A 66,845-nucleotide genomic window follows, 5' to 3' on the forward strand; every position below is an offset into this window, starting at 1 on the left:
TGCATGCATGCATACGTACGTGTATGAGTTTGCTTGTGAGTGCTGGGAACTGAACTTGGGTTCTCTGTAAGAATAGTATGTGCTCTTAAATGCTGAGGCATTTCTCCAGTCACAGTTTCCATAAACCTTATCAAGCCCCTGCTAAAAAGTCTGGTCAGGCTGGGAATGTATATCTCAGCTGGTAGAGTGCCTGCCTTTCTCTGGCTTCATTCCACAGCAGCACACAAAAATGAGACATTATGACACTTAGAAAGGGGAGGCAGGAGGATCAGAAATTTAAGGTTATTCTTGGTCATATAGCAGGTTTGAGGCAGCGTGGGTTACAGGAGACTGGGTTTCAAAATAGAAAAAATTTGAAATCTATTCTTTTTAAGTTTCAAGACTTTTTTTTCTTTTTTGAGACATGTTTTCTTTGTGTGACAGCCTTGTCGGTCCTGGAACTCACTCTGTAAACCAGACTGGCCTTGAACTCACAGAGATCTGCAGGCCTCTGCCTCCTGAGTGCTAGGATTAAAAGCATTCACTATCAGCGCCCAACTCAAGACAATTTTTATCTTGCTTTGAGATGGCGTCTCACTATGTAGCCTTGGCTAACCTGGAACTCACTACTGGTGTAAACCAGGCTGGCTTACAACTCTTAGAGATCTGCCTGCCCCTGTCCGCCGAGTGCTTGGGTTAAAAGTGAGTCACTACACTGCACTCAAGGCAGTGTTTTTAACTGTGAGCCCCTGTAAAATCAGAGTTACAGCAGCAGCACACAATACATAGAGTAAGCATTCCCATTACAAAGCTAAGCAGCAGGAGGATGCCCAGGAGAGAACATGACTCCCACCCAGCAGGCCCACATCAAATTCTGTAGCTCTGTGTTGAACATCCAGGGTTTGCGGTGGCCCCATCAGGGCTTTCTGGAGCCTATACCTCCATTCCTCCTGAAAACACACCCTAATGATCAAGTCAATGTCCATATTTCTCACATCAGTGACCCCACTGCTGCTATCCATTTTTTTGTATTAGTTTCCTTCACTGTGGTGACGTGTGACAGAAGCAACTTAAGGGAAAAGGGTTTTATTTTTGGCTTACAGTTTTAAAGGACCTGGTCATCATGGTTGTCAAGGCTTGGCGGCACAGGATCTCTGAGTTCAAGGCCAGCCTGGTCTACAGAATGATTTCCAGGACAGCCATGAATATACAGAGGAATCACGCCTTGAAAAACTAACTAGGCTGGGTAGTGGTGGTGCACGCCTTTAGCCCCAGCACTAAGAGGCAGGAGGATATCTGTGAGTTCAAGGCCAGCCTGGTCTACAAGAGCTAGCTCCAGGACAGGCTCCAAAGCTACAGAGAAATCCTGTCTCAAAAAAAAAAAAAAAAAAAAAAAAAAACTAACTAAAGGTTATTTATAATGCCTCATGAAAATTGGAACTAATTCAGTTAAAGGACAAGGCAAAGTCTTACTTAATTACTATACAACTATAACCAACCATTTTATATGGTTTTCATTCTCAATCAGTTTTGGAGACACCTACTCAACCCTTTTTTTTTTTTATCAACCTTAGTTAATTTGATGTAGTGCCTTCACCAACTTGACATACATGGAGACATCACCATTAGATGGAAGAACACCCAATATATAGCCTTGGCTCTGTGTAAAGTATTGGCAACTTCTAAAATTCCACCTCCTAGGCTATTGTGGCTGAGTGAGGTCTTCAGTTATTCCTGTGTATCGTTTGTGACTGTATGTGAATGTGTGTAGGATGCTACATGGAGACCAGACGTCACCCTTCGGATCATCCTTGGTGCTGCCACATTGGTTTTTGAGACAGGGTCTCTCATTTGGCCTGAACTCACTGACTAGGCTACTGTGGCCATAGGGAGCCACAGGGATTCTCCTGTCTTTGCTTCCCCAGTGCTGAAATTATAGGAATACTCTATATTTTTCTTTTATATGGATTTGCAGAGATCAAAATTCAAGCTCCTGATACTAGCTGGCATCTAGTGTAGCAAGCACTTTACCAACTGAGCTACTACCCAGCCCTTTAGCATTTCTTGTAGTGAGTGTTAACATTTACGATAATCCCACCAACAATGCCATGCCTCTGCCTCCACCTCAGTATTACACTGCATAAACAGGGCAAGAACTCGACAAGTTTCCTTCAAATTACTCTTCTGAACAGACCCCCTCTCTCCTTTTAGGAAAGGGGTCCAGCAGGGCTCTCTGCTATGGTCCTATATTTTGAGACTTCACCATTTGTGCCCACTACTATTTGCTGGGATATGTATTGAGTACAGTTCAGGAGAGTTTTGCCCGGTATTTCAAACAAATGGCCTGCAGATCGGTATATACACTTTATCTTTGCAAAAATGTTCTCCAAAATTTGTATATGCCTTTTGTGCAAATCAAATAAGTTGACATCATGAGGTATCATGCACACCTCTAAGAGAGGCCACAGTAAAAAATGGCAACACCGTCTGGCAGTGAGGATGCAAAGAAACTGGATTACTCTTGTGTTCCTGGCCTGAACATTAAAGGAAATAAAGCAGTTCAGTAAGTTCTTTTAAAACTGAACACAGGGAGGACAAATGGTTCAGCAGGCAAACGCACTTTGCAACTGAACCTGATGGGTTCAACCCCATCATCACATGGTAGAAGCAGAAACCGACTCCCTTAGGTTGTCCTCTGTCCACCATACAAGACATGGAATGCGTACAACCCCCCATACACACACACACATCAATGTAATTTAAAGGTTTAATAATAAAAAATGAAAATGGAACACCTGATAACTATATGAGGTAACATACACCTGAGGTCTGTAGGTCTGTCTGTACTTAAGAAGCTGAGGCAAGATGCTTGTTAACTCAAGGCCAGATTGGGAAACCACAGTTTGTCTCAAACTAAATGTGTGTGTGTGTGTGTGTGTGTGTGTGTGTGTGTGTGTGTATGTGTGTGTCATTGTGGTTTGAATATTAAATAGAAAGTTGTTTTAAAATGTCAATTTCTAACTGCAGGCAAAGTCTGAAATGGGAAAAGCTTAAACCTGAAGTTTGAAGCAAGAGCAAGCATCTTTTCCAAGAAATAGGAATGTCACAGTTTGGTCAGGCCACAACCGACAAAGGCAACAGAGACAAGGCAGCTATTCTCAATAAAGTAACTGCCTGCAGTTGCCATAGAAGGTTAAAAGGCCCCTGTTCAAATGTCCACAACTTTATTTACAGCACTTTGTTTTACATCCATGTCACTTATATGTTGGAAGTGTAAGAATAAGATCTGATGGTGCATTTTCAAAGGAACCTCCAGTCAGCTTTGGTCCATTTACGAAAGAACAAAACACACTGTCCCCCGCTAATGCCTGCTAGTCTAGCTATTCGACACACAACCAAACTCAGCCACTCCACCCCTCCTACCCAAACCAGAAGTTTAGAGTCAAAAATTACTAAGACTTAAGCTTGCCTGCAAGGTCATTAGCAGATAAGCCTTCAAATAAACGGGACGTAAAACAGAACTGTAGGCAGTAAAAAGGGACAAATGTGAGCCTGGAGGTGGTGGCGCACACCTTTAATCCCAGCACTTGGGAGGCAGAGGCAGGTGGATCTCTGTGAGTTCGAGACCAACCTGGTCTACAAGAGCTAGTTCCAGGACAGGCTCCAAAGCCACAGAGAAACCCTGTCTTGAAAAACCAAAGAAAAAAAAGGGGGGGGGGGGAACAAATGTAAGTGACAGAGGGAAAGGGAGATCTAGATGTCATATAAGATTTTCTCTCCTGACTCCTCAATGAGGAGGAGAGGGAGGAAGAGCCAAGTGTTTGGGGTTTGAGACTGTTCTGTGCTAGATTGTCACACCTGCCCTTCTGGGCTGATGCCTGAGTGTGCAAAATTGTAAAATAAACTATCTCTGATGCTATTAAATAAACGGAGGGTCTTCACTTCTCACAGAAAGGAATTTTTAAATTAAAGTATTATAAATATTAATATATAATTCTGTTTTCTTTAAAAATTAGCATTTCCCACCCAAACTTGCTTTTGAAACTTTGTTTTCTGAGACAGGGTTTCCTCGTAGCTTTGGAGCCTGCCCTGAAACTAGGTCTTTTTTTGAGACAGGGTTTCTCTGTAGCTTTGGTTCCTGTCCTGGAACTAGAACTAGCTCTTGTAGACCAGGCTGGCCTCGAACTCCCAGAGATCCGCCTGCCTCTGCCTCCCAGTTCCCTGAGTGCTGGGATTAAAGACGTGCGCCACCACTGCCTGGCTTGAAACTTATTTTTAATAGACAAGTATTATTCATGGGTGCTTGAGGTTTAGTGAGGTTTTCATATACGAGGCAAGTAAAGTTCAGTGAGCCAAATCAGTCTATGTATTTCCTTTCCATCTCAGCCCCTAATGCACATCTTCGAGCCTCGTGAGGGTTCGGTCACACAGGTGGAGAATTTGATTTCGCTGCCTGGAGAGAAAGCCTCGGCACTGTAACTGCACATTACATGGGCTGCTGCTGATGAGGAGCCTCTTCACCTCAGTAAGACGATGGGGAAAGCAGCAACTGGGTTCTGGTTCTGCTCAACGCCGCACAAGTGAATCTGTCTGATGATATTCGGTGTACTTGTACTTATTTTCAATTTGTCTTCCAGTAAGGAAGAAAATAATCAGTAAAAGGAGGAAAATCGATCACAATTTTGTCTGGCTGGCAGACCCCAGCATGCTGGAATAAATAACTCTAAAAAGAAAAACTTTGCTATTTATAGTAACATTTCTTTTTTCCCTTACTAAAATATTTTTAATATTAATTTCTAATTTACTATAAAAATTGTAGAGATGGGGAGATTGCTCAGTAGTTAAGAACACATGTTGCTCTTCCAAAGGACTCAGACTTTTTAGTATCCACAAAGCAACTCACACCATGTGTTACTCGAGTCCCAGGGGATCCAGTGCCTTCTTCTGGACTCAGTGGGCTCCAAGCATGCACACAGTGCACAGACATACATGCAAGCAAAATAGCCATACACACAAAAGGTTTTAGGTTTATTTAAACCTAAAAGTTTTAATTTTGCAAATAAAAAAATCACACAGTATGCAACTCAGTGTTAAGTCTCTACATGACAAAATTTAGAATATTTTGACTGATGACTTTATTTCAAACTACAGCCATTTGAAAGAGGTCTTAGACATTTTTTCTTAAGAATCATCTGTGTGTTCCTTTGCGAATCACTGACATAATCCAACACTTTACAGCCATGTGTGGTGCCTCCCAGCAAGCTACATGTACCCATTTAGCAAAATATCCGCCCTGAAATTCCCCAGTTTACCCAGCTTCAAGTCTGGGAGAGAAGGTGGGTTTTCTAACCGGTGCTGTTTTGTATGTTAACAGTTTACTTTCCCCCTAGGGATCTCAGTTATTTATTTTATGCACATTTTGTTCCTTTTAACCTGGTGACAGCAATGTGAAATATCACAAGCCTTTTATTCAGTATTTTTCTAACAAGTCAACCAGGTATAAACAGGGTTTTTACATCCATTTGTAAATTTTAGTGAGGGGCGGTTGAGCTAAGATTAAGAGATGAAAAATAAAAAGACAAATAATGTGTGTAATGTTTAATTCACACCACTTGCCCAATACTGTGCTGTTGGCATGCCCCAATAAATAGGCTTCAAAAAGAAATTACTGCGATGTAAAAATAGTTTCCCTGCATTCACATGCTTTTTACTATTCCCAGATCTCAAAATAGCTTTTAAAATTTTTTCAGACTCCTACAGCCATGTACCCCATATTGTGATAGGATATGTTTCTCTGCCCTGCTCCTTAGGCCCAAGCTAAGATTGACTTTTGTTGTCAGAGAGAAAGGAACATGAGAAAATAAAAAGTCCAAAAAGGACTGAGCAATTCAGCCTTAAAATAAAGGCCATAAATAAATTAACTAGTCAACCTTATTCATCTAACTAACAAAATACCTCAGTGCCTATCATTGTAAGCACTGTTCTGGGCACCAGAGACTGTCTCATAGTAACTGATGCTTGCAGGGAGCTCTGTAGAGATGATAATCTCCAAACACATCCCTTGACTGCTCTGGAACCTTTTGCGACTTATGTAGCACACAAAGCAGTGAAGAGGAAAATCCTAACTAAAACATATTCCACTTGGAAGCGTTTTTCCTCTAGGAATACGTTGTAGTTTCAATGTTCTAGTTGTAGTCAGACTGGGGATGCAGTTTGGTAGCAGAGTCTCTGCTAAGTGTCTTAGCTTCTTTTCCTCTTGCTCTGAAAAAAGCAACTTCAGAGAAACACAGCTTCTGGCTCACAGTTCATTCCATTGCCATCGCAGCAGTAGAGTCAAGTTGGCAGCAGGACTTTGAAGCAGTTGTTAACATCTCATTTACAGTTGAAAAGCGGACAACAACAAACACATATTTCACTCAGCCCCCTTTATGTCTACAGTACAGAGTCGCAGAGGATGACACCACCCACAGTGGACAGGTCTTCCCAACTCGATAAATGCAACCAGATAGTATCCCATGGATATGCACAGAGGCCCATCTCAAGTCTAGAGTCTGCCAATATGACACCAGCCAAGCATGCCAGGCCCTAGACTTGTTCCCCAGTGCCCCCCCCAATACACAATTACAGTAATCCCAATTGACAGTCTACCAAAGCACATGATAAAAATGCTCAGCCCCGAAACTTCATGAGCAACAGAGTGTAAATTTTACAACAAAGACAAAAATATTTAAACTGAGCCTAAGCCCCAGATCAAGTCCTCAAATGCACCTGCTTCTTTAGGACAAAGACAGGGCTGGGGAAGTGGCCGAGTGCTCAATACGCAAGCATGAGAACTTGAATTCAAATCCTCAGTACCCACTTAAAAAACCTAGTGCTTGCCTGCACAGCTGTGATGAGTCAGAGACAGGAGGATCACCTGAGACTACAGGCCACCAGCCTCATTCCAGGCTCAGCAAAAGATCTTGTCACAAGAGTAAACAGAAAGCGACAGGTTAGGGTGCAGAGCATTCTACTCTGGCCTCCTAGTGCACGCACCCATATTTTTAGACCACACACACATAAAGGTCAACTAGAGAGAACGTAATGGCCGGAGTGAGAATGTGATGCAGAAATGTCCGTGATGTGACTAAATAATTAACAACATAAAATCAAGGTAGTACTTTAAGTAGTTTTTCACTTAAACCTTACTGCAGTTATTCTTTAGATGCGTTTACTTGTATGACTGTTTTGCCTTCGTGTATGTCTGTGTATAAACCATATGCCTTCGGAAGTCAAGAGGGTGTCAGGTACCCTAGAACCAGAGCCGTGGATGGTTGTGAGCCACCATGTGGCTGTTGACACCAAAAACAAGTCTCCCACAATAACAAGTGCTCTTAACCCTTGAGCCAACTCTTCAGCCCCCTTGTAGATTTTATTTTTGGTTTTTCGAGACAGGGTTTCTCTGTGGCTTTGGAGCCTGTCCTGGAACTAGCTCTGTAGACCAGACTGGCCTCGAACTCCCAGATATCCGCCTGCCTCTTAAAGGCGTGCGCCACCACCGCCCAGCCCCTTGTAGATTTTAAAAAGCAAAAGAAGAAAATTCAATCAGAAAAAAATAAAACTATACGTCACCCAAAATTTGCTGTTCTCAAGGTATGAATATTGATCTTTAAAAGGAAAACCTTTCAAAGAATTTTAATAACTGGCCAGAGGGATCTGACGAGAGCTACAACCCTACTTGCATTTTTTGTGGGGGGAAAACCAAACTGCTTCCACCTCTAAACTTAAATTCCAAGCACTAAAAATCAGGTGTTTAGGCTGGGTTGTGGTGGTGCACAGGGCAGAGGTAGGTGGATCTCTAAATTGAGATCAGCCTGGTCTATGAAGTTGTCATAGGACAGACCCGGCTGCACCGAGAAACCGTTTCAAAACCAGCATGGTGACACACGCCTTTTAATCCTAGCACTCAGAAGGCAAATGCAAGAGCGCTAGTTGAGAGCAACCTCCTCTACACGAGTTTCAAACCAGGTACAGCATGACTCAAGAAAAATAAAAAAAAAAAGCCAAGTATTTGTAATTTATTTGCATTAAGACAGTGCAATTAAACACTAGAAAAATTTCAAACAAAACCTATTAGCTTAATTCTAACTAGCAGTCAATAAATTTAACCTATGAAATCCTGCTGAACTAAGAATCACAATTGAAACAGACACTAATGGAAATTAATATAACCTGGTACTTTTAGAGCACTTTCCTTATGCTACAACTGGAATTTCTGAAATCTTCTAATGTCCACTGGTGCAATCTTTTCCCACAGGAATTAGTTTACCCCAGCCTACCCTCTTTTGCACTGGTAAGTCTCACACCTGATTCCAGCCTTATGCTGCCGTCTGCAGACCACTCCACTTCAACCTAATACTCATCTAAAACAAGTGCCAAGTGCACACCTCAAATACATTTTCCCCCAAATTGGGAATAAGGGGGGGGAACAAAACGGTTCAGGTTAAGGGGCCTTCTGCCAAGTGTGACCTAATGAAACCGCCAATATGCAAGCCATCTTCAGCCAGTTGTCAGCACACTTGCAATGTCAAGCACTTGGAAGGAGGCGAGGGATGCATCAAGTCCAAGTTTGGGTGACCCCTCATCTGTTACTACAAAAATAATTTTGATTAAAGCAGAAAAATCAAAACAGCCACTATTTAGTCAAAAAGGTTTCCCAACCTCTTCTGAGAAGCACTTAGCTTCAAAACACTAGTGTACCTCTGTAGGGTGTAAGGACAGCATGAATTTTTAACAAGCCAGGGACTCAAATACAAAGCAAATGTCTCTCCAGTCTAATTGTTAGCTCTCAATCTCAGGAACGTCGCTTATTGTTCAGCCTCCATCAGCCAGCAGTACTAATAACTGGTGAGCTGTCATTACAGATATTGGTATCTTCAATGGGAGTTGGCCTAAAGATACACAAGGTCACAGGGAACCACTTTCCTTCCTACACGTTTCCTAAAACCTTAGCTTAAAATTGTGAAGTCTCATAGAAATAATGCAAAGAACTCTAGGACTGTGGCTGGTTAGAAACCGTTCTAAGCAGTTGCAATCCAACTTTGAGGACACTATCTTGAATATACCAGGGATGTATAAATATCCCTTCATTTCCTCCTCTAATCTGTTTTCCCATGCCATCACAATTTGACCCTTTCAAGCCATTTGGCACTAGATAAACCAGCTTCATCCTTAGAAGCCAGTAAATTCCACCCATGTCTGCTCTCACCAGAATTTAACTTAAAGCAAGTCAGGACCTTCATGAAGCCAGGTCCCTACTGTAGCCCTGGCTTCTCAGGGTGTGCTAAGCCTGTGCTCCCCCACTGATAAACTCCAATGCCCTGAACACTTTGTTCGTAAGAAATATCATGGCAAACCCAATTTTAGGTTTCTGTTTTGTTACCCTACATCTCAATCCTAGTCATTTAATCAAAGATCAAATAGTTTACTTTTTAAAGAATGCTTCTGATTTGCTAACAACCATCTGCACAAAGAGACCCCATTTTATAGCAGTAAACAAAAAACAAGGAGAAAAAAATGAGCCAAAATTTTTATTTATTCATTTCTTGCACTTGAAGTACTCTTCGATGACATCCTTGGCCTGAGATTCTTTGCCATAGTCCTTAAAAAAATTAGATGAAAATTATTTATGGGATATTAAGTTCTTTTGACTGCAACTATTTCAGTCTGAAGTACTTCCCAGCACTATAATACTGTAGCCATTTTCAGGGACCTTAAGGACTTCAGCTGTCCTTAAGGCTCGTAACATGGCATCACTATTGCCTGCCTTTTCTAAATATCTGCAGAAGCACATTGAGATAAGCAGATTAATTGGCTGGCTCAAATTATGGCTTCTCTTCAAGTACAGAATTTGTAATTCTGCTGAGTCTTTCTCCCAATAATGGGCTGGTAACATTTCAAAAAAAGATGAAAGCCAGACTTACCTTAACCACTACACAACTGCAACCAACTACTTTCCGTGGCTTTCCCTCTCGATCAATCTTACAGAGGCCTACCCATTCCCCAAGTTTCTTGTTGTCATCAACCTACACAAAAACAAAACCTATTATTAGCAGGGGTTAGGGCTACTGAAAATTAAAAATTAAACCCCAAAGGTGGCTGTGTCAGAAGTGACATGGTAATTTCCTCATAGCTGTTCGGTAGAGGGAGCCAGTTGTCATCATGTACAGCTCACCAAATATCAATAAACAACCTTTTGTTCCACAGTGAATTGAAAGCTATACAGCTCTAGGTGCACAAGTTACCACTCCAATCAACCCGTGCTCTCACCACGGCACCTCTCTGAAAAGGACTCACCTTAATCAGGTTGATTTGATGCTCAGCACAAAGGGCCTCCACCAACTTGACATACATAGGCTCATCACAGTTGGATGCAAGCACACAGAGATGGGCTTGGCGCCTAAAATGCAAAATTCAAAGGTGAAATCACACTTAAGGCCCAAGTTCAAGGCATCTTCACCGACTCTACTAAGACCTAAAAAGCAGCAGGCGCTAAAGCATACCTAATTGCTTACAGCAACTACTGAATTTCACCTGCGGCCTAGTTACCTGTACAGTCACTGGCCCGTTTCCCTCAGACACCAATCTCTCTCAGGGGAAGTACTGTCAACAGTGCTATATAAAATAATAAACAGAGCCTGGCGATGGTGGCGCACGCCTTTAATACCAGCCCTCAGGAGGCAGAGGCAGGCGGATCTCTGTGAGTTCGAGACCAGCCTGGTCTACAAGAGCTAGTTCCAGGACAGGCTCCAAAACCACAGAGAAACCCTGTCTCGAAAAACCAAAAAAAAAAAAAAAACCATGACCACTTTCATGCTTTGCTAAATAAAAAGTTGATGCAAGACAGTACCGTACAGCAGGGGCTATACAAAATTCGCAAGCAGTTATGAGACGTCCACCTGAATCCATGCTCCAGTTATCAACGAATAAACAGCTAAAATTTCCCCGGCTTTTTCTCAGGCCGAGATAAATATGCATGCTTAAGATTAATAACCACTACGGAAGTAGTCCCGCGTGTTCAAGCATCCTTGATGATTAACTTCTCAAATGCTGCGACAGCACTTGTCTATTTAACGTTAATTTGAAAAGCAGCTAATGAAGCTCTCCGTTCTGTCCTTCAGCAAAACCGATCAACCCCCCAAACTACAGGTTTGTCAGGCTGTTTTGTCTCACCCATGAAGGGGGTGAAGGGGTATCCGACAATCCAAGTCATCATTCAAACACTGTAGTTGTTTCGCCAACTCCTGCTCACCCCCAGTCCACACAGCAACCCACGCATCTTAAGTGGGCTAGAAAAGATCTGAGCTGGTACCTTTTCCTAGGTTTCCTGTCGAACGGATGCCACTCAGAACTTTTGTGCTAACATCATGAACTTCACAAGCTTTCTTCCCTTGGCTGCAGTCTTTGTTCCGGCTGCAACAACCCACAGTATTGAGACTGAGACACGTACTTGTCTAAGGCTTTGGCAGCTTCGCGGATGCCACGTGCGAGGCCATCGTGAATGAGGGCGGTCTTGAGCACCTCTTGAAGAGCAGTGTTGACGTCCATTACACCTCCAGCAGCAATGCTGAAAAGCAAAAGAAGACGTTAGAATCCTCACAGCAGGGTGCACGGAGATTAGCCAGACACTTGGGGAAAAAACTCCGACCCGCGCAGCCCGCAGGAGGCCCACGCCCAGCTCACCCTTCCTCGGCCATGGCGGTGGATTTTACGGGTGAGGCCGAATCTTGAACGCACTGAAAGACAAAACCAGCAGTAAAGCGCTTTTGTTAGACCCCGGGCACCTTCTCACGCATTCGAAACTAAAACGCACAAAGCAGACACTCTTCACCCTCCACGTTTAACTCGGACTCACCCCGTGGCTCCGCCTCCGCGCAACTCCGCGGCGGCAGGGGAAAAGGCCACTGGTGGCCGCATGACGGTATTTAAGCGCGGCTGGAGGCCTTTGCGCATGTGCATCTCCTCCCACTCGCGAGGTGGCTCCCGCGGTGCCGGGCCTTAGGAGTTTCGACTTCCGGCTTTAGGCGCGTCCGCAGTAAGGACCCGGTGGCGCCCGCGCAACAGGCACCACAGCAGACAGCCTTCTCTCAGGAGGCGTGGCCGGCGAAGGCCCTGCGAGCTCCTTCTACGGAATGCCAGACGGGCCAGAAGATACTGCCGGTTCCTTCTCTGTGTTGCGAAATTAGTTTTCCTGTTTTATCTTGTTTCCTGTTGGCAGCACGAGGATCCCTTTCTGTCCCTTTGTTTCTAAGCCGCTCCGAGTGGCTGTCCCTTTCTGTCCCTTTGTTTCTAAGCCGCTCCGAGTGGCTGTGAACGTGACATTCTGTGAGCTGCTTCACAAATCCCACTTCTTGCAACGTGTTTCATGAAGGATCCCTTCCAGCCGGGTCGCCGGTTCTGAGTGCAGCAGGTTCGAATCGATCATTTAGGAGTTGACCCTAGATTGTTCCGGGTCGCAGTTTCAGGGAAACTAGGATCCCTGAAGTACAAGTTAGACTCTGTGTGTCTGTCACGGCAGAAGCCCGTATTGTAGAAGGGAAAATCCCGGCATTTGAAAACTCCCACCTTCCACCCAGGACTTGGCCATCAGGAATGGAATTCCGGAACCGTAAAGCCGGTTCTCGCCCTCGTCGACAGATAACACTTTATTTTTGAAGGAATCGCCAATTTTACTACTTTTCAAAGTAAATAGAGCAGACAGCTTCTGTCCCTGACGATATCCCCAAGCCAGTCAGAGCTTCCAGCGGCCAACCACGTGGACACAGTGATCACTGTCAGCCCTCTTAGCCTTTCTAATAAACGTTTGAGTTTCACCTTTAAAGCCTTAAGCTTGCTTCCTTACCTCTAATTTAAAAAAAAAATATTTCAAAGCAGATGATTAGTTTCTTGGTGCATATTTTCTGTCAGTATTTATTGTGCTTTTTCTTTAAAATGATAGTCCGCCCGCCGATACATTTTTAAAATGACTGCATTTTTAAAGATAATGTAAGTATTTTAGCCAAAGCTTAAAATACCAAAACGCCGTGGTGTCTGGGGTGGGGATGGTGTGGAAACGTGGAGGACTTTCGGTTTATGGCTGCGTTTATTTGAAAGAGGCTTGAGCTGAAGCGTTGCGGGCAGGTAAGTGCAGGGAGAAAGGGCCAAGAGGAAAAAGGCTCGCGCGTGCCCTTTGAGTCTTTGGGAAGTGATTTTGAAACATTACAAAGTCGGGAAAGGACGTGGAAAGGAATCTTTAAGTGGTTTCCTTAATGATAAGGTTATTAAAAGTTAATGTGTCAAACCAGGCGTACGGTGCAAGCCTTTAATCTCAGCTCTTGAGGGCAGAGGCAGGTGAGTACCTGTGAGTTCCAGGCCAGCCAGGACTAAATAATGAGAAAAAGTGAATGTGTTCAGCATATTAGGTGTCTTTTCCCAGACAAAGTTTCACAGAAGAGACTGAATGGGTAAAGACAGAGAATGAGAATGGAGAAAATAGGCCATGGGGAGTGTGTTTATACTAAGAAAAAAAGAGTGGAGAGCTTTTAGCCCAATGCCTAAATTTTAGTGCTGTTCCCAGCACAGTGCAAACAGGTCAGACTTGATTTCCACCCAAACCTTTGATGTCCACCCCAATAAATGCCTTTCACTCAGCAGTAACCCTTTAACAATGGGAACTCCCCTTTAAATCCTAGTTATATGGTCTTTCTAACACCCCAAAGGAAGTAATTAATGGGCACCCTTGTGATGAACCTTTTTTGTTTTAAATATAGATTAAATATAGAATATCCTACTTCACACGCTTTAAAGTTAGAGTCTCCATTTTGGATCTCGGCAGGAACTTTATGCAGAGGCTCTTGCCCAGCACACTGTAGCATGTACATGAATGCATACATAGACTAGAGAGAGCGCAGAGAAGAACAGAGGGCCGTAGCCCTGTATGTGCAGAGAGCTGCACGTGAATTTCCAGCAATGACCTGACATCCCCAAGATGGTGACCAGGAACAAATTATGCGGGCCTAAGATCAGGAATATATATGTTCACATAGCCAGCCAAATCAACTTCAAAGCATAAAACAAAACCAGTTACCACTAATATTGAGAGGACCGACAGTGTAAATGAAGAGGAGGCTGGGTAAATAAAGCTTTTTTTTTTTTTTTTGCTTTTGCTTTGTTTTTGTTTTTCTGAGACAGGGTTTCTCTGTGTAACAGGCCTGCTTGTCCTGAACTTGCTTTGTAGACCAGGCTGGGTTTAAACTCAGAGATGCGCCTCTGTTTCTCCTCCTGAGTGCTGGGATTAAAGGTGTATGCACCACACCTTCTTGAATGCAGCTTTTCTAAGCATATTAAAGGAGCCTGCATATCAACAGTGCCATGAGAATAGACTCACTACTGATGAAGGAAAGTGATTGCAAAACAGTACAATACACCAAGTTCTGCCAAAGTATCAATAAACTTTTCTTTTCTTTCTTTCTTTTTTTTTTTTTTTTTTTTTTTTTTTTTTTGGCTTTTCCAGACATGGTTTTTCTGTGTAGCTTTGGAGCCTGTCCTGGAACTCACAGAGATGCTCCAGCCTCTGCCTCTCGAGCACTGCAATTAAAGGCATAGGTGGTGGTGCATGCCTTTAATCCTAGCACTTGGGAGGCAGAGACAGGCGGATATCTATGAGTTCGAGGCCAGCCTGGTCTACAAAAGCTAGTTTCAGGACAGGAACCAAAAGCTACGGAGAAACCCTGTTTCAAAAATCCTAAAATAAAATAAACGTTTTATTAAAGAAAAAAAAAAAACAGCATTTGGGGAAGCAGCAGAGGCAGGTGGATCTCTGTGAGTTCCAGGCCAGGCTGGTCTACAAATCGAGTTTCAGGACATCCAGGACTGTTACACAGAGAAACCCTGTATCAAAAAATAATTCTTAAAAGTAAGTGAGACTGGAGCTGTAACGTAACATAGTAGCAGAGTGTGTGCCTCGCCTGGTTCCGGCCCTAGCGCCAGACTCGCGCAGATTCATGCTGTAATAGGAACAAAAATGAATAACGAGACGAAATTCTGTCTCGCATTTCATGAATACCACCTTTATCCCTTGTCAGAGAGACCTGAGCTGTTTAGTTTTGAATGTCGCGGTACCACAACTTGCAATCACATGAGAAGAAAGCCTCAGTGGAGAAATCGCCGCTGTTCGGTTGACATCTGGGAGACTGTCTTGATTGTTAAATGTGGGCAGCCCCAGCCCACGGTGCATAGTACAGTTCTCTGGGCAGGGTTCCTGAACTGCACAGGATGGGAGAAAGTTAGGCAAGGCGAGTACCTTGCATGGCGCAGTTCATTTCTTCCTGCTCTCTCCTGTGAGCTATACTATTTTGCTGACTTCCTGCCTCAGCCCCCTTCAGCGATGCTCTGGACCCTGGAACTGTAAGCCAGATAAGACCCTCTCTCCCCTGAGTCGCTTTTGGTCGAGGCACATATCACAGCAATAGAAATGAAACTGGAATGAGGCTCTACGTCATGGCGTCAGTATTAGTTCACTTACTTTAGTAAGTGAGGTGAGAGCAGCGTGGCACAAACAGCAAAGATTGCTACAGGAGAGTCGTGAGTGTTAGCCACACAAAATCTGAGTCCCGTCTGTGCTACCTAATGAGACCCTGTCTCAAAAAACGAAAAATAATGAGATGATGATTTTTTGTTTGTTTTGTTTTTTTGATGAAACCAAGGCAGAGAAAGTTTCTCTGTTGTCCAGGTCAGGGGCAGACAGACAGGAAGCGGGCCTTTCACGACAGAGGACTTCAGGGTGATTGCTCTGAAGGCCTTAGCCTTTTGAATGTGAGGGGGATTCAAGGAGAGCTCTCCCAATCACAGTTTGACAGCAATACAACTGTTCCTGCTCACTGCGCTAAAGATTTACATAGATGGAAAAAATACTGCAATTAGACAGGAAAAGAGCACCAGAAATCTTGATTTCAGAATCATCTAAATATAGATGTGGTTTGCTAGAACAGGCTTAACAGGAAAAAAAAAAAAAGCAAACCCATATAATTAATGTTTGAAACACACAAATGCGTAACCTCATACCCTAGCTCGCTGCTAAAGCCTCGGAGTCAGCTGTATGTCCCCTTCCTAACTCCTGGACGTGGTTCTTCTGCTTCCTTAGCCATCTTAGCATAGACCCAATCCTCCTCACGTGACATTCATCCTGTGTGGGTATGTCTAGCTTTGTGTCCAAAAGTTTTCTCTTTGCAAGAACACCAGTCAGAGTAGGGGGTCCACCTTGCTCCAGGTGAGCTCATCTTAACTAATTATAAAAACCCTATTCCAAATAAAAATTTAGCTGAGATGTAGAGGGTTGGGACATCCCATGTGAATTTGAGGGAACACAGTTCAGTGTTTACCCATTCAAAGAAGGAAGGCTTATAAAACAGATTAAGCAGAAGGAAGGATCTTTGGTTTGGACTGACGAAAACAAACGTTAGATAACAAACAGGACTTGGAAGATTGGACCTATGAGTAAAAGTGTTTGTTGTGCAAGTATGAGGAACTGAGTTCGAATCCTCGGGACTCTTGTAAAGGCAAGACACATAGCACAGATGTATGTAATCCCAACCACTTATGGGGAGGTAGGGAATGAGTGATAGAACTGGAAAACCCCCAAAAGCTCAAGGACCACCTGGCCCGGCATATGCGGTGGAAGAACAGGAAAATGACCCTGTCTCAAGAAAGATGGAAGACGAGGACCAACAGCTGAGGTTGTCCCGTGACTTGCACATCCACACCATAGCGCATGCATGGATGAATGTGCACACACAGAGATAACTTAATAACTTTTGAAGTAAAATACAAGTTAAAGAAATAGAAGCAAGGCAGGGTGGTGTGCACCTTTAATCCCAATACTTGAGAAGCAGCGAGAAGTGGATCTGAATTTCAGAACAGCCAGTGCCACATAGAGAGAGTCTCTCTAAAAAACAAACAAAAAAAAACACTCTGTAAAGATTATAAAATACTTTAGCCAGGTAGCGATGGTGCACGCCTTTAATCCCAGCACTCGGGAGGCAGAGGCGGGCGGATCTCCGTGAGTTTGAAGCCAACTTGGTCTACAAGGCAACAAAGCTACAGAGAAACCTTGACTCAAAAAATAAAAGAAAGGAAGGAAGGAAGGAAGGGAAAGAAAGAAAGAAAGAAAGGAAAGAAAGAAAGAAAGAAAGAAAAAGAAAAAAGGGAAAAAAACAGAGCTAAGGTACCCAAGCTGTGTTTTATCTTGGGGCTGACTCAGATGAGTTAAAATTCTAGTTCACTTTGTAGCTAGCCTCTGACAGGTTATTCATATTCCAGCAAAAATGCCGCTAATGCTATAATATTGTAAGAGTTAGTTAAATGTGATGGTGGCTTTGTGCGCTTAATTGCCTTGTACAGAACTTTCTATGAAAATGCACGAAGAGGAAGTAGTGCGGGTGATAGAATGCCTGCATTGATAGCATGCATGAGGTCCTTCCTGCTTTCTATTGCGTGGCACCAGATAAAACTGGGAGTCGTGGCCCACTCTAGCAACCTCAGTGTTCAGAATGGAGAGGCAGGGACTTCAGAAGTTCAAGGTCATCCTCAGCTACAGAGCAGTTTGAGGCCAACTTGAACTACGAGAGACAGTATGTCAAAAACAACAAAAGGATATTAGTGGTCTAAACTGTCTGACAATTTTACTTATTACTGAAGCAATGGAAAGTAGGCAGTGCCACCGCCAGCTTTAGTCTGGGACTGGCGTGTTGATAGACACCTGCACCTCAGGACCTGGGAAGTAGAGGCAAGACTACCAGTGATGCATGGCCAACTCTTGGCTACGTAGCAAGTTTGAAACCAACCCAGGCTACATAAGACCCTGCCTCGAAATCCTGGTCCTTAGTTATCTCAATAGAGTGAAGTAAGGCATTGAATGACACGGTCTTAGGGATGCTTTTGGTTTGGTCAGTTTTAACTTAGTAAGTGCTGCATACCTATGCTCTTTGCTGTCAGGGTTCTGATTTCTCTTAGCTGTTGCTGGTGCTAGCCTTGGTCTTGTGTGCCCAGATTGCAGATCTCTGTGTTTGTAAATGTCAGGCTTCATCTTTTCAATGCTAGGCAAGGAAGTCCTGGTCATTGTAGTAAATGTGAAACATGCTGGGTGTGGTGGCATTCGTAGTTAATTCCACTACTGAGGAGGCAGAGGCAGGAAGATCTCTATGAATTCTGGGACAACCTGGTCTGCATAGTGAGTTCTGGGACAGCCAAAACTATAGAGAGAGACCCTGTCTCAAAAAGAAGAAAAGAGAAAGAAGGAAGGAACTGTGAAAATACTATATTGATTATAACTCTTTTCACATATGAGGTTATTCTATGACTAACAGGAGAAAAAATAAGTAAAAAATAGTTAAATAGACATATAGATAAATAACATATTAGAAAGCTACTGGGTGGCCCAGAAAAGGTTTGCTGACCAGTCAGGTCTGAGGGATGGTAGCATTGGATCATCTTGGGAATCTTGTGAAGTCTTCAAAAGTTTCAAAAGAATTATCTAGATGGGAACTTATCACCCTATCCCTCACAGATGTTTAGATTATTAAGACACAGTAAATTGTTCTTAATAGAATGTTCTGTGGACCTCCCTGCCCTGCAGATGACAAATACAACCCTGAGCATTGTCCAAGCGAAACAAGACAATTGCCTGATTATACTGAGGAGCATGACCATAAGCTGATAGAATTTGGGGAAAGAATGAGGATGCAAGCAAAATAAATACATAAATAGATGAATAAATAAATAAATAAATAAATAAATAAAGCAAAGCTAGGAGGCGGTGGTGCATACCTTTAGTCCCAGCCCTTGGGAGGCAAAGGCAGGTGGATCTCTGTGAGTTCAAGGCCAACCTGGTTTACAGAGTGAGTTCCAGGACTGGCTCCACAGCTACTGAGAAACCCTGTCAAATAAATAAATAAATAAATAAATAAAAGATAAATAAATGAAAATATGAATGAGAATGCAAACTGGGAGGGAGGATTGGTTCTTGCTACTTTAATCTTTATGCATAAAGGTGTAAGTTTATTGTACATATAGTTGAGGGTCCAGGATCCAAAAGAATGAGGTAACAGTATTTAGCAAATATTGTATAAAAGCATACCAACTTTGATGAGAACGTAAATTTACAGATTAAAGAAGTATAAATTTCTTCAGAATGATAAATGTGCACACCCATTTCTTATGGCACATAAAAACACACACCTTGTACTTATGCCCCCTGGGCACATAAGTAAGCTATTACAACCCCAAAATAAAGAGAACATGTTAAGAGCAGCTAAACCACGGTGGGAGGGGTGCATTGCATACAAGAGATCAACAATACAAATACAAAATTCCATTAATTTCTTTAAAGAAATGAAAGGGGCCAAATGACAATAGATCCACATTTTGCAAGGACCAAGAGACAGTTTTCTATGTAAATTTCTGTACTCAATAAAGTCCATACAAAAATAAAGTCACACAGAGAGAAACAAAACAAATAAGAATTCACCGCCAGATGACTAACACTTGAAATGCTACAGGGAAAATTGATATTGAAGAGAATTGACATGGGATGGAAAATTCAGATGTTCCAGAGCAACCAGCACCGGAAATGGTAAATACAAGAGTACACGTAAAAACTTCTTTTTTGGGGGGCGGGGCTTGAGAACTGGCTGACTAATTAAAAGCACTGGCTGCTCTTCTGGAGGACCTGGGTTCAATTCCCAGCATCCACATGGCAGCTCACAACAGTTTGTAACTCCAGTTGCAGGGGATTCAACACCCTCACACAGATAGACGTGCAGGTAAAACACCAATGCACATAGAAAAATTAATAATTTTGTTTGAAAAAGAAAATGTGGCCTTTTGAGACAGATACTATAATACGGCATAATGAACTCTCTGTCTAGGTAGGTATAATACATAGGCCAACTCAAATCGGAAGGTTAGAGGAAGAGGAGGTGTGTCGTGGGTAAATGACTCATAATTTTGAAAGGTTTATAATGAAGGCAATGTGTAAAATCACAGGGTTGTTCAGGAAGTGATGCAATGTTACCACTAAGTAGACCACAAAAGTTAAAACTGGGCATTGTGATGCCCAGGCAATCCCTGCCTCTACCAAAAAAAGCTAATGGGCTAGAAAGATCTCTTAGTAAAATGCCCGTCACACAAGAGCTAGGACCTGAGTTCAGTCGCACATGGAAGAAGCCACCTGTGACGGAGCAGACTCGTGATTCCAGTGCTGGGAGGCAGAGACAACACACAAGAAAGATTAGAACAATGTATTACGTTCTGTCACGTCAGTACTAGCTTTAAATATCGCATTAAAAGTCAAGAAAATCAGGATGATTTTTTCTTTTTTTCTTTTCTTTTTTTAAAAGATTTATTTATTTATTATGTATACAGTATTCTCAGTATTCTGTCCGCATGTGTGCCTGCAGGCCAGAAGAGGGCACCAGATCTTACTACAGATGGTTGTGAGCCACCATGTGGTTACTGGGAATTGAACTCAGGACCTTTAGGAAGAACAAGCAGTGCTCTTAACCACTGAGCCATCTCTCCAGCCCAGGATGATTTTTTCTAAGTCAATACTATTCTGTCTTTAAGATGATTCATTTTCTTTAAGATGTTTCATTGCATTTATTTTTTGTGTGTTTATATATGTGGGCACAGACTCTCTGGTTTTTGACTAGAGGTCAGAGGATAGCGTGAGGGAGTCAGTTTTCTCCTCCTACTGTGTGGTTCCTGGGGACGGGGCTCCCGTGGATCAGGAGTACCTTTGTCCATTGTGCCATCTCACCAGCCCCGGTACACATTAAAGGCGACAGGCTATAGAAGGCCTGCCATATAATCAACAATTTCAAGAAACTGCCACGGCAGCTGTTATTAGATAAATGTAACTCAGGAATATTACTGATGATATGGGGCACAGGCAAAAGTAACTGTGTGGAAAAGTCAGAAGAGTCATGTGTGTGTGTGTGTGTGTGTGTGTGTGTGTGTACACCAGAGCTTGAAAATTTGATAGAATTAAATAGTATAATAAACAAATATACAGAGGAGAATGCATCCTGACCAAACGGGATTTATCCCAAACATGCAGCATCATATTAACATTAGAAAATTGACACTGTCATTTACCATAAAAATGCAGAAATGCCGTCTAATAAAATTCAATACCAATTCTCCTTAAGGTTTCCAACACACTGAGAATAGAAGGGAGTGTGTTGGCACACGGATTCTGGCTCAGTGAGGCTGAGGGTAGACCTCTGCTCTAGAGGGAATGAAGCTGGTTTGTTTTGTTTTCTGTTTTGTTTTTATTAAAATGTTTGCAGCAGTTGGTTATAGCCACCATGGAAAACTAACACAATAAGATGGAGATGGACCGCGACTCACGAAGACTCAGCTTATAATTATTTTAGCTTTAAGATGGTATGAAGGGCAGACAAGATGGTTTCAGAGGAAAAGGCACTTGCAAGCCAAGGCTGATGACATACATCATAGAGGGAGGGACCCACATAGTGGAAGGAGAATCACCGGTTCCTGAAAGTCCCCCTCTGACCCCTCAACCTGTGCACACCCCGGTATATGCATGCGTGGCCTCGCAATAAATGTTTTCTCTCTCAAAGATGTCATGAGAGCAGTATTCACTCACTAGAAATTGAACTTAGAGTTTGAATCTTTTCTGGGCTAGCAATGTGCTCTCTCGGGGTTCTAGGTAACAGCACAGAGCTGCAGTTCCGGGTAACAACCACAGGGGAAACAGTGGCCACTACAGTGTGCAGTGTTGGTGAGCTGTGCTGTTTAGCACGCTTCTTGTTGGTGTTCCGGGCCTAGGCTGGATTGTTCCAGATTCTGGATTTCTTATTCAAGAAAGGATCAAAAGCCCACACAGACTGCAAAGCAGTGAGGACATTTAATTTAATCAAAGTGATAGGAGAATAGAAGCAGGCAGATGAGTGAAGACACCCAAGGACCGCGATTATCAACTGGGGCTTCTTCTTATGGAATTAAAGATGAAGATTTTCGCTAGTACATATCCCAGTGAAGGTGGAGTCACTGTCTTGGCTGATAGATTTAGCCATAAAATAAATTTTATGCTTCATATATCCCTCCCCATAATGCATCTAATTTTATTAATTTATTTTTATTTTGTAGGTATAAGTGTTTGCCAGTAGATATGTCTGTATACCACATGCTTGCAGTGCCTGCAGAGACTCTAAGAGGGGGTCAGAGCCCCTGGGACTGGACTTATAGCTGACTGTGAGACACTGGGTAGGTGCTGGGAGTGGAGCCCTGGTCCTCTAGAACAGTCAGAGCTCTTAACCGCCATCTCTCCAGCCCAGTGCATGTATTTTAGTCAGGTACACCCAACCGTGCAAAGTGGTATGTAGGCAATTTCCCCCTAAAGGTTCTCTGGAGAACACATTTGCCTTATGTATGCATGCCCAACTAGTTCATCTGTGATCAGCCTTCTATATAAGTTGAATACAGTAGAATAAACACTGTCTAAATTTGATGGATGGGAAGACAGAAGAGACCTATCCCACTGCTGAGAGAGGAGTATGTGTGCAGCTTAATGGACGGGGAGGTCCCAGGTTCCCAAATTAATGCCAAGTACATTATCCAAAGAGAGGTGTCTGCAAAACCCAAGCCAACTCAGATCGCTAAGCTTTGTATGCTTTTATTTAATTCTTAAATCAAACAGCAAGAACTTAAAATCATCTGGTCCAGATCCCAAGAAACAGTAATAGGTAGATACAAAACAAAAATCCAACTTTGACAATTTTTATTACATGTATTTTTTCACTTGAGGGGGCTGCAAGTGCCATAGGACTCATGTGAGGTCAGAGGACAGTGTGGGGCATTTGGTCCTCTCCTGCCATGTGGTTCCCAGGGATGGAACTTGGTACATAGTGCTAGACAGCAAGTACCCTTACTGTCTCCGCCATCTTGCAGGCCCAAGGATATAATTTTTAAAAACACACACACACACAAACACACACACACCACACTATATAAGAATGGCTGCTGATGTAAGAGAGGAATAGAAATGAAGAGACAGAAACAAAATGAGTGTCAACAAAAATGAGACAATTAGTTAAAAGGTTGCCAAGATAAAGTTAAGAACAGTTCTAAGACAAAGTCCAAAAGAGTGTGCAGGAGGGAGGGGGAGAGAGAGAGAGAGAGAGAGAGAGAGAGAGAGAGAGAGAGAAGAGAAGAGAAGAGAGACCTTGTGGTGGTGGCTCACACCTTTAATCCTAGCACTTGGGCAGCAAGAGGGGTGGTGGATCTCTGTGAGTTCAAGGTCAGCCTGGTCTAAGATTTAGTTCCAGAACAGTTGACGCTGTCTCAAAAAAAAAAAAAAAAAATCAACAGGGGGAAAGGGAGAGAGAAAAGAAAAGTAAAGACAGGACCAGTTTGGGTGACCCATCATCTGCAGTTAATACCAGTCCAAAAACTGAGTTTAAAAAAAGAAAGAAGAAATATTGTAAAAGAAATAATTGAAAACAAAATCTACTGTGGGCAGAGGTTAGGTCGGAATGAGAGCTCAGTTAAATGGCATTGGTAGGCCCTACAACAGATGGGCACAGGAGATCGCTTCCTATGTGTAACCCCAACAGCACAAACATTAAGGGCAACATTGAATAAATGGGACCTACTAAAACTGAGAAGCTTCTGTAAAGCAAAGGACACTGTCACCAAGACAAAAAGGCAACCTACTGACTGGGAGAAGATCTTCACCAACCCCGCAACAGACAAAGGTCTGATCTCCAAAATATATAGAGAACTCAAGAAACTAGACTTTAAAATGCTAATTAACCCAATTGAAAAATGGGGCACTGAACTGAACAGAGAATTCTCAGCAGAGGAAGTTCAAATGGCCAAAAGACACTTAAGGCCATGCTCAACCTTCTTAGCGATCAGGGAAATGCAAATCAAAACAACTTTGAGATATCATCTTACACCTGTCAGAATGGCTAAAATAAAAAACTCCAATGATAGCCTTTGCTGGAGAGGCTGTGGAGGAAGGGGTACCCTCATCCATTGCTGGTGGGAATGCAATCTTGTGCAACCACTTTGGAAATCAGTGTGGCGGTTTCTCAGGAAATTCGGGATCAACCTACCCCTGGACCCAGCAATACCACTCCTGGGAATATACCCAAGAGATGCCCTATCATATGACAAGAGCATTTGTTCAACCATGTTCATAGCAGTATTATTTGTAATAGCCAGAACCTGGAAACAACCTAGATGCCCCTCAATGGAAGAATGGATGAAGAAAGTGTGGAATATCTACACATTAGAGTTCTACGCTGCGGTAAAAAACAATGACTTCTCGAATTTTGCATGCAAATGGATGGAAATAGAAAACACTATTCTGAGTGAGGTAACCCAGACCCAAAAAGATGAATATGGGATATACTCACTCATAATTGGTTTCTAGCCATAAATAAGGGTCACGGAGTCTACAATCGGTGATCCTCAAGAAGCTAAATAAGAAGGTGAACCCAAGGAAAAACATATAGTTATCCTCTTGGCTATGGGAAGTAGACAAAATTGCCGGGGAGAAAATTGGGATCTTGGGGGTGGGGTGGGATGGGGGTAAGGGGAGATGGGGAGAGAAAAGGGAGAAGGGGAGGATGGGGAGAACTTGGGGAAAAAGGAAGATTGGGATAAAGGAAGGTAGGATAGAGGAGCACAGAAGCATAATTCTTAGTTAAGGGAGCCACCTTAGGGTTGGCAAGAGACTTGAACCTAGAGTGGCTCCCAGGAGCCCAAGCCGAGGTCCCCAGTTAGTTCCTTGGGCAGCTGAGGATAGGGAACCGGAAATGACCCTAGCCTAGAGCAATACTGACGAATATCTTGCATATCATCATAGAACCTTCATCTGGTGATGGATGGAGATAGAGACAGAGACCCACACTGGAGCACTGAACTGAGCTCCCAAGGTCCCAATGAGGAGCAGAAGGAGGGAGAACATGAGCAAAGAAGTCAGGACCACGAGGGGTGCACCCACCCACTGAGAGAGTGGGGCCGATCTATTGGGAGCTCACCAAGGCCAGCTGGACTGTGACTGAAAAAGCATGGGTTAAAACTGGACTCTCTGAACATGGCGAACAATGAGGGCTGATGAGACACCAAGGACAATGGCACGGGGTTTTGATCCTACGCAATGTGCTGGCTTTGTGGGAGCCTAGCCAGTTTGGATGTTCACCTTCCTAGATATGGACAGAGGGGGGAGAACCTAGGACTTACCACAGGGCAGGGAACCCTGACTGCTCTTTGGGCTGGAGAGGGAGGGGGAGAGGAATGGGAGGAGGGGGAGAAGGGTGGGAGGAGGGGGAGGGAAATGGGAGGCTGGGAGGAGGTGGAAACTTGTTTTATTTTCTTCCTTTTCTCAATAAAAAAATAAATAAATAAAAATAAATAAATAAATAAAATGGCATTGGTAGGACTGGAGAGATGGCTCAGCAGTTAAGAGCATTTATTGTCCTTCCCAAGGACCCAGGTTCAATTCCTAGCACCCATGTGAGGACCATCTTTAACTCCATCGCCAGCGGGAGGCAATAGCCTCCTTTGGAATATACACACAGACCCACACAATAACCCTTTCTCCAGGAACCATGCAAGGCTCGCGTTGCCTAAGTACAGTTCTGTCCCAATGACTCTATTGTTAGAACTCGTAGAGCTGTAGTAAAATATGAATCATGCCTATCCTATCTGCTAGTAGGTCGGCATGCTGTACAAGAGGTACATACATATTAACATCACATCGCCTGCAGGAGTGTGATTCTTCCCCTTGGCCAAATTCCAAACTTAAGCCCTTCCCCAAAAATAAAAAAGGAAAAGACGAAGTGAAAGCTAGATTTGTGCTGGGACACTTTGAGTGGAGAAGGGGTACACATCCTTGCATCTCTTATCACTAAGGCGCACAACCAGGCTGCTAGCTCATACAAGCCTTATGATCCCAGTTGTGGAGATAAAACTAAACAAAAAAACAAAAAATAAAATAAATAAATAAAAACCAGACCTAGTCATTGAAAGACACAGAAAGTGAGCAAACATGTACTAACGCCGATGCCTGCATCCACAGAACGTCCCCACAGCCAGGCTTCCTGGCGCTTCTCATCTTTCTTGCAAGCTTTTTTCTGCAGGTGTCACACAAAGTTTCCTTCACTTCCGTTTCTGTGGTGTCTGTCCTTCAGCGATCACACACACCGTCACTCCCACCCTTTAGGTAGGAGCCTAGTTTTCTTTAAATAACCCAAGATCTGTCTTTCTCCACTTTATTCGGAACCCAAAGGTTGGGCCTGCGACCCGCATGGGCGGGGACCCCAGCTCCGCCCCCACCCGCCCTCGCGCTCCTTAGTGCCCTGCTCCAGGGATCTGGAAGGGTTCCTACAGCCGGCGCGGATCTCCGCCACTGGATCGGGAATGCGGAGTCCAGGCCCGGTAGAGCGACCGCTGCCTGCGCATCCAGTCCGCGGCGGTTGAAGCCGGTTTCGCCGGAGAACCGAAGGAGCCGCTCATGGACACAGCGGGGTCCCCTGCTCCCGCGGGGACTGGAGGTGACCGTGATCCGCGCGACTAAGTCGCGTGCTGCCACTGGCTTCGGGCTTTTCTCTTTAAGTAGGATCCAGTATGCTTAGCTTTGCTTTTATTTCCCCCTATTCGGAGACCTTCAACCAGGGTGGCGCCTGACCTGTCTACGGAGTCCAGGCCAGCATTTCTTTTCTCCGATTTGGGAACTGCATATACATACATACATGCCATGCTTTTTAAGTAGGGTGTGTCAGAATGCCTTCAAATCAACACCATATCATGTGGCCTAAACTTTTCTTTGGTCTCGGGCTGTTCCCTTGCCTTCTCTCCTTACGTTTAACGTTCTCTCGTTTCCCTTCTTCAACTCGGGCATTTATAAATAATTCTAGAGACTTTCTCATCTTGCACGGGAGTTTTCCTCCGGGCCTACAGTGGCTGCTTCTGGAAAAACAGCAGATCAAATGCATTTTCTTCTTTTTGGTTACCCCTCAGAATCATTCAATTTAAAAACGGCTAAGGAATCTGCTTGGACATTTGAAACTGAGTGATTGATTGGTTCTTTGTCAGTTTAAATATGGGAGCAAATGCTTAAGGAGTTGATTCAAAAAAACTAGTAATTAGTGTTGGAAATGACTTGATTATGACCTTCTTCACAAACTCGTGAGTCTTGCCTTTCTAGAATGTTAAAGTTCACCAATGATAATGACTGCCGTTTAAACATTTAAATCCTGACTGAGTCTATGTAGCCCGCGAAACCAATACCTTGAGAAAATGAGGCGTCTTTCTTTAGAGCCCTATGCCTCTATTGACAAAGTACCCTGGTGATTATCACTGTAGGGAATTTCTGGAGTAGACTTACAGTCTGTCTCACTGGAAGTCAAGGTAGATCAGATGGCTTATTTTCTGCACTTGAAATTCTAACAGAAGACTCTATGCATGAAAACAGTGTTCCAAATTTGTAGTGATGTTCCGAGATTGTTTTGTTGGGTCATAGCGGCTATATTTAGAATAGGCTTTTAGCTCAGCAAGTGTGTTCAGAGTCTACTAACGCCACAGTAAAATGTCACTTGTGTGTTTTACCCAGAATCCCAACTACACCCCTATAATAGCAGTCTGCTTGCCTTCAAGGGGACGGCTTTGGAGGAAGTACACGAGAGACATCCGGGAGACTTTCAAGAGAACAGATGTACGTATTGGTGTCAGCAGCTTCCATGAACTTGGGTTGCATGATGGCCTATTCCATCCTTGGACCGTTTTTCCCCAAGGAGGTAAGACATTTTTGTATCTGTATAAACTAAATGTTAGAAAGCTCTTTAGTTATCTCATTTTAAGGATATGAATGCAAGATTATGGGGAGGGGGGTGTGGCTCAGTAGTCAAGAGTGTCCTGCTCTTCTAGATGACCTGAGCTCACCCAGCAGCCGCATCAAGAAGCTCATAACCATCTTTAACTCTAGGTCCAGAGGAATCTGGTGTTCACATGTAAATATCTCTATCTAGACACTTATGCACACACACATAATTAAAATTCTTCAAAATAAAATATAAAAAATGTGCCTACAGTATAGGTACTATGTGTGTGTGTTATATGATGATATGAATGCTGTATGTATGTGTGTGTTGGGGATGGATATTAGCCCATTTATGCACAGAGGTTAGAGGTCAATGTCAGGCATTTTCATTAAGACGGGGTCTCTTACTGAACTTGGAGCTCACCAGTTCAGCTTGACCGGCCAGCAAGCAAGCCTCTGCCTCCACCCCACATAGCTCCTTTTAGAGATGTGTGCCGCCATTTCCCCGACCCCTTCCAGGCTCCTATTGGATGTGTGCCAACAAGCTCAGCATTTTATGTGGATCTTCCGAGTTACACAATAAGCACATTACCTAGCGTCATCTCCCTTGCTCTCTTCCCCTGCCAAAAAATATTTCTTAATGTTTATTTATTTTTTATTTATTTATTATGTATACAACATTCTGCCTCGATGTATGCCCGCACGCCAGAGGAGGGCGCCAGATCTCAGTACAGATGGTTGTGAGTCACCATGTGGTTGCTGGGAATTGAACTCAGGACCTCCGGAAGAGCAGTCAGTGCTCTTAACCTCTGAGCCATCTCTCCAGCCCTTCTTAATGTTTAATATCAGAAAAAAGAACATCCTCTTGCTGGGTAATTCCCAAAATCGACTTGACTTTCTAAAGATTATTTATTTTACCATGAAGTTTGATTAATCTTTTCTTGGCTCCAATCTCTGAAAAATAGATTCACCAGATGCCAATGTTGCCAAAAGACTATACCTCTGTAGGCTGGTTTGGGGAATATATATAGTCCCAAATATAATTAGAATTAGATTGTTTGTATCCAAGTGTGGTGGCTCACACCTTTAATTTGAGGACTCAGAAGGCAAAGGCAAGTGGCAGATTCTAGGAATTTTGAGGCCAGTCTGGTCTATAAGTGAGTTCCAAGCTGTCATGCTGTTAGAATTTGTCTCTGAGGGTGGGTTAGGCCAGAAGATTCATTCTGAATTTATTATGCACTGCAGAAGTAATATTTACACAAAGGGAGGAATCTGATTCGCCTTGTCAGGCTTCCTCTAATCTTTGCCCTTTACGTGGTATTAGGAACCGTAGCTGATGGTACAGAGGTCCACCAGGAGTATGGCGTCCAAGCATGTAAGACAGATTGCAGGGAACTAGTTTGGACAAGTTCAGACAATATGTCCACATGTTTCTTTTGTGCATCTTGCCAGCGTTTTGGTCCAGAGCACACTGATAACTTCTCAGTTCTCAAACTGCCTTAACAGCATTCCATCTTTCACTCGGCCAGCTACCAGAGAGGCTTTTCTGCTAAAGGAACAACGTGGCTCCCTACCCGTACAACACTCACGGTTTCTAACACATGTTGCCACCCATTTGGTGCCCACAGCCATCCCATAAGGAGAGAGAATAGCGCCGATCTCACTGTGTTATGCTAAAATAGCGGTCTCAGAAATGAAAGGTTTTCCCAGTTAGTCCAGTGTCCCTGGAGGGTTAAGTTCCTACTCTGGGTTCATTGAGTTGTTGATATGCCCAGGCAAAGAAAAGGCAGCAAGTGCCCCGGTCTTCTTTGTTCATTAGGAACCAAAAATATGAGAAAAGGATGGGAGGAAAGAAGGACGAGAATCGAGTCAGATATGGGGTATCCTTTAAGATGGCCAGGAGTGATGATGCTGAGGAGGGAGGGATGCTTGCTTCACTATCCTTGGGCAGAATCAAGGCAAGGAGAAAGGCGTGGTACTGAGACTTTTTCAGGTGAAATGAGGTGTGGCGTGAGAAAGAGAAGCTTCTGTGGTAAATAGCAGAGAGGAGGGCGTCATTGCAGATGTGCTCAGGGGAAGAGCAGAGCGAATGGCATATTATTTATTTATTTATTTTTCTTTTTTGGTTTTTAGAGACAGGATTTTTCTGTGTAACAGCCCTAGCTGTCCTGGAACTTACTTTGTGACCAGGCTGGCCTTGTACTCACAAAGATCCACCTTCTTCTGCCTCCCTGGAAGGTATGCTCAGGGCTTGCTCGACGGGAGAGCATCAGAGATTTGGGTTCTGTGAAAAAATAAATTATGGGAGCCACTAAGGCAGGAGTTCTCAACCTCCCTAAGGCTATGACCCCTAAGGCAGCATTCTCAACCTCCCTAAGGCTATGACCCCTAAGACAGCATTCTCAACCTCCCTAAGGCTATGACCCCTAAGGCAGCATTCTCAACCTCCCTAAGGCTATGACCCCTAAGGCAGCATTCTCAACCTCCCTAAGGCTATGACCCCTAAGGCAGCATTCTCAACCTCCCTAAGGCTATGACCCCTAAGGCAGCATTCTCAACCTCCCTAAGGCTATGACCACTAAGGCAGGAGTTCTCAACCTCCCTAAGGCTATGACCCCTAAGGCAGGAGTTCTCAACCTCCCTAAGGCTATGACCCCTAAGGCAGCATTCTCAACCTCCCTAAGGCTATGACCACTAAGGCAGGAGTTCTCAACCTCCCTAAGGCTATGACCCCTAAGGCAGGAGTTCTCAACCTCCCTAAGGCTATGACCCCTAAGGCAGCATTCTCAACCTCCCTAAGGCTATGACCCCTAAGGCAGCATTCTCAACCTCCCTAAGGCTATGACCCCTAAGGCAGCATTCTCAACCTCCCTAAGGCTATGACCACTAAGGCAGCATTCTCAACCTCCCTAAGGCTATGACCACTAAGGCAGCATTCTCAACCTCCCTAAGGCTATGACCCCTAAGGCAGGAGTTCTCAACCTCCCTAAGGCTATGACCCCTAAGGCAGCATTCTCAACCTCCCTAAGGCTATGACCCCTAAGGCAGCATTCTCAACCTCCCTAAGGCTATGACCCCTAAGGCAGCATTCTCAACCTCCCTAAGGCTATGACCCCTAAGGCAGCATTCTCAACCTCCCTAAGGCTATGACCCCTAAGGCAGCATTCTCAACCTCCCTAAGGCTATGACCCCTAAGGCAGCATTCTCAACCTCCCTAAGGCTATCACCCTTCAATACAGTTCCTCATGTTGTAGGGAATTCCCCAACCATAAAATTATTTTCGTTGCTGCTTCATAACTGTAGTCATGAATTGTAATGTGAATATCTGATGTGTCGGATATCTGATATGCCTCCCCTGTTAAAGGGGTCGTGACCCACAGGTTGAGAACTACTGCTCTAAGGTTCTAGAGTGTGTCTTAGGATTTCTGTTGCTAAGATGAAAGACCATGACCAGGAAGCAAGTTGGGAAGGAAAGGGTTGATTTGGTTTACACTTCCACATCTGTTCATCATAGAAGGAAGTCATGTCAGGAACTCAAATAGTGCAGAAACCCAGAGGCAGGAGCTGATGTAAAGGCCATGGAGGGGTGCTGCTTACTGCCTTGCTTCTAATGGCTTGCTTGGCCTGCTTTCTGATAAAGCCTGCTCAAGGGTGGCTCCATCAACCATGCCCCATCAATCACTAATTAAGAAAATGCCCTACAGGCCTGCCTATAGCCTGATTTTTTTTAAATTTAATTTATTTATTTTTATTTTGAAACAGGGTTTCAGTCCTGGCTGTCCTGGCACTATCTCTTGTAGATCAGGCTGGCCTCAAACTCACAGAAATCTGCCTGGCTCTGCCTCCCGAATGCTGGGATTAAAGGTGTGTGCCACCACCACCAGGTTTATATCCTGATTTTTATTGAGGCATTTTTTTGAGTGCTCTGTCATCATATACATCTACAGGCCAGCAGAGGGCACCAGATCCCATTACAATCTAGTGGCTGTGAGCTACTATGTGGTTGCTGTGAATTGAACTCAGGGCTTCTGGAAGAGCAGCCAAGGGCTCTTAACTGCTGAGTCATCTCCCTAGTCCCTGAGGCTTTTTTTTTTTTTCAAGACAGGGTTTCTCTGTAGCTTTAGAGCCTGTCCTGGAACTAGCTCTTGTAGACCAGGCTCATCTCAAACTCAGAGATCCGCTTGCTGAGGCATTTTTTCAATTGTGGCTCCTTCCTTTCCAGTGACTCTTGCTTGTGTCAATTTGGCATAAAACTAGCCAGCACAGAAGGGGAAAACCAACAGAAATTCAGTTTCTCCTGTGGCCTCAAAAAGCATAGTGACGTCTCCCTTTTCTCCAGCAAGCAGTTCTTCCGCGGTAGCCACAGCAGTCATGACTGTCACCTGGAGATATTGCAGTCCCAAGACTGCCCCATGCCTTCAAATGCCAGCGGCAGATGCCGTGTTGTCTAACCAGGATCTTGTGACTGACTATAAGTTAGGGTGCATGCATACCCTCCTTGGATTCAATTGATTTGCTTAATTGGACACAGAACCCAGGGAAACACTTAAGGGTACGGATTTATTATACATGAGGTAATGCATTGGGTGACGTGTTCTACACTTTCAGCTGTGTAGAAACTCTGAGCCCTGTGTTTTCAGGGCCTTGTGCACACGATAGTTTACGGACTGGGTGTAGACCGTCAGTCATGCGTGACAGTCAGGTTCTTTTTGTTCCCTTTATAATATTCCTCCCCTCAAGGTATGAGACAGAACCCAGCAGGCAGAGACAAACAAGGAGATCTTTTTTTTAACAAAAAAGATTTATTTATTATGCATCCTGTGTTCAGTCTACATTTTGCCTGCACACCAGAAGATGACATTGGATGTCATCACAGATGGCTGTGAGCCACCATGTGGGTGCTGGGAATTGAACTCAGGACCTCTGGAAGTGCTCTTAACCTCTGAGCCATCTCTTTAGCCCAAGGCAGGGAGATCTTAATGGCTCACTAGCCAGCCTCGTTTAGCCGAATGCCAAGCTGCTTCAGCCAGAGACCCTGACTGAAGGCCATGAGGAGAGCAGTGGCAGAAGACACTAATGTCTGGCTCTGGCCTCTTAGGTAGGCTCCTATCTGAATTCACCTGTGTAGTCACACGCTTGTGTACTCACACACACACACACACACACACACACACACACACACAGAGACTGTGGTTAGAGGAAAAAAGGAAAAGAAACGCAACTGTGGCTGCTGTAGAGAACGCAGTTTTAAAATATGAATATATGCTGGGCAGTGGCGGCACACGCCTTTAATACCAGCACTCTGTGATTAACCAGAACCAGGTGGATCTCTGTGATTTCAAGGCCAACCTGGTCTACAGAGTGAGTTCTAGGACAGGCTCCAAAGCTACAGAGAAACCCTGTCTCAAGATATACACACACATTAATTTTTAAAGATTTATTTAGTTTTTGCGTGTATGTATGTGTACCTCATACATGCAGTCCCTCAGAGGTCAGAAGAGGGTAGATTCTGCAGCACAAATTCTAATTGATCTTGATAAACAAAACTCGGAGTCAGATATTAGGGTGTGAAAGCTGAAGGATCAGAGAAACAGTGCAGCCAGTCACTAGAGAGACCTTTACTTCTCCTAAATCCTCATCTGAAAATGCGATCCTGTCCTCAGACTGCACCTCCAGACTGCATCTGTCTCCACCAAACCTCAGACTGCACTGAGCTCCTGTTTCTTCCCGCCATATTCCTCTCTCTGCCCAGCCATATCACTCCCTAGTCTGCACCTCCCTAGTGAAGGGTTTAAAGCTGATCCCAAGTGCTGGGATCATCTTTGTGTGAGCTCCATTTCTTTTAGACAGATTCAATCTAGGGTGGTCGTGGGTGTGTGCCACCACTCCCTGCCTTCTAGTGGCTTAACTCTGCACTCTAATCATCAGGCAAGCTTTATTGCCTAAGACACAAGCAAAATATCTACGAGGTTCCCTGGAACTGAAGTTATGGATGGTGTGAGCCTTGCAAGAGCAACAGCTGCTCTGAACTGCCCATCCGTCTGCCCATGCCCAAGGATGCATTCTGGAGGGTTTTCAGATACGTGCTCCTGTGTAGAGTTGTTTGACGCTGTGGCAAAAGGACGAATTAAAACCACTCGTCTGCCCGTAAATACTCATAGCTAACACAGCCTGACACAGAAAAGATGTGTAGAAGTGACTGCTGACTCAGAGGAGAGCCACGTGAAGGTCAGGCTTCATCTCTCAGACCAAGTTGCATAGTTCATCCTTAAAAATTGTTCCTTTTTTTTTCGATACAGGGTTTCACTATGTGGCTAAAGATGGCCTAGTATTTGCTATGAGAACTGGCTGGCCTCAAACTCACAGAGATTCCCCCTGCCTCACCCTCCTGAGTGTTGGAATTAAAGGTGTGTATCACATGCTCAGCTAAAAGCATATTTTAACCCTTAAATGGATATAGCAATAGCCCAATGTGATGATCTGAGGCAAGACAGGGAAAATTAAGGGAACATTTGCATGGCTATTGTAAAGACGGGTAGAGTGCTCCTCTCCTGAGAAGCACACACCCACATCTGGGTGTGTACAAACCCTTCCTAAGTGCCTCTCTCCATCCCTAAGCTCTACCCCCTCTTTCTCTCGCCACTGTCTATTCTTAAATCTATTTAAAATATAATAAACTCCACCTGTACCTCATACTAAGCCCCCACTTTGCTTCATATTGACTTGTCTTTTTTTTTTAAAAAAAATATTTATTATTTATACAGCATTCAGTCTGCATGCCAAAAAAGGGGACCAGATCAAATTACAGATGGTTGTGTGCCACCATATGGTTCCTGGGAATTGAACCCAGAACCTCTGTAAGAGCAGCCAGTGCTCTGAACCGCTGAGACCTCTGAGCCATCTCTCCAACCCTTTGACTTGTCTTGAAATTCTTTCTCTACAGTGAAGTAAAGAATACAGGCTTCAGTCTGGGGACACAGCTCAGTTGGTAGCGTGTTTGTCTAGCACACATAAAGCCCTGTCTTTGGACCCAAGCATCATATGAACATCACATACAGGCCTATAATCTCAGCACTCAGGAGACAGAGTTCTTCAGGAGAATCAGGAGGAATTCAAAGTCAGCCTCAGCTATGTAGCAAGTCTTAGGCCAGCCTGGACTACATTGAACCCTGTCTCAAAAAGCCATAAAAAGATAACAAAACAAAAAGAAGCTTGGCTTCAGCTGAGTAGAAGTCTCTGAAAAGAAGTTCCGAGGCTCCCAGAGGGGGCAGCAGAGAGTTCTGTCTATGGCCACCACCACACTAGAGCTCACAGGGCAGCCACCTCACTGGGGTTCACAGGGCAGCCATACTTGCACAGTTAGGAGCGGAAGAGATATCTCAGTGGTTAAGGACAACTTGCTGCTCTTGCAAGGGACATGAGATCAGTTCCCGGCACCAACACAGTGACTCACAACTGCTTGTAACTCCATTCCCAGGGACCCCGGGCCTCCATAGCCTCCTGCACACATGCGCTCAGGCACACACACAGAAATAGATTCAGAATAAGGGCTACGCCATCTGTTGCAAAGTTCAGGGGTCCCTGGTGGAACAGGCTATAATGTTAGTAATTCCAGCACATGGAGAGTGAAATACCCTGGGGTGTCAGGAGAGTGTGGACGGTGGGGAGCATCCTCTGTCTGCATAGCTCACAGGAAGGCAAACTCTTCCCAGGTTAAGCACGGCAGAAGTCATGGAGCAGACTGGTTGGGCCCTCACATGGTGCGCATGACTCCATTTGCCATTCATGGGATTTCCTCTTCCTGAGGATTTTTGGTTTTGTTTATTTTCTTCGAGAACTGACAACCGGCATGTGATTATTTTTGCTTCTGTTTTTGGTGGAGATGCAATTCTGTAACTAAAAAAGACACTGAAAAGGAAGTCGGTCACATCAAGTGTTTCCTGAGTCCTGTGACTGAAAGAAGAGTCCAGGTTTCCTCATCTGAAGTATTGCGTGTGTGTGTGTGTGTGTGTGTGTGTGTGTGTGTTTAACAATCTTTAATACTGACTTTTATCCAGATAAAGGGAATTCTTTATAGGCATCCTAAGTGAATTATTTCATATCAGTGTCTAGATTTTACTATCTACTTTCCTGTTTTTCCTTACCCTACTTATTTTAAAATAAACCTTTTATTTTTTTTTTAAATATTTATTTATTTATTTATTATGTATACAATATTCTGTCTGTATGCCTGAAGGCCAGAAGAGGGCACCAGACCTCATTCCAGATGGTTGTGAGCCACCATGTGGTTGCCGGGAATTGAACTCAGGACCTTTGGAAGAGCAGGCAATGCTCTTAACCACTGAGCCATCTCTCCAGCCCCCTAAAATAAACCTTTTAAATAACAGAAATTGGAAGGGTTGAGCAGAGAGATAGAGTAGGGGCAGGAGCCAACAAAATTAAGTATGTATGAAAATGTTATAAGGAACCTGCTACTTGGTAAGTTAATATCTGCAAAAGGAATGTCCATTCTATGGACATTGTAGTAGTGCCTCCCCAAATCTGGGAAATTACTATACATACATGAAAGTCACAGGGTGCTTTTCTGACCCAATTCTATTGTCTTCCCACCAATGCTGTTTCGCTTTTCCAACTTTATTCCCATTTCTGCTTTTTCTAAGGCAGAAAAGAAGGGGGCCAGCAACACCATGATTGGAGCCATCTTCGGATGCTATGCTTTATTTGAGTTGCTGGCATCTTTAGTGTTCGGAAAATACGTAAGTATTGGTGTTCACATACATATTTTAGCTTTCAAAAATCATGTGGTATGTTACTGTAATTTACCAATCTAGAGTGTCTATGTATATAGAAATGATAGTATTACATTTATATGAATTATGCCACAGTTCTATCATGGTGGTTGATTAGTTTGTCCCTTCCATGTTTATATACAGTTTGTATTACAGTTCTTTTAAATAATTAATTTAATACATTAACTACACATGCTTTCCTGCAATTTTCTATGTTCTGATCTAGTGGATTTGTTTATGTAAATGTAGACTTGTTGAAGCAATCCATTTATTGCTCTTCTTTGACTTTTATTGTAGCTTGTACAGATTGGAGCCAAATTTATGTTTATAGCAGGGATGTTTATCTCAGGAGGAGTTACAATTCTCTTTGGGTGAGTAACTTTCTAATCTGTTAGGAAACATGGGCGGATTTCAGAGTCTAAAATGTTAACGGATTTGAAGTTCTTCTTAAACTTTTATTGTTCCTTGTGTCTGATGGGGGTGCTGACACGTGGGGGACAGAGGACAGCACTGTGGCGTTGTTCCTTCTGCTCCACCTTTACATGGATTCCAGGCATTGAACTCAGGTTGCCAAGTGTGTGGTGTGAGCACCTTACCCACTGAACCAGTCACTCACCCACTAATGGCTCTCTTTTGTATGTTTTATTTTTAGAGACAGGGTTTCTCTGTGTAGTTTTTGCTGTCTGTAGACCAGGCTGGACTAGAACTCACAGAGATCCACCTGTCTCTGCCTCCTGAGCACAGGGATTAATGGTGTGCTCTACCACCACTTAGCAGTCAATGGCTTTTTAGACCCATCTGTACCAATCACTACTCTGTTCTCAGATAAGTGACCCATGAGTGGTGCAGGTGGGTGGGCAGCAAAGAGAAACGTCATTGACCTTAAGAAGAGAGCTCTCCAACTGCTAAGCTGCCTGCTGAACTAGCACACTTGGAATCCTAGCATTTGGGAGGCAATGGAGGAGAGCCTCGAGTTCTAGGCCAGCCTAGACTATGCAGGAATACCCTGTCTTAAAACAGAAAGAGAGAGAACAGAACGGTGGCTCCCGAACTCTTCCACCAGGACTCCTGTGGGTGCTCATGATGGGATCTCCATAGTCTTCTTTCTTACAGGATCAGCCCAGAGACACCTGGCTACAGCATCTTCAGAAATCTTTCTTAGCTTCCTGCTTTTCTCCTCTTCTGGTGCAATGTTCCTAGACAAGCTCCCTAGACCCCTCCTTTTCTCTTGTGGTTTTTGAGACAAGGTATCACAGTGTAGCCTTGAGTGGCATGGAACTTTCTATGTAGACCTGGATGGCATTGAACTCATAGAAATCTACCTGCCTAGGCCTGTGAATGCTGAGATTAAAGGTGTGGCCTTGCTCTTTCATATTCTCAGATAAGAAGTGTACTAACTGTTTGCATAACATTTACATTGTATCAGGTTTCAAAAGTATCCAGGAAGTAACTTAAGGGCTGTAAACAATGTCTCTGAACAGAGCACTTGCCTACTCCTGTGGGTGAAGCCTTGGGTTTAACACAGCACCATAATACACCAGCAAATATTTAAAAATAAAAAATGCACTTGGTGAGAAGAGCATTGCTTATAGCAAGCAATTTTTTTTTTTTTTAATGTCAGGGACTTGAGAATCTTCTGATTGTGATACTTAGGGTGGATCCTGCCATCACAGTCTTCTCTAGGTCCAGGGGATTTCTGATTTCCAAAGAGGTCTACTTAGTCTTATCATCTCAGAAATCTCAACAGAAGGGGGCAGCTAAGCTGTCGTTATGACTTGAATTATAGCAAACATAAAAAAAAAAAACCCAGCAATTCCCTGTAGAAAGTGTGACAAACCAACTCTTTAGAAGATTTCCAAAGAGACTTTATCTAATAACTTTAGCTAGTACGGCCATCTTCAGGAAGCAGAGTGCATTAAAAAATTAGAACCAGCTTGACACTTGGCAATTGTGTTCTTTTTCAGTGTCTTGGACCAACTTCCAGAGGGACCCATATTTATTGTCATGTGTTTTCTGGTGAGAATCGTAGATGCCATAGGCTTTGGAGCAGCGATAACAGCGTCGTCTTCTATCCTGGCAAAGGCTTTCCCAAATAATGTGGCTACTGTCTTGGTATGTAATTTGAACTTTTTCTTACTTTCCTTTTCATGTGGGCAGAACATGAAAACATTGTTTGATCTGTTTCTACATGCCTTTCCCCACTCTCTTGTGTATTTTCTTCCTTTTATCACGATTTCTATTTCCTGCAGGAAAGTGTGAAAATAAAAAGCACAGCATGTCTGGGTGTGGTGACATACACCTGTGACCCACTACTTGGGAGGTGAAGGCTGGAGCATCAAAAGTTTGAAGCCAGCATGGGCGACACAGTTAGTCACTTTCTGGAAAACAAAAACAAATAAATGACGACCGTCTGAAATGTTTATCTAATTATTCTTTTTGTTTCTTTGTTTTTTGGTTTTTCAAGACAGGGTTTTTCCTGTAGCTTTGGAGCCTGTGCTGGAACTAGCTCTTGTAGACCACACTGGCCTCAAACTCACAGAGCTCCACCTGGCTTTGCCTTGCAAGTGCTGGGATTAAAGGTGTGTGCCACCACCACTCGGCCTAATTATTCTTTATCAGTAAAGCGGTTGAGGAGGGACAGGTGACCTGTTTCTTTCGTTCCTCCTTCCGAAAGGTCTGAGACCCCCCTACTACTTCCTGTCTATCTGTCCTCAGTCCTCCAACACCTCTATGGTTAATTTTGGTCTCCTAGTAGCTAGCTCCACCCTCTGATTCAAAGAAAACCTTATTGTCAAAATGCAATCAAAATATCATATGACAACCATCTGTGACAACTCTAGCATGGGAGGAGAGGGTTTAAAAAGACGGTGAAGCCTGGAACGCTGTAGTGGTCTCTATCGGCTCCAAAAAGAAGCTTCTTTGGTAAAAGGTGGGAACTACACTTACCTAGGAATGTAAGGATAAATATTTTGAATGTGGTTACAAAGTCCACTTGTTTGGGAAAATGGCAAATAGTAGGGTTTCCTCTAGAGTCCATGACCTCACCAGCCACAGGTAGGTTAGGTTTACAGTACCAGGCACTATGAGGCAGGCTCTTACTATGTCACCCTGGCTGGTCTGGAACTCAGACCTGCTTTGGAACTCTGCCTCTGCTTTCCAAGTGCTGAAATTGAAGACATGTGTCACTATATCTGACAGTCATAATTCTTCAACTATAATACAATTTAATTTTCTTTTGTTTCTTTTTTTCACTTTTAGGGGAGCCTTGAGGTTTTTTCTGGACTGGGGTTGATAGTAGGTCCCCCTTTAGGTGGCTTTTTGTATCAATCCTTTGGCTACGAGATGCCTTTTATTCTTCTGGGGTGCCTAGTTCTGCTCATGATACCACTCAACCTGTGTATTTTGCCTAGTTACGGTAAGTTCAAACTTTAATACTCATTTTAGAATTTTAACTTTACTTTTGCATCCTTGTAAACAATACATTTACCATATATTTTGTGTAACACCTCTTTGTAGGACCCTCAAGAACTGGTTCTGTTTCTTAGTTTATGATAATTTTTGCTTATAAAGGACTAGGAATGCCGCTCAGTTAGTGGAGCAGTTTCTTTTTCTTTTTTCTTTCTTTTGGTTTTTCAAGACAGTTTCTCAGTGGCTTTGGAGCCTGTCCTGGAACTAGCGCAGACCAGGCTGGTCTCGAACTCACAGACATCCGCCTGTCTCTGCCTCCCAAGTGCTGGGATTAAAGGCGTGCGCCACCACCGCCCAGCTTAGTGAAGCCCTTTTCTAGCATCCATGAAGCCCTAGGTTTGATTCCTAGCTCCATGTAGGCAGGACACAGTGGTGCAGGCCTTCAAAGCATCCTTAGCTACATTTTTGAGTTTGAGGCCAGCCTGGGCTACATGAGGCCCTCTCTTAAATAAACAAAACAAAAAGGCTTATCACAAAAATTTGTAGATTTTAGGAGAAACAAATAATCAATTTCTGCTCACAAGCCATTATCTCATTGGACTGAACTAAATTTTCACCAGAAATTTCTGTGGGCAGCACGGTTTGTCTACAAGGCTGTGAAGGCGAGGGAAGATTGCCACAAGTCCTAGGTCAGCTTCCTTCCTTTCTTCCTTCCTTTCCTTTTTTTCTCTTTTCTTTTCTTGGAACTCGCTCTTTAGACCAGACTGGCCTTGTAAAGGCGTGCGCCGTCACCACTGCTCGGCTCTTTCTTTATTTCTTTATTTTTAGTGAGGTCTCTCTTTATAGCCCTGGGTAGGCAGACTTTCCTTTGTGTCTCCAGCGCACAAATGATGATGCGGAGACTTATTATTAATTATGAAAGCTCGACCAATAGCTTAGGCTTGTTCTCGGTATTGCCGTACTGTTTCCTCTGTGTCTCTGCCCTTCTTTTTCCCAGCATCCTCTGGGCCTGGAAACCCTTTCTAGCTATTGGCTGTTCAGCAAACCATGGTGACACATCCGCATGCAGGAATACTCCACAGCAGCGCTGGGAATCCTGGAACTCACTAGCTAGAACAGGCTGGCCTTGAGCTCGCAGAGATCCTCTGCCTCTACCACTCCTGACTCCAGGCCAACTTTGTGTACACAGGGAATTCCAGGCCATCTGGGGCATAGCGTGAGACAGTGTGTCATTCTGTCATAAAACACTCAACGTAGGAAGGCAAGGCCAATTCTTCCTTCCCAGTGGGCCTTCACCTGTCCGTGTAGCAGTGACAAGGATACAGGTCTCTGGCAACAGTGACGGGAGTCAATCTGGCTTCATACTTTTATCCCTATATAAATCAACCTTCCAGCATATTGTCCCGAGGGTGCCACATGCTGGTAAGAGTTAACCAGTGCAGGGAACACAGAACACCTTGCTCCATTAGGCTCATTTGTAGTTCTCTTTGTCCAGATGAAATTTACCAACCAGGGTTATGTTCACTGTAAGCATTGTTTTTTAATAGGGTTGATCAGTAGCATACACTTACCAGGTTAGTATTTAACAGAGCTGGAGAGTTAGCAGAGAGCTGGGAAACGGGGCACAACAGAGCAGGAGAGAGGCAATACCACAGTGCACCACAAGGGGGCCGTTATCTTCTCTGCAGTTGTAAGGAACCGTTTCTTTTCCTTAATTTAGCATCCAGTCTGTGTCCTGGTTTGATGGATATTGGACTGAGAAATAAGTAGTCAAAAAGAGTCCTGGAGATGGAGATGGCTCAGTGGTTAAGAGCCCTGGCTGCTTTTGCAGAGGACCAGGGTTCAAATCCCAAAACCCAAATGGTGGGTCACAACTACCTGTAGCTCCAGTCCCAAGATAGAGCATTTTCTTCCATCTTCCACACCACCACCAACACATAGCAGCCACATGGCATAGACATACACATAGGCAAAGCACCATACACATAAAATAAATAGATAATATGTAAAAAGAGATCATCAATAATAATAAAGGTATAAAACAGGTAGAACTACTATAATTAAAATTATTTAGAACTTAGAAATTCTTTGTTTCTGGAATTTTCTACTTGTTATGTACTTATTTATTTAAGTATTATCATTATTTTGCTTTTTTGAGACAGGGTTTCTCTATGTAGCCTGGTCATTCTAGAACAGGCTGGCCTTGAACTCAGTGATTCATCTGCCTCTGCTGGCACTAAATGCATGTGCCACCACTGCCCAGCTCTGTTTATTATTATTATTATTATATTATTATTATTATTATTATTATTTTGGTTTTTTGAGACAGGGTTTCTCTGTGGCTTTGGAGCCTGTCCTGGAACTAGCTCTTGTAGACCAGGCTGGTCTCGAACTCACAGAGATCCGCCTGCCTCTGCCTCCCGAGGGCTGGTATTAAAGGCATGTGCCACCAACGCCAGGCTCTGTTTATTATTTTATATAGCACTGTTGACAGTATGGAAATACAGCCTCAGAACGCAAAACTATTGCACTTTGAAAACGCTAAAGGAGTAGATTATAAACGTTCTCATGGCAAAAATTGACGAGTGTGTGGGGTAAAGCATAATGTATTTGATAAATACTCATTCTGTTACACACCCATTCACACATGTGTGCAAACATCAGTGTCATTCACTGCTGATTGACATAATTTTTACTTGTAAATTAATTTTTTTTTTTCTGAGACAGGGTCTTGCTATGGAGCCCTCGGAACTCACTTTGTAGGCCAGGCTGGCCCTCCCGTCTCTGTCTGCAGCATGATGGGATTGCGGGCAGACTCAAAATCTAGTCTTTATATCCCGGAAACAAGTGCTGTCTTCTGAAAGTCTTTTGAGCAATTGCCGGGTGGAAGGAGAGCTGTCACGTGGTGTGGACTCTGAACTCTTCCCGCCCGCTGCCCACTCAGCCTGTGCTCTCTGTCATCTTTCCTGAGTGGTTTTCTCAGGCCTCCCCTTTGTAGGACAGGGCATCCAGGACACCACACAAGCAGCTCTTTTTAATGGACTCCACACATTCCTGTCTCTGTCATCTTTCAGGGCAGGTCTTTGTAAATCAGGGAGTTCTGTCTCTCCAAGGAGAATAATCCTACCAGGATTTGGAGGAACCTCGGAAACCCCAAGTACCCTTGAAATAGTCTGTAGATTTTCCTATGTTCTACCTGGCAGGTTTCACTTACACCAGGAAAGTGCTCCTTTTCACAAGTGTTTTTGTACATTCGTTTATTTTAAATGTAACTATTTTTTAAGTTTACTTGTTTTATGTGTTTGAGCATTTTTGCCTGTGTGTTTGTCTGCACCCCGTGTGCATTGTTGGGGGCCATGGCACTAAGGTCCTGAGCCCACAGATCTCCAGAGAAACTGGGAATGTTAAGCATACAGGGTTGCCTTTCCAATGGGAACGGTGAAAAACCTGTTCTGTCCTGAACGTGGAGAAGAGACTTGGACCTGATCTGGTGATCTGTGTTATCTGTTGGGTCAGGCCATATCCAGTTCTTACAGCCAGGCCGGAGGTGGCTAATACTCTAAATGACCCTTATAAACAGAGGCTCCCCCAGGCTCCTACCACCAGGACCAAAGACAGCCAATAGCCCAAATCACTTCTATGCTATTTGTATGGGCAAGATCAGATCGATCCTTAGGCCTTTAAACTAGTTCAGGCAGTGAGCCTCTAGAACCCATCTTCCTGGAAGAAAGGCCATGTACCCTGAGCTGCATTTCCATGTAATTGCACTTCCTGTGCACCAGGAATTGTATTCCACCAGGAAACTTTTTTTTCTTTTCTTTTTCCCAAATTATCCTGGACTTAAACACTTTGGCAATAAACCACCTATTGTTAGACTCCCCGAGTCTGATCCAGGTTGATGAAGTCAATCTGCACCGGGTTTTTGTTCTCATCTCTCTGCGGTTACCTGTATGACACATGCCAGCACCTGCGTGTCTACTGCCAGTGCAGACAGAGGTCAGAAAGAGGGCATCATATCCCCCAAACTGGAGATAGAGATGGATGTGAGCGGCCATGTGGCTGCTGGGAACTGAACCCCTGTCTTCTGCAAGAGTTGCCATTGTTCTTAACCACTGAGCAGTAGACTGTTAACAGATGAAGCTTTTTGTATGCCTAAGAAATGTGATAGACTAAAAGAAAAATCTTCTATAGTTAAAAATTATTTTAATCTTTATTATTTGTTATTGTTGCTGTTTTATTTATTTATTTTTTGGTTATTCAAGACAGGTTTTGTGTGTGTGTGTGTGTGTGTGTGTGTGTATCCCTGGCTATCCTGGAACTCTCTGTACACCAAGCTTGCCTTGAATTCAGAGATCTGACTGCCTCTATCTTGATCGTGCTGGGATTAAAGGCATGCACCACCACGCCCTGTTATTACTATCATTTTAAATTATGTGTCTGGGTGTTAGTATGAGTGTTTAAGTGCGGATGCCCACAGAGGCCAGAGGCATTGGCTCTCTAGGAGCTGGAGCTACAGGTAATTGTGAGCTACTACATGTGGGTACTGGAAACGGAACTCTGGTTCTCTTGCAGAGACGTGCTCTCAATGGTTGAGCCATCTCTCCGGCCCATCTTTTGTAATTTTCAATTCAAATTCAATACAATTCAAATTCCATACCTGGTTGACTCCCTGCTGGCAATATCTCGTTGTGCCACAAGGTGGCAGTTGTTCCCTCTCTGAATTGAAACAGGGATTGAATTTAGGTCTGAGAAACAGGCTGATAGTCTTGACTTAATATCTGTATTCTGAAAAGCCTCCCGAGAATATTACTGAAAATAGCAGAAGTTCGTACACTCTTTGAACTTTTGGACTTTGCGTACGCATGGTCGTTGTGAGTATGGCGAAAGCTGTGGGCACAATGGGGGTCAGGGAGGGCTGATCCTGACCTTCGGTGAAGTTCTCACGTCCTGTGTTGTCTCTGTCCTGGATCTCAGTTACCAATCTAACCATGCTCCTGAAATGCGGGTGACTGAACTCTGCGTCAAGTGTCTGAGCTGTACTTTTTGTGAACTCCGTAGTGATTTCTCGAACTCCTTAGGAGTGTTTTAAGGGTCACACAGTCACCGCATCATTTTTCAGAGCGATCTTTTCTTAAATAATCTGCCTTGGAGCGAGGGCAGAGAGATGGCTGCATGGTTTAGAGCGCTTGCTGGTCTTCCCAGGACCGGGGATCAGTGTTGAAAATTTCCTAGAGAGAATAAAGCGGTCACTGGGACCCGAGGCTTGCAGGTAGCCACGCCTGCTCTTCAGAAGGGCATGAACATGGGGCTGACTATTAGGAGGATGAGAGAACTGGTCCGAAATGACAAAAGTAGTTCACACAAGATTCAGTAATACCTCCTCTCAGTCTCCCAATGTAGTGTTTATTTTGCCCTCAGAAAATTAATTGGGTTTTGTCTTACAAAATAAAGTTGAATCCCTCTTTCTTTCTCTCTCTCTCTCTCTCTCTCTCTCTCTCTCTCTCTCTCTCTCTCTCTCTGTCTTTGTTTTGGGGCATCCCTAGCAGTCCTGGACCTAGCTCTGTAGACCAGGCTGGTCTCAAAGTCACAGAGTTCCTCCTGTCTCTGCCTCCCAAATGCTAAAAATAAAGACTTGTGTCACCACTGCCCCGTGAGTTCCACCCTTAAGGGCACATACATCCTTGGGGAAGCTCCAATGATGCTTTGTCTGCAGCTGCGAACTGCACACTGTCCCATCCAGGTGGCCTTCCTTCCAGATTGCACCTTCAAATCCTCCTCATATTCCCTGATTGCAGCTAATTCTCTTTGCATTTGAAAACTTAAGGATTGATGTTTTAATATGGGAATTTGCTGACCTCACACTCACTGTGTGGCCAAGGGTGACCTTGACTTCCTGATCCTCCTCCTCCTATCTGCGAAGTGCTGAGAGGACAGGTGAACTGCCGCCCTATGAGGAGAAAAGTCAGTCTTACATAAAATCCACTGTGACTTCCAAAGAGCTTAGAAGCTAATGACGACGATAATATTTGATTTCAGGCAATTCAGAGGTGCCATTACTTTTACTTTCAGATAGTCTTATCAGCTTTGCCTCTCAAAGCAAGTTAAAGGATGAAGCTAAGGGACACTGGTTGCTATGATGCACTTCTGTTTTTGTTTTTAACCCCAAGAGTCGGATCGAGGGGAACACTCCTTCTGGAAGCTTGTCACCTTACCCAAGGTTGGTCTCATAGCCTGTGTCATCATTGCCCTCAGCTCCTGCTTCGGTTTCCTTGATCCGATCCTCTCTCTCTTCGTCTTGGAGAAGGTGAGCAGCCGGCTGGATCTCTGCTTTGTACCGTGGCCTTGACTGCGTGCCCTTGGGGGCTTTCTTTCGGGAAAGACTTTCAGCTGCGAGAAGGGGGTAGACAGGGAGCTGTGCTCTCAGGACTGTGTCTTCCCTCGGCGATGTTTCTTTGAGGTAGGGGTGTGACTCTGTGATCTGGGGTCTGATCCACTAGGAAGAAAGGAAGAATCTTCCTCTTGTGTCCCCAGTGCTTTGTCTCTTCCTATCGAAGACCTTGTTCACACCACTCCAGCTCTGCGAGGGCATCCCTCGTGTTTGCTCAACTACCACACATTTTCTCTTCTTGTGTGAGTTGTAATGAGGCATTAGGGGTGCTCGTTAGGTCTTTTGATGTGATATATCCTTCCCTCCAAATGCCCGCTGAGTCCACTTCCTTTTTAGCTGTTTGTTATAATCAGGTGGCCATGATCTATAAAATAGAGTAGGAGAAAGGAACCAGAAGTCTCCATTGCTGAACCATGAGTGCTGAATTCATATGAGTTAGTTTGCTTTTCACTGTGACCCATCCCCTCCTGACCCCCTCCCCCCAAGAAATCAAACCTAGACTAGGCTAGAATTCAAGAACATCATTTAAGAAGCTTTGTATACGAATCTTTGTATACATAAAATTTGTGAAATACTATATATGAAAATGCAAATTGTAGAAATCAAATTGTATGTTTAAAATCAAATGCTATTAAATCAAACTTCTGGGATGTCTAATAAGTGGTTGGAATTTTTTTTCCCTCTTGGAAAAAAGTATTTACCCATTTCTGGTACAAAGTAAGAAAAAGTCAAGAGGAATGCGATAAAAGCTGATCTTTTCGTTTTGTTTTTCAAGCTAGGTTTTCTCTGTGTAGCCCTAGCTGTCCTGGAACTCCCTTTGTAGACCAGGCTGTCCTCGAACTAACAGAGACCCACCTGCTTCTGCCTCCTGTGTGCTGGGATTAAAGGCATGCATCACACTGCCTGGCGGAAGCTAATCTTGATTGTTAATTTGATCGGATCGAAAAGCGCCTAGGAAATTAGTAAAGCATGTCTCTGGGTATTTCCAGACAGCACTGCCCAAGCAGCTAATGCCCTGACTGTGGGCAGTACTGTCCCAGAGGCTGGAGCAGGGATGAAAAAAGGGACAAACAGAAAAAGCCAGTTAACATAGGCATCCCCTCTCTGCTTCCTGGCTGCTTTTGTGTAAGCTCCCTGTTCTCCCACACCCTCCCCACTGCAATGCTCTGAAACCGTGAGCCAAAGTAAATAATCCCCCCTCCCCTTTACATTGTTCTCTCAGGTGTCCTAGTGACAGCTATGGACAGCGAAACAGCACAGAAACTGGGTGTTACTGATGGACTTCTGTTAATAGAGCTGAGGAAGAGGAGGAGGGAAGAGGGTGTATCTTTTTAAAGAGAGACTTAACACGCTGCCTTAATGTGGTGTTTCTTTTCCAGTTCAATCTGCCAGCTGGATACGTGGGGCTGGTCTTCCTGGGTCTAGCTCTATCCTACACCATTTCGTCGCCACTGTTTGGTCTCCTCAGTGACAGGATGCCTGTAAGTATACTGACATATTTGAGTTGCTCTCACACGTTTAGATCTGTAGTCACTTCTCCCAGAATTCGAAAGGTCTTTTGCTTAAAGCTGACACCTTCAGTTGGCCTGGTAGAGAGACTCCGGTGTCTCCCAGCCTCAGTCATTCCTCTGAACATACTCAAGTATAGAATTTCATATGAAGAAAAGTCTGGTGCTAAAACTGCTGGAAACTATTGGATCATGGGATGATGATGATGATGATGATGATGATGTTTAAGACAGAGCCTCATATACAGCCTAGACTGGGTCTGGAACTCATTTCCCTTTCTTCAGTCTTCCCAGAGCCAGGATTACTGTCTGTTCTTGACGTGACAAACCTGGCTTGAATTATATCTTCCAGAAGTTTCCTTAATGACCCAGACAAAACAAAATAAAACAAAAACCCTGATCCTAATAACAAGGACAGAGTCCTAGGCTCCTAAAAGTTATTGGACTTGATCAGATTGTAGTATTGATAGGGGGAAATTGTCTTAGAAAGCGGGTGCGAAAGAACGACCCTTGCGAGCGTGCATCAGCCATTCCTCACCCGTCTTGAAGTGAATCCCTTCTGCTCCCTTTCAGTTTGGCCTAACCCAGTCAGTCCACATGACTGGTATTAGAACTAGCGCCATTCCTAGACCTCCCATGTCCATGGCGCTTCTGCAGCTATAGTGCTTAGAATTTGTGTATTTTCTCTTATTAGCTTTGCATACATAAGACCTACATACTATGGGGAGTCAGTTATACAAGTCACAGAAAGTTAATGTTTTCTCTTTTTGACAGATTCATCTTCATTTTTTTGTTTGTGTGTATGCTTATGTATCTGTGTGCATGTATACCCACATGTATATGGGTGACCTCAGACACCAGAAGAGGGCATTAGATCTCCTGGACATGGACATGTAGCAGTTGTGTGCCACCTGATGCAGGTGTTGGGAACCGAACTTGGGTCTTTGGACTCAAGAGGATTAGTATGGCTTTAGTATTTGTAAGTGTTAATATTTAAATAGTAATCTTGTCTTGGTACTATATTGAGAGAACTCTTAACCACTGAGCTATCTCTCCAGCCCCCCGAAAGCTAACATTTTTTTAAAAAAAATATTTATTTATTATGTATACAATATTCCTTCCATGTATGCTTGCATGCCAGAAGAGGACACCAGATCTCATTATAAATGACTGTGAGCCACCATGTGGTTGCTGGGAATTGAACTCAGGTCCTCTTGAAGAGCAGTCAGTGCTCTTAACTTCTGAGCCATCTCTCTAGCCCTGAAAGCTAACGTCTTAAACAACATTTGGAGCTGAGTGTTAAGAAATAATCCCACACTTCTGCAAGATCCAGGCTTTTGTTTGGTGTTTGGAGGCACTTCCGATTCGCAGCAACCCCACTTGGAGGAGTGGGAAATGCTCCCAGAGACTTCTTTTGTAGGGGTGCTCTCCAGTCATGAGGGTTCTTCCTTCCCTGCCAGATCACCTCTCCAAAGCTGACTTCTATGTACCATCAGATCAGGCAGTAGACTAGCGTGTGAATCTCGGGGGTGGGAGTGAGGATATACGCTCACTGACTCTGTAGTAGGTACTTTGAAATAATGTCTTTTGCCTCAGTATTGGGACACATTATCAAGTTCCTCAAGGTGACTGCTTTTTGATTTCTTGCATGTTTGGACTGGATTGTGATGTGCAAAGGTTTTGTAATGTACCCCCTTCCTGGGAAACATCTTTGCTCATCCCATCATCTTGCAAAATATCCTCCTTATCTTAAGTTTATTGTCTGCCTATTTTATCTTAAATGTAAAGTTTCATTTGCTTCAATGTATTTGGATTTTTGGATGTCACCGTTCTAATGATTTTTTTTAATATTGTTTGATTACAGAGGGTCCTTTGGATTAAACCTTGAACTCTTTCTCTTTATTAGAATCTAAGGAAATGGTTTCTGGTTTTTGGAAACTTAATCACAGCTGTGTGCTACATGCTCTTAGGACCTGTCCCCATTTTGCACATTAAAAGGTAACTTTTCTTGTTCTATGTTTTTGGAGAAGTACTTCTAGTAATTATTAATTTTTAAAGTGGCTTAGTACTGCAAGCATTGCTATTTAAACAATGGCTTTGACTTAGGATGGTGTTGAACTGTCTGACTGATAGTGCTTTATTTACTAGAAGGTGACAGTGGCTTGGCAAATCTTAACACATGGAATCTTTATCTAGAATGAGCTTGTTTGTTTTGTTCTATTAGCTGAGGCTAGCTTTGAACTCATGTCCCTCCTGACTCCGCCTCTCTGGTGCTAGGAAGATAGGCTTGCACCACATTGCTGGGTTTTCTCCCGTGTTTGAACTGCACAGTTGTTTGAAATCATTTTTACAATGGCATTCATTGCTAACAGCCTTCGCCTGGATACTTGAAAAGAATACAGTTTTGTTTTTTGTGTGTGATTCTTCCTTCTCATTCATTGAGAGGGGAACCAGGTCTTTTATTGTTTCTGCGTCATCCTCAGCATGTAGTAGTTGCTCATTAAAGCCTATTTGCTATAATTTATTTATTGAAACAAAGCGAGCCTCTTGGCATTTGCCCATGCTTCTCGGATAAAGCATGGCACTACTGGAAGAGAGTGATTGCCGAATCTTTTGGGTCTGTGTTTGAATTTTGGCTTTTTTTTTAAATTTATTTATTTATTAAAGATTTCTGTCTCTTCCCTGCCACCGCCTCCCATTTCCCTCCCCCTCCCCTAATTAAGTCCCCCCCCCCCCCAGCCCAAAAAGCAATCAGGGTTCCCTGTTCTGTGGGAAGTCCAAGGAACCCCCACCTCCATCCAGGTCTAGTAAGTTGAGCATCCAAACTGCCTAGGCTCCCACAAAGCCAGTGCGTGCAGTAGGATCAGAAACCCATTGCCACTGTTCTTGAGTTCTCAGTAGTCCTCATTGTCCGCTATGTTCAGAGAGTCCGGTTTTATCCCAGGCTTTTCCAGACCCAGGCCAGCTGGCCTTGGTGAATTCCCAGTAGAACATCCCCATTTGAATTTTGGCTTTGTCTCTGGTAGTGACATTGGTAGTGGAACTTGGACAAATCACTTAACATCCAAGAGCCCAAGCTTTCTTGTCTATAAAAAGGAACCAGGACTAGCAACATGGTCAGCACACCAAGATCCTTGCTGTCGAGCCTGGAAACCTGAGCCAAAGCTCCAGGCTTTAACTCCAGGAGAGAACTGATTTATGTGTGTTGTCCACTCATCTCCACACACACACACACACACACACACACTATGGCATACTTCCCCTTCAAAATGAATAAATGTACTTTTAAAAGGAACTAAAGTGAATACATGCATTGCATGTCTGTCAGCCCCTTAGATGGAGTCAAACACAGAGCCACTGTCAGTTTCTAGTCTCTTCCTTTGTCCTCTCCCTTCTTTGCCATTGTTTACTGGAACTGCAAGGTGGAATGATTAGATGAACGACAGCATTGATGTTGGAAGGATTTTGTTGTGGTGGGGAGGGTCAGCTGGTCACGGATGTGTAATATGTATGACTAAACACGTGTATAGGAAATGTGGGACCAAAAGTGACTTCAAATGATGCAGGAGTTGCTTTTGCTGCAGAAGCGAAAGGTGCTAACAGGAGCTCTCACTGAACGGAATGGGACAAGATGGAAACACGAGCCAATCAAGTCTACTATCTGCCAAGCTAACGCCTCTGCGATCCTGCTCCCCTTGGTTTTTAGTTTGTGTCTCTTAAAATACTAACTGATTCATTCCCTCCACAATGCCTCTGCAGTCAGCTCTGGCTTCTGGTGCTGGTGTTGGTTGTAAATGGCTTCTCTGCTGGAATGAGTATCATCCCGACCTTCCCGGAGATGCTCAGTTGTGCATAGTAAGTTTCCGGGCTGTTTGACGAGCTCCATCGTGATGGACGTGGTGGCTGCAGTGGGGTGGAGTAGGTAGCAATCAGTCTCACCTCACTTGTTCAGTCCTATAGAATGTTAGATATTTGTCCAGCAGTAAATCTTAGCGATTTCATAGCATATAAACGTTGTGACATGAATCGTATAAGTAATAATGAAATCATACTGAAAATAACATAGTGACATTAATATGCTAAAAGGAAGAATATGTTAAAGAAATGCTTAGTTTCTTGCATATCTCAGGTGAGGGTTTTGTGTGTGTGCATGCGTGTATGTGTGTATGCGTACGTGTGTGTGTATGAATTGTTTTAAAAGTCCAGAACCAAATGGAGAAGTTTCATTCCTGTGGCAGGGAGGAGAATCATACAAGAGATCAGGGTGACCATTCATCGGTCACTTGGTCATTGTTCCTTTGCATGTGGGCATATTCATGAACTTCTCCAGGTCCCATGTTAGTTCTAGTTTCTCCAGATCATGTGTGGTTTATCTTCATGTTTTTATGGCTATGCTGGGACTTCTCAACAATGCTTAGAGGAAAAAGAGCAGCCTTTTCTTAGAGCAACCTTTGTTCTCTTCATCCTATTTTAAGAATTTCCTAGTTCATTATGTATTTCATGAGCATTTAATGCAAGTGAATCATGCTTCTTACTATTATACAGTTGTAGTAAAATTAGGTTATTTTGTAAAAATGCCTTCAAATTTGATTTTCGTATTTTGTTTGTTCAATTTTTGAGATTATGATATAATTACATTTTGCCCTTCCCTTTACTCTCTCCAAACCCTCCCATATACCCCTCTACACTCTCTAAATTCATGCCCTCTTTTTCATTATTGTTGCATGCATATATGCATTTGAATATACATATATATATATATATATTCCTAAATATAACCAGCTCAGTCAGTATACTATTACTTGTATGTATGTTTTCAGGGTTTGGCACTGGACAAATAGTTGGTGTGCTCTTCCATAGGGAAGGCCACTGCTCCTGTGCCCAGCTTTCTTCAGTTGCCTATAATCTTTGTGTAGGATTGATGTTTAATTTGTGTTGGTGACTGAGCCCAAGGCCTTGGGCATGCTAAGCTCATACTCTATCAATGAGCTTCTTCTCCAGTTCCCACGTTAGTTTCTGTGTTAGGAACGAAGTGTTCTTGTTTTTACTCTCTTCAGATTATATGCAGTTTATCTTCATGTGTCAAACACTTTTTCCATGTAAGTTTTGCTTCTCATGATGATATGTCCTCATCTCTCTGCAGTGAGAACGGGTTTGAAGAGGGAATAAGTACTCTGGGACTTGTATCTGGTCTTGTTGGCGCCATGTGGTCGGTTGGGTAAGTGAATTCATTTGCATCCGAGACATGGAAAGTGCTCTCTCCACGTTACAGATGGAAAACTGAAACACTGAGGAGGAGCGTGAGGTTATCTAAGGCAAACGCTCATTTAGGGCAGTGCAAGAATTCCAGTTTACAACCCGTGGCTCCCAAATCAAAATCTAGTGTGTCAGCAGACTTCATACCAAACTAAGATACCTTCATGAACCTTGCATTGAGCAATAATTTTAAAAAAATCCTTTAACAGAAGCAGATCTCACACTTTTAAAATGCATTCCTTTATTGATTCAATTGCTTGCCTGTTTGCTTATGTATTTACTTTCTGCTAGTCCAGGCAGCGTGCTGTACAGTAGCAATAGCACACATACAGAGTCAATAGCTCTGCACTCCACTGACTCAGATACTGGCAACAGAAAGAGTAGTGGGCCAGTGAGATGGCTGTGCAGGTAAGCACTCACCACACAAACCCAGAGACCTTGGTTCAATCCAGGGGACCCACATAACGATGGAAAGAAAAGAGAACCTATTCTGTAGGGTTGTCTCCTGACTTTCTGCCGGTACTGTTGCATGTATCTCTACCCACAAAGTAGAAACATTCTTTTAAGAATGTGCTTCTATTTTTATTGTCATGTAGCTCACTGACTTCCCAGCAGCAATTCCACTTTAACATTGTCTAATAATCATTGTTCTTTCTTTCTCTTCTTCTCTCCCCCATCTCAGCACTGGATCTGGGGATTAAGTTGACCTTACACACTGGGGGCAAGTGCTCTACTACCGAGTCACATCCAGGCCTAGAACTCTTACTTATGCCCAGGAATCTCCCTCTTTTTTCAGTCTTTATTGTTTTAGTTTGAGGGTGTCATACATCTTTATAAAGCCATTTTTGCATGGTGAGATATTCATCCATTCTTCTTTCCACCATTAGTGCTTTTATGGGACCAATGCTGGGAGGATTTCTGTATGAGAAGATTGGTTTCGAGTGGGCAGCAGCTGTACAAGGTCTTTGGGCTCTGATAAGTGTGAGTAGCCATGGGTTTGTGTGAGTTTTCTTCCATTTTTTCACACTTTGGAGATGCTTGCCTTGGAGGATCTACTTTAACGGTGTATTTCCTTGTGTTAAAGGGACTTGCGATGGGCGTATTTTATCTCTGGGAGCACTCAAAGACAAGAAGAAGGTATGGTCAACTTCCAGGTTTTTTGCCTCTTAGAAGAAGCTAGCTTATGAGAGCAGAAATGAAATTTTATCTTCCAGTCCTTCTTGCTGCTAGATTTCTGGGGATCCTAGGACTCATTGCTTTACAGGTAGGGCCAAGGAGGTGCTTGGGTGGAGATGTAGGTACTCAGTGTTTAGTCTTCTTGGGGCAGGGGGATGGGGTTTGAGAAAGTTTTTTTGTGTAGCCCTGGTTGTCCTAGAACTTGCTCTGTGGACCAGGCTGGGCGAACTCAGAGATCCGTTTGCCCCACCCCCTGAGTGCTGGGATAAAATGCCTAGGCCTGGCTTTGTATGGTTTTCTTATGACGATCAGTACTACTTTTTGTTTTTGTTTATTTTATTTATTTGTTTCTCCTCACTATAGATCTAAAGCTCCGAATCTCACTGGCACAGAGGAGGAACAAGCTGCTCTCTTGCCCAATGAAACCTAGCCTTGCGAACTCTGGATACAGAACGAGAGACAGGTGCCTTGAGCCGCGACAGCGGCTGGTGGAGGAGTTTTTTTGTGTTGTGCAGAGGTCCGTGATTCCTGCACTCACACCCTGGAAGTGTCAAGCTGCTTTTACACGAAGCTGTGCCGGCTGCACTTCGTGTAGTTTGGAACATCCACGAGAAAGGGAAAACGGACAAACTTGATGTTTCTAAATGACCCACCTTGCCCCTGAAGGTGCAGTTATTGGCTCTCTTCGGCTTTCGTATTCTCGTGTTCGCTTTTCATTCTAAGTTCGTCAGTTCGACACATGCGCCTCTTAAAATTATTACGTGAAGAAATGGAGCTACTTAATACATATTGAGCATATACAAAAGAGTGAATAATTTTTACGAAGTCACTATTGAAAGATGTGCTTTCTCTGCACTGAGATTTTTGTACCTATTAAAAAGGCAAAATTCCTGCCTGCCATGTGAAAACTCTAAAGTGTTCTTGACTTTTGGGTTTTCTAAAAATGTATCTGTGGAAGATACCAAAAAGAAAAAAAAGTGATGATACATGTAGTTTCCATTTTGTGGCATTTCAGTTATGATCTGTATTTATAAATATTACTTGGCATAGCATTATTCATTTCCAATCTCAGTATCTCATTGCTTTAGTCCCACAGTTTATGTTTGTTTGTTGTTATTACTTTTCATACTCTTGGAAGGTGTGTCCCATCACAAGGCGGGCAGCGCCCCCACCCAACATGAGTGCGCGCTGCAAGCTGGAGGAATACTCCCTTTGACCTCACGCACAATTCTAGCTGCTACTTGAAGTGAGAATATTAACATTGTACCTCCTGATTCATTTTCTTATTGTAGCAGTTACATTTCTTTTCTAAGAGAATAAATGGTTTTTTGTTTGTCTATTCATTGTATTCACTTAAAACACTCTTTTTAAACAAGGTCTCAAGTATCCCAGGTTGATACTTGTATCAGCAGGAGTCACTGTGTAGCTGGGGGCAAATTTGACCTCCTAATCTGCCTGCCTCTAACCTCCCGAGTGCTAGGATTAATATGCATCCATCACCACATAGGGTACTGAATATTGAACCCAGGGCCCTGAATGTGCTGAACTGTATTCTCGAAGTACTTTGTGAATTTTTTTTCTCAGGATCAACCCTGCATAGACAGGTACCAGGGACATAATCTATGCCTTTAAGCAACATGCATCAAGTGGATAGGGAAAACAGTACTTGAGTACCAGGATTAATATCTGGTAGTAATGCTCAATAAAAAGCAAATCATGGTATAGCAGAACAACTGCCTGGTATGCAGGGCAACTAACTTGCCCTCTCCACGGAAGTGGTTGCTACCTCTGAGCGGAGATCCGAAATGAGAATGAGACACTCATGGCAACAGTCCACTGGCTGCATCAGAGATGAGGACATGGTCCACTGACTGGAGTCTGGTGTGCAGGGGGCTGGGCTGGATGAGATAGCCAGCTTGGCAATGAGGGCCACTAGGATGGTTGCCCCACAGTCAGGTTCTCGGAGATTGTGGGTAAGGATGCTGGCAAACAAGGGTGGAGATGAAAGAAAAACTGTGAAAGGAAATAATGGTTTGGGCCACAGAGGTTGCCTTGGCAATCAAGAGGAAAGAAGATTTTGAGAAGTAGAGATGGCAGGATTGCTGCTGTGGGGGAGGGGAGCAGATTCAAAGATGACTCCCAGGGTTGGTGTTTTAGTGTGATGGATACCTGCATCTCTTAGTGAGATGGGGAAGGAATGGAGCTAACCATCTTAAGGGGTCCAACTAAAATCACAATGAGCAGCCAATGGTGGTGGTGCACACCTTTAATCCCAGCACCCAGGAAGCAGAGGCAGATTTATCTCTTGAGTTCGAGGCCAGCCTGGTCTACAGAGCGAGTTCCAGGACAGCCGGACTACACATAGAAACCGCCTCAGAAACCAAAAAAATCAAAACAAATCAAGGAGCATGTTCCAACATAACCAACCAAGGTTTCTTAAATACAATCATCTAAGAAGAGGGAGGTACCTTCATTTGCATACACAGGGAATAATCTAAGGACTACTCCCATAAAAATTATCTTAACTGAGAGTATTACCATGTGTCCCAATTTATGAAATAAAAACAAAGCTCAAAAGCAATATATTTTAAGAGAAAATAAAATGTCTGCATTTAACCAATAACACCAAAGTCCCAGCTTTTGGGCTGCTTGAGATGAGCTTGTTAGAAATCACTTGTAACTTCAAAAAAATATTGATTTTTACTTATCTCTCTCTCTCTCTCTCTCTCTCTCTCTCTCTCTCACTGTGTGTGTGTGTGTGTGTGTGTGTGTGTGTGTGTGTGTATTAAATGCCTAGATATATAAATACATCCTGCTGAGTCCATTTAGTGTCACTTGTATGTCTGTGACTTCAGGCCTGACCATTGGTACTGGAGAATCAAGGAGAGGGCTCATCCCTGAAGGAGACTGTTTCTCCTGCTCACTGCATTCCTTAGCTTCCTGTAGTTCCCTTTGTCACTTCTTCTTCCTCCTATGCTTCTTTCCCCACAAGTCCTCCATTCCAGTTTCTACGTCCTTTTGTGGGACTATGTCCCATATTTTTTATTCTTTGCTTGCATGATGATGGGGATGGGGTTATTGAAAAAGGCAAATCAACAGAGGCTACAGCAGTGAAGAATAAGACTCCTCCTCCCCCAGAAACCATTAGCTTCTCCTCCCCTTCAATCACAGTTTCTAGCAATAGCCAACAAACACCAGATTTGTACAAATTGTGGGAAAATGCAATCTCAAGTCAGCTAACCCTGTTACATATTTTGATGAAAAAATATGAGTAGGCCTTTTATTTTAAGAGAAATAAAACCACGAACACAATGTCTTTTCTTCTTCCTAAACTTTAGGACCTAGGCTGTGCTCATCTCTGTTGTTGCCTGTTCCGCCACCATTATCACTTGTTGGCTTCTGCCTCCCTGTCTGCTTGTCTGATAAAGAGTGGTGGGTGAGCAAGGTCGCCCTCTGGTGGACCAAGGCTCACATTATAAAGCAGTCCAGGCCCTGGTCACCTTTCTCTTTATATGTTCAGAGGGAAGGAGTCATTCTGGCCTACTGTTTAACACACCAGTCTGTCACTGGAGGGGAAGCATAGCAGAGTGTCTTAGTCAGGGTTTTTGCTGCTATGATGAAATGCTATGACCAAAAACAACTTGTGGAGGAAGGGTTTATTCTGCTTACTATTCTATATCACAGTTCACCATCAATGGCAATAAGGGTAGGAACTCCGACAATACAGGAACCTGGAGTCAGGAGCTGGTGTAGAGGCCTTGGAGGAGTGCTGCTTACTGGCTTGCTCTTTGTGGCTTGCTCACCCTACTTTCTTATAGAATGCGGGACCACCAGCCCAGCCGTCACCCACAATGGGCTAGACTGTAGATGGAGCTGCGGGCAGGCCTGCTTTTCGTCCCGCCCTACTCCCACACGGCTAGCTTTACACCCGAAATAACAATACACAAACTGTATTCATTTAAACACTGCCTGGCCCATTATCTCTAGCTTCTTCTCGGCTAACTCTCATATCTTGCTTAACCCATATTTATCGTGTGTAACACCACCAGGTGGTGACTTACCAGGAAGATTCTAGCCTACGTCCATCTTGGGTCGGAGCTTCACCGCGTCTTACCCACTTCCCTTCTTCCCAGCACTAGACTCCCTCTCCCCATCAACCACTAATTAAGAAAAGCCCTACAGGTTTTCCGACAGCCTGATCTTACAGATGCATTCTCTCAGTTAAGTTCCCTCCTCAGATGACTCTCGCTTGTGTCAAGCTGGCAAGAACACTAGCCAGGACACAGAGTTCTTCCAGGTGGGGTAATGAAGCCGGAACTCTCAACATCTCTATGGATAAAGAAGCAGCGGGTAGAGATTGCTATCATCCCCTCATTTATTCCTTTTTTTTCTATGCAGCACAGTACCCTAGGCCATGGAGGGTGCTGCCCACATTCAGGTGGGCCATCTGGCCTTGAACATCCTCTCTAGAAAGAGCTTTCCAGGCACACCCCAAATGTGTGTCTCAGTGACACACTGGGGCTTTTTAATGCAATCCGCATGAAAAGGTCACAGCCTTCACATGAAGTGTGGCTTTGCTTCTCTCTCTTCCTAGAAGACAAACACCACTCGAGGCTGTTGTGGGGATCTCTCTGGAATAGGCATCCCAACACCAATGAATGTTGCACCCCAGAGAGCACCCAAAATCTAATGAGCGTGCAAGGGAGCACTTTAACACCAATAAGTGTGCAAGGGAGCACTCTAACACCAGTAAGTGTGCAAGAGAGCACTCCAAGAGTACGCAAGAGAGATGTCACTGATGGACCAACGCCGGGACAGCTTCTGAAAGGCCTTAGTCTCAGTCCCACTCTGCACTCTCGTTTTACCCCTTAAAAGCCACGAGGAGGGATGAGCAAGGCCGAGAGTTTTTACAGAAATTAACATGGAGGCAGCGGGTTGTAAAGATCAACTATGTCCCCAGGTCGGTCCTTCTATTTCAGGTGGCAAGCGAAGCCATGCTTGGCATATAGGTAGTGCAAGCAGTGCTTTAAGTAAGCCAGTAAGTGAATCAACAAATCAGTATCTAATAGTTGGTCTTTTCACCTTATTCTGTTTCATTCCTTCCTCTTCATCTTCATGACAACTGACGGATTTCTCTTGAAGGAATGGCTCTTCCACTGACCAGAGTTTGGACTTCTAGATTTAACAACCTTTTGCTGTTTTGGCACGGCTGCTATTCCTGACTGAATAATATAAAAACCTCATTCCTCAGCTGGGCGGTGGTAGCGCACACCTTTAATCTTAGCACTTGGGAGGCAGAGGCAGGAGGATCTCTTTGAGTTCGAGGCCTGCCTGGTCTACAAGAGCTAGTTCCAGGGCAGGCAACAAAGTGGCACAGAGAAACCCTGTCTTGAAAAAACAAAAACAAACAAACAAACCCCAAAACCTCGCTCCTCACTTGAAATCATGCACATGCCTCTTCTCAGTCACAGTCAAATCTAATCCTGCACGGTTCTGGAGGAACATTGCTGTCAAGGAATCTGTCTGATTCTAAAGAGCAGCTGGGCTTTCCTCAACAATAGTGAAGGTTTCTTAATCTGATTGGAGAGGGGGCAGCATTGAATGTGTGCACTGGTAGTCACGGCCCCTATCAGAGTCATTCCCAGCAGGACTGGTAAAAAAACACAGGACTTCTCTTATTTCTTGAACGTGAAGGATTGTATCCCTGGACCTCACTTCCTGGGACCACATTTAAGTCAGGGCAACTGTCTCCTGGGCAGTAGGCATGAATGCCCATAGGCAGGTGAGGAATGGACCATTAGGAGCCACTCTCTACTAACTAACAGTAACCAGTCTTAGTGTGGCATGGCCCTTTTCATTTGTCACAGATTGGGCTATGTCTCTTTCTTTTTCTGCAAGACAGCGTTTCCCTGTGTACCTTTGGAGCCTATCCTGGAACCAGCTCTTGTAGACCAGGTTGGCCTCGAACTCACAGAGATCCACCTGCCTCTGCCTCACGAGCAAATTGGGCTTTTTCTATGACCTGATCAGGTGGCCCAGTTAACCGTGTCCTTTTTGGGTTGTTAGTCTGTCTTTGATTAGTCACTCCTACTCTTATGAGAAACCTGGCTTGCGTGTAAACATATCCAGTGGTCCCAACCTAGTTTAAAGACCTTGTGACTGGCATTTACTAAAGCCTGTATTTTGAGATGTGGCTTTTCTACATAAAGGAGTTTCTATTTTCAGTTTCCATATTATTTTTTCTGGATTTTTCCACCCACTGCCAAACTTTTTCTTAACCCCTTACATAGGCTCATTACAGCTTTTGCTCTTCATCCTTCTGAGGGAATGCCATTCCAGGCCCCTTTCATGGCCAAGTTCATGCATGAACAGGATTTAAAATAAGATCAACAGGGTCTCCCACAATTCTTCTTTTGCTTTCTGGTCATTCATCCATAGGTTGTCACTAGCTGGGCTGTCTCCAGAAGGAATCTCAGTATGTTTCTCTGGCATGGGCAGTTCCATCATAGCATGATGAGGTCCCAGTGATGATTTGTGACTGGCCTATTTCTCCATGAAGCACCACTTGAAGGAGACAAGACAGCTCTTCTCTGGGGGGCAGTAGCTATATCAATGGACATCTAGGAATTGGAGTTGATTTAGAACAAGGTTGATCGCCAGACTATTTGTGTGACAGGACCAGAGAGGCTGAGTGGGAACTACACAGATGCACATATGTAGAATCAGGAAGGACATCAGGAAGCAGAATAGGAACTGAGTTGTCGGCTCCTTTCTGAGGTTGTTAGGAGATGGTCAGTTTCGGAGGCCTACCTGGGTCGGCTCTCACAGTTCATTCTTGCCTGAGGTTCATAGCAGCCTTAATGTGGGTGTGTCATATCCATGGCCTGATATACCTGCAACTTTGAACAATTTTTGTGTAATGTCAGCCAAGGCTTTCACGGGTGTGTCCATACTCTCAGAAGATCCCAGAGTCTTTTGGGAGAAGTGGAGGTGGTGTTAGGAATATTTCTTAGACGAACCTCTCCGCTGATGCAAATAATTCCAATCAGACTATATTAGACCAAATAAAAGATGGCCATGTTTAATGCCATGCTCCCGGGTGGCCTGGGAAAGCATGGAGGGGGAAAGAGAGGAATGGGGACACCACGCAAAACCTGGAGGTGACATGTTCATTCTCTGGGGGACAGTATACATAGCCTGTGGGAGTGATCTTGACCTTCCTCACAGGTTACCATTTGGGGGGGGCCTTCATGACCCTCCCTTGGGAGGGGTCACCATTTGGTGGGCTCTCTCAGAGATGGAGTTTGGACTAAGGCAACTCTCAGAGGAGAGGGCTTGAAATGGAGTTTCCTGCCCAGTGTTCCAAAGATAGATGCCAGGGCCTGGGATGAGGCCCCCGACTAAATATTTCAAACTGGTGAGTAGCCGGACATGATCTCAAAAGGGTATCCACATTTATAGGGTGTGCAGTGCACAGTAAGCAGTAAAAGTGGCAGAATTTCTGGCCAAGGGAGATTTGTCTCTTGGCAATGTTTGGCCAGTGCCATTTAAAAAGTTCTGTTTGTTTTCTAAGCTGGGCCTGTAGATTGGGGGTGGTACCACTTGTGTGAGTTCCAAGTTAATTTTCATGAAGGCTGGGAAGTTCCTACGGAACCTGAAAAGTGCACACCATAACCAGCAAGTATTGGGAGCCTCTGCTAGGTTGAATGTCGGTAAAGTCTATTGCTAGATGTTTAATTGGCTAGGACCCCTGTTTTTGTGTCGGGATGAGGACCTGGGTTCCTGCTTGAGGTGACTGTACAGCATCAGAGGGCAGATGGAACCCCGACTAAACAGCGTCGCAGGGCAGATGGAACCCCGACTGTACAGTGTCGCAGGGCAGATGGAACCCCGACTGTACAGCGTCGCAGGGCAGATGGAACCCCGACTGTACAGTGTCGCAGGGCAGATGGAACCCCGACTGTACAGCATCACAGGGCAGATGGAACCCCGACTGTACAGTGTCGTAGGGCAGATGGAACCCCGACTATACAGTGTCGCAGGGCAGATGGAACCCCGACTGTACAGCGTCAGGTGGCCGATGGAACCCCGACTGTACAGCGTCAGAGGGCAGATGGAACCCTGACTGTACAGCATCACGGGGCAAATGGAACCCCGACTGTACAGTGGAACCCCGACTGTACAGCGTCACAGGGCATTTAAGAAGTAAATTTGAGCTGTAGACAAAGTTTAGAATCTTGTTTGTGTGAATATCAGAAAGTCACAGGTTTACAGCTGAGAAAGGACGATAATTAAACTCAACAGTCATATTCACTCTGGCCTTAAGCATGGCTTGTTGTTATTTAACCTTCCTATTTGAAGTTCACCAGTAGAAAACAGCACTAGCTCTGTGTAGACAATCGTCATAGGAGAATGAAGTCAGTTGTCTCAGAATTCTCAACGCAGTGGCTGAGAGACTCCAGCCTCAGAGCTGAACAACTGCTTTCTCTCCTTGAGGCCCCTGAGTCACCTAAATCAGGGGAAAAGTAGACACAAAAATATGCTTTTTATAGAACACATGGTCTCCGTCTCTAAAGTCAGAATATCACTAGGGTAACTTCTTATATTCTCCCCACCTCTTTCTTCCTTCTCCCTGTAAATATTCTACAATGCTTCTTCTCTTCTAATAATAAATATGACAAACTACTCAATAGAACAAAACAAAGTTACAAATTTTAAATGTAATAATTGAAACATTTAACATTTGTTGTGATATAATTTATTTTTTCACATGTGTATAGTTATTATTTTTATTACTATTATTATTATTATTATTATTTTGGCTTATCAACATAGGGTCTCATTTTGCTAAAGCTAGCAAAAATGACCTTGAACTCATGACCCCCCTCCCAAGCACTGAGATTACAAGTGTGTGCTGCTATACTCAGCTGTTTCCTATTTTAAAAAAGATAGAGTTGTATTATCATTAGTTTTTCTACACTTTTTCTTTTGTTTTTGTGAGACAGGATCTCACTTTATACCTCAGGCTGGCCCAGAACTCACCATGTGGCTCATTTTGTCCTTAAACTCCACGTAATCCTTTTGTCTCAGGCTCTGGAGTGCTTGGAACACGGAGGTGTTACACCACCAGTCCCAGCTTTGAGCTGTTTTCCCTGAATGATTTTTAAAGATTTATTTATTCTAATTTCATGTGCATTGGTGTTTTGCCTGCATGTATGTCTGTGTGAAGGTGTTAGAGTCCCAAGAACTGAAGCTACAGACGGCGTGAGCTGCCATGCGGGTGCTGGAAACTGAATCCGAGCCCTTTGGAAGAGCACTCAGTGCTCTCAACCACTGAGCCATCTCTCCAGACCCTCCTTTTAATTAAAATATAATTACATAAAATTTCCCTTTTCCTTTCTTTCCTCTAGCTTTTCTCTTGTCCCCATTCCATTAATTCTTTTCAAATTCATGGCTTTCCCCCCTTGGTTTGGGGAAGACCAATTCCCCCTTCTCAACAGTCATTGACTGTAGTTCTTGGTCTCAGAGTGGGGCCCCATGAGATGTCCCCCAGCCATCTTAGTGTTGGCAATGTCATTATTTATTATTTGAATGTTTTTGTGTATCTGTATATGTGTATGTGCATATGTGTGTCCACACTCACAGAGTCCTGAAGAAGTCATCGGGTTCCCTGAAGTGGAGTTATTGGCAGCTGCAAACTCTCTGGCATGGGTGCTAGGGTCCTAACTCAGGTCCTCTGTAAGAGCAGCAAGCTTTTAACCACCCGTCCTCTCCTCAGACCCAGCTTTGAGCATTTTAGTTTGACATTAAATCTTATCAGGAGTACATGATGTTTAATTCTAGGAATTCTTTTTTTAAAATGTATTCATAGTTTGAACAGTAGCCACCAACTATGCATGACATCAGTGTTCTCTCCTATAGAAACAGATCCTGGATGTTGCTTCACTTCCAGAAGTCACCGAGCCTTGGTCATGATCACTTCTTTTCTAACCTCTGAGGTGAGTTTTGCCATAACCACCAGGCACTTCGGTGTTCTGGATGCTTTCACTGAATGACTGCAATTGGAATAATCTGAATAGATCCATACTTATCGCCCTGCACAAAAACTAATTCCAAAGACCTCAACAAAAACCAGATATACTGAGCCTGATGGAAGATAAAGTGTGGAATAGCCTTGAGCTCATTTGCACAAGAAAAGACTTTCTGAAGAGAACACAGATAGCACAGGAACTAAGATCCACAATTAATAAATGGGATCTCATGAGACTGAAAACTCCTGCAAGGCAAAGGCCACTGTTATTCAGACAAAGAAGCAGGCCTGTCTGTTTTAGGGAAGAGACTAATTTTTTGAGGGAGGGGAGTTAGAGACAGGGTTTCTCTGTCGTTTTGGAGCCTGTCCTGGAGTTAGCTCTTGTAGACCAGGTTGGCCTCGAATTCACGGAGATCCACCTGCCTCTGCCTCCCGAGTGTTGGGATTAAAGGCATGCGCAACCACCACCTGCTCGCTCTATGACTTTTATCATGAAGGAGTGTTGATTTTTGTCAAAGGCCTTTTCTGCATCTTATGAGATGACCGTGTGGTTTTTGACTTTCAGTTTGTTTATATGGTGGGTTACATTGACTGATTTTCGTAGGTTGAACTATCTCTACATTTTTGGAACAAAGTCTACTTGTTCATGGTAGATGAATTTTTTGATATGTTCTTGGATTCAGTTTACAACCTGAATTTGGCATTATGTTGGAAAAAATTGAATCTATATTCACAAGGAAAATTGGTCTGTAATTCTCTTTCTTTGTTAGGTCTTCATGAAGTTTGGGTATCAGGATAACTGTAATCTTACAAAATGAATTGGTTTATATTCTTTCTGTTTCTCTTTTGTGAAATAATTTGAGGAATATTGACATTAACACTTCTTTGAAACTGATAGAATTCTGCACTAAAAGCATCTGTTTTTTGGTTGTGAGACTTTTAATGATTGCTTCCATTTCAGTAAAGGTTGTAGGTTTATTTATATTGTTTATCTAATCCTAATTAAATTATCCATATCTTTTAGATTTTCCAATTTGGTGGAGTACAGGTTTTTGGAGTATGTCTTTCTGATTTCCTCAACATTTGTTGCCATGCTTTTCATTTCTGATTTTGCTTATTTGGATATTCTCTCTCTGCCATTTAGTTAATTTGGATAAAGGTTTGTCTATGTTATTGATTCTCAACAAATCAAATCTTTGTTTGGTTGATTATTTTTATTGTTTCCTTTGTTTCTATTTTATTGATTCCAGCCCTGAGATTGATTGTTTCTTTTTCTCTACTCCTTTTGGGTATGGTTTCTTTTTTCTGTTCTAGAGTTTTTAGGTATGCTGTTAAATTACTAGTAGGAAATCTCTCCTTGTTATTGATATTGTTGTTTTTTGTGGCACTTATTGCTGTGCTTTTATTGTGTCCCATAAGTTTGGGTGTGCTATATGTGCATTTTTACTCAATTTTAGAAGGTGTTTAATTTGTCTCTTAATTTCTGTCTTGACCAATTTTTCACTCAGAAGACAGTTATTTAGTTTTCTGTCTCTAACTCCCCTCCCTCAAAAAATTGGTCTCTTCCCCAAACAGACAGGCCTGCTTCTATGTCTGAGTAACAGTGGCCTTTGCCTTGCAGGAGTTTTCAGTCTCATGAGATCCCATTTATTAATTGTTGATCTTAGTTCCCGCGCTATCTGTGTTCTCTTCAGAAAGTCTTTTCTTGTGCAAATGAGATGAAGACTATTCCACACTTATTCATCTATCAGGTTCAATATAGCTGGTTTCTGTTGAGGTCTTAATCCATTTGTAAGCTTTCTGCTGTCTCTGTTGTCATTGGTATCCAACTTTAATCTATGGTGCTTGGAAAGGATGCAGGGTGTTATTTCTATTTTCTTTTATCTCTTGAGACTTGCTTTATGTTTGACTTTGTGGTCAATTTTGGAGAAAGTTCCATGAGGTGACGAGAAGAGGGTATATTCATTTATGTTTGGGTGAAATGTTTTTTAAATATCTATAAATATCCTTTGGGGAACAACCATGTAGGTTCTGGGATTGAACCTGAGTTCTCTGGAAGAGCAGCAAGTGCTTTTAACCACTTCCATCTCTTCAGCCCCACAAAGTCAAAGGCTTAACCTTTGGAAAGAGGTGTGCACAGATCCTGTCTAGTAGGAGCCCCTGAGGAAGTCAAGGACTAGAAGGGAAGCTTGGCTGCCAGTTCCAGATAATCACGGTTAAACCTCAAGTCAGGAATCTAGTGACAAAAGTTCAGAGGAAGTACAGAGTAGCAGTAGTTCAGAGGAAGCCAGGTTGGCAGGAAAATAGGTGAACTGAAAATCTCTGAGGTCACTGCCAGGAGATGAGAGAAAAAACTATCATGCAGGCAAGCTCAGAAGAACGCAGGGCCTAACCATGAGGGTGCTGCGTCCACTCCGCCCTGTGTCAACAGAGCACATAGCTGGGT

The 66,845-nt window shown here is 43.6% G+C and overlaps 2 protein-coding genes and 3 non-coding genes across 7 annotated transcripts; 1 reads left to right on the plus strand and 4 right to left on the minus strand.

The window, feature by feature from the left end:
• Nucleotides 1-9,535: 9,535 nt before the first annotated feature.
• Nucleotides 9,536-11,978, minus strand: Rps12 (ribosomal protein S12). The gene is made up of 6 exons (XM_041653959.1): nucleotides 11,873-11,978; nucleotides 11,701-11,753; nucleotides 11,468-11,584; nucleotides 10,315-10,417; nucleotides 9,942-10,043; nucleotides 9,536-9,619 (listed from the first exon to the last, which is right to left on the minus strand). Exons 2-6 carry the CDS (start codon nucleotides 11,712-11,714, stop codon nucleotides 9,557-9,559), a joined length of 399 nt encoding a protein of 132 aa, XP_041509893.1. The 5' UTR covers nucleotides 11,715-11,753; nucleotides 11,873-11,978; the 3' UTR covers nucleotides 9,536-9,556.
• On the minus strand, nucleotides 9,709-9,839 carry LOC121450255. The gene has a single exon (XR_005974580.1). It is a non-coding gene; the product is annotated as a small nucleolar RNA SNORA33 (small nucleolar RNA).
• Nucleotides 10,116-10,188, minus strand: LOC121450260. The gene has a single exon (XR_005974584.1). It is a non-coding gene; the product is annotated as a small nucleolar RNA SNORD100 (small nucleolar RNA).
• On the minus strand, nucleotides 11,167-11,239 carry LOC121450251. The gene has a single exon (XR_005974577.1). It is a non-coding gene; the product is annotated as a small nucleolar RNA SNORD101 (small nucleolar RNA).
• Nucleotides 11,979-26,220: 14,242 nt separating the features above from the next.
• On the plus strand, nucleotides 26,221-55,706 carry Slc18b1 (solute carrier family 18 member B1). 3 transcript variants are annotated; one of them, XM_041653962.1, is made up of 14 exons: nucleotides 26,221-26,248; nucleotides 27,682-27,821; nucleotides 36,505-36,600; nucleotides 36,931-37,004; nucleotides 38,598-38,745; nucleotides 39,892-40,048; nucleotides 46,209-46,345; nucleotides 47,809-47,910; nucleotides 49,844-49,935; nucleotides 51,697-51,792; nucleotides 53,081-53,155; nucleotides 54,081-54,174; nucleotides 54,278-54,330; nucleotides 54,733-55,706. In XM_041653962.1, exons 2-14 carry the CDS (start codon nucleotides 27,738-27,740, stop codon nucleotides 54,797-54,799), a joined length of 1,275 nt encoding a protein of 424 aa, XP_041509896.1. In that variant the 5' UTR covers nucleotides 26,221-26,248; nucleotides 27,682-27,737; the 3' UTR covers nucleotides 54,800-55,706. The 3 variants fall into 3 exon arrangements, with proteins under 3 accessions (XP_041509896.1, XP_041509895.1, XP_041509897.1); XM_041653961.1 differs by lacking the exon at nucleotides 26,221-26,248 and adding an exon at nucleotides 26,349-26,579; XM_041653963.1 differs by lacking the exon at nucleotides 26,221-26,248 and having other exon boundaries at nucleotides 27,722-27,821; nucleotides 36,509-36,600.
• Nucleotides 55,707-66,845: the final 11,139 nt, after the last annotated feature.

The sequence above is a fragment of the Microtus oregoni genome, unplaced genomic scaffold, assembly GCF_018167655.1.
Source record: "Microtus oregoni isolate MIOR12 unplaced genomic scaffold, Mior012 000006F_ref0000085, whole genome shotgun sequence".
Lineage (NCBI taxonomy): Eukaryota > Metazoa > Chordata > Mammalia > Rodentia > Cricetidae > Microtus > Microtus oregoni.

What these genes read in the sequence shown, in the direction of transcription:
- Slc18b1 (XM_041653961.1), top strand. Translation starts at nt 26,540, where the DNA reads ATGGACACAGCGGGGTCCCCTGCTCCCGCGGGGACTGGAG. An exon ending in GGAGTTACAATTCTCTTTGG is followed by an intron (nt 37,005 to 38,597) that starts GTGAGTAACTTT and finishes GTTCTTTTTCAG; the next exon opens with TGTCTTGGACCAACTTCCAG. An exon ending in GTGTATTTTGCCTAGTTACG is followed by an intron (nt 40,049 to 46,208) that starts GTAAGTTCAAAC and finishes TTTAACCCCAAG; the next exon opens with AGTCGGATCGAGGGGAACAC.
- Rps12 (XM_041653959.1), bottom strand. An exon ending in ATCAAATCAACCTGATTAAG is followed by an intron (nt 10,044 to 10,314) that starts GTGAGTCCTTTT and finishes GTTTTTGTGTAG; the next exon opens with GTTGATGACAACAAGAAACT. An exon ending in GCAGTTGTGTAGTGGTTAAG is followed by an intron (nt 9,620 to 9,941) that starts GTAAGTCTGGCT and finishes AATTTTTTTAAG; the next exon opens with GACTATGGCAAAGAATCTCA.